The sequence below is a fragment of the Anomalospiza imberbis genome, chromosome 4, assembly GCF_031753505.1.
Source record: "Anomalospiza imberbis isolate Cuckoo-Finch-1a 21T00152 chromosome 4, ASM3175350v1, whole genome shotgun sequence".
NCBI lineage: Eukaryota > Metazoa > Chordata > Aves > Passeriformes > Viduidae > Anomalospiza > Anomalospiza imberbis.
The window spans coordinates 8,557,049-8,627,964 of NC_089684.1; the positions used below are offsets into that span (position 1 = coordinate 8,557,049).

Genomic DNA, 70,916 nt, shown 5'->3' on the forward strand with positions numbered 1-70,916 from the left:
AAATAAAGACTAATAACAAAAAACACCTCATTTGGTGCTGTCGGTAAGTACTGTCAGAAGTCAGTGTAATTACAGTCTTAAAAAAGGGGCATTTTGAGTATAAAAGTTGACAAGAGTTATTACTAAGCGAGATAAAAGGGATGTTTGGGGTTTTTTTTTTTTTTTTAACATTTAAATTTAGAAAGACACTTGGCACTTTGTCTGGATGAAAAATCAAATATTGAAATTTTCAGCATTTTAAGAAGTTCTCTTTGTCTACTTCATCTTTTACCTTAAGACAAATCCCCAGGTTTTAAAGCCTGTTTTCCTGACCCCTTAGCTTACTGGGGTATCAGTCGAATCAATAGAAGGATCAATTTGAATATAAAGCACTTTCTTCTCTGCCTTTTCTTTCACTCTAAATAGCTATTTTGTTAATTATCTCAAAGATAGGTACATTTGTCTCTATTAGTACTGTCTTTTTTTTTTTTTTTAACAAAACATCCTGCTTTTTCCCCTTTTCACTTGTAAGCTTGGGAAAACACATCCCAGCAAACCATTCTGTTCACCTTTCCCACAATGTGCCTTTGCTATGAAACACCCGAGATGTTCTTTGGCATGAAGAGAAGCTGTGAGCTGTGATCACTTAGCTTCCTGCCCTAAGTTATACTCTCTGTAGCTGGAAACCTGCCCTTTCAGGCACACAGGAGGCACATAAACTCTGTGACACCCATTCATTATCTCTCTTGGTCACCTTTTCATGGACTAATTGGTCCGTTTGTATTTGTTATTTAATATTGTATTTTTTTGGCAGCTCAGGCTTGGCTGGAATTCGGAGTGAAAACTGTGTAGAGAGTAAGTTCATATCCCAATGATAATACAGGTTAAAGGTTGGAGTTATTAGGTTTTTTTAACTTCTCTTCTCTTCTCTCTCTTCTCTTTTCTCTTCTCTTCTCTTCTCTTCTCTTCTCTTCTCTTCTCTTCTCTTCTCTTCTCTTCTCTTCTCTTCTCTTCTCTTCTCTTCTCTTCTCTTCTCTTCTCTTCTCTTTTCTCCTTTCTTTTCTTTTTTCCCCATTAAATGAACTACAACCAGCACAGGTGATTTACTACACTGCACCAGACACATGGCATTTCCATCTTAGTAGGAGATGCATCCTCCCACATTCATGAAATGCCAAATACTCAGTATCCTGGACTAACGTGTTCCTTCTCAGTCTCAGGGAGACGTGCAGAGCCAGATTCAGCCTCCTTACACAGAGAAATTGTTGACACTACTTACTGAACTTTCCCCTCCATCTGATTTTATCTGGGGGAAGGCAGGCTGGCAAATAAGGCTGCCCAGAGCAGTGAGGGTCAGAGAGTGCAGAGAGAGGGTCCAGAGGAAATGACATAAAATTTACTGGGGTTAAAAATTTTAGGAAAGGCTACAGTAAATGCAGGTGAATGACAAACATCTTCCTTTGCATGAAGAATTATTAAAATTATTTGTGATGCACAAACCATATGCTGCAATTGGAGACAGAATCACCTGCACTGGGACATGTTTAGGCTCAGCTTTCCAAAGATTAAGCATGTGTGCCACCATCCAGCACTCCTACAGCTACAGAGAAGGAGCTGCCTTTGTGCAACTGGATTTTGGGGTTTTGTTTCTTTTAATCATAGGAACAGCAATTGATAGCATACAGTAGTATTAAGTACTGCTTCTTTTCCTTCTTTCTTTGCTCCTGTGTAATAACTTCAGCTTGCAGCACAGCAGTGTATGGATCAGCATTAAATTAAAAGGTTCAGTCAGAATAGCTTCTAGAGTCAAATGTTATATCTATGAAAATAAAAAGTGTTGTAGTAGTGCTGACATAACTATAGCAAAGTAAGCAAACAATTCTATACTTAGAAGTGTGTAAACTGATGCTTTTAAAACTACTTCACTCCCTCCAGGAGACCAGGGTGGCAGGGGTTCATATTAAACACAGAAATTGGGACTTTGGAGGCTCAGCTATCATTATTTTTGTGCAGAATCCAGAGTTTCTCTTACTTAAGTTTCATATTTACAGCACTGCAGGGTATGTAGTGACACTCAAACCCAAAACAAATATGTATTTTTTAATCCCAAGCTGAAAGGAAAAACAGCATGTAGAGAAAGTAATAAGGTGTATCTCAAGTCTAGTGTGAAAATGAACAAATCACAGGCAAGCATTTTTTTAAAGCTTAGTTTCTGATGTGTTTGTGTTCTCTGATGAAAGCTGACAGGTAGAACAGTTTGCTTTTTAAGAGACTGATGGAGCCCCAGGAAGACAGGTGACAGAAGCAAATGAAAACAACAGAAACATCAGATCTGCCTGCCCTGCTTTAAAGAAATTTTGTCATAGGGCATGATTCTTTTGTTTTGTTTTGTTTTGTTTTCACTTATGAAACAGTGATGGAGAAAAGGGGTCCCATGTTCATTTTATAGTTCAAATTTTAGGTTTCTTTGGTTGCATTTCTTAATTAATGAGAAAAAGGTAATGGAATGTTTGTTGAGTGTGGTGGGATGGAGAGACGTACACTGAAGACACATATGAGCATGATTGTGAGTCTAAACTCCTGGTACTAAGAAAGCAGAAAAGATTTTAATGTAGGCCTAACTAATAATAGGAAATGAAGAAGCTGCCTTTTGTTCTGACATGCTTATAAGATGCTTCAGTAATAACTGTTCTTTAGAAAGCCTTCACTTTCATCCCACAGAGACTTTGACACAAGGCAGAGAGATGCTATTCCTGAAAGCTCTGTGTGACTTACTTGAAAATAGAAAGAGGAGAGAACAAAGCTTTCTCTTTTAAACTCATAGAGGAATGTTAAGTAGCTTATTACAGATACACAGAACAGAGGAAGAAGACTTCCTGAAAAGGCCTCTTTGCCTGGTCCCAAAGGTTTAGACCCACAGCTTAAGAATTCTTACTTCCCTCCCTAAATCACAAAACACTGGTTTAACGTATCGAGAGAATATTGGTTTAATTTTTAAAAAGTTATAAAAATGGTGAGGTATTTTCCTGAGATGCCCCTAAGCCATCCTTAGGCTTTCCTTTGCAGCATAAAAGATATAAATATGGCTGTAAAAGGTTGACGTTCTCAACTTTTTTGTGCAATAACAAGTTGTAAAAGTGAAACTTAAAACGTATACAACCATTTGACATTACAAGGGCTGGTAGTTTTGAACATAAACAATGGATTTTATTTATGAGTATTAATTTGAGCTATACAAACACATCCTTAGAACAACAGATCATTTAGACAGGTACATGATAAAGCAAATAAGAAAATTACAAAATTATTTATTAATCAATTACCTGTATCAATAGCAATCCCTATTTTTGTAGGATTATATGTTCTGTCATCTCAGAGCTCTTAGAAGAATTACATAATACTTCAAAGCAGGGAGGGAGATTTTGGAGTGGAAAGGAATGATGAGGAAAGGAAAACAAATAACTCATTAAAGAGGGCATTCAAGAAGACATAAATCAGTCCACAAATAGAAATGTGAGACATAGAGTTAGGGCAAGAGTTGCTTTAATCCAAATACCAGGTGATTTATACATAGTATTATTACTCTTGGCTTCAAGTGGTTTAGATATAAAACATTAATCCTATGGGAAGGACATGAGTCCTCAGTGTCAGAGACTATTCAGACACAAATGCAGTAGCACTTATTATTAAATCTTGTTCAGTCATGTATTACTACTATTGAAAGGACTTTAATGTGCTCTTCTCCACAATTACTTTGTAATTCTTTACTTTAAAATCCTTTTACTTGTCTATTCATATCATGCCATGCAAAGTACTGTAAGTCCCACCAAAATGATGTATCATCGTGCAGTAGGTGCCCACAAAGTTTTCATGGGTAAGCTGATGCACTTCACTTGTACTAGAGAAGTACCGTTATGTTTCTTGATATAAACCAGTGATTTAACAAAATTTCATAGTAAATGTGACGATGGTTTAACAAAAATCAATGGTAAGGTACACTTGATTACTGCATAGGGAGCAGCTTCAGGCAAAACTGCCAGGAAGACCCTCCTGTTGAGTCATGAGATTCAGATGGACCTCTTTGTGGTCTAAATATTCTCAGAAGGGAGTCCTGTGCTGCTGGATTCAGACTTAGCCCCAGGCTTGGTCAATGGCTTATGTTTAAAGGATTGTATGTGTACAATCAATCCTTTATATCACTTAGCTACGATTTTAAAGTTAAGCACGCAATCAACCGCTTACTGAGGATCTATTGTAGCAAAGAACCTCGCAGACTTAAGAAGCAACGTTGAGAGAAATCCCTGCTCAGGGGCAGATCCTGGTGTGCACCTGCTGCCATGCTGGAGTGCTCAGTGGGCCCTTGGTTTATACTATGTCTATGGAGTGAGATAATGAACTAAGAGGCATGTTTGCCTACCAGCTGGGTTTTGGAATTGCATTTAGTGAATGTTCAGCTAGCCGTTGGATGCTGAAGAAGACTTACGGCCCTTAGCTGTCAAGCAAGATTCAAGGCCCTTAACTATGGTGTTATCTGTAAGCCAGGTGTATTCCCCACAACCACCACTGGTGGTTATTGCTTAAGCAGGTAAAGGGGGGCGGGGGGATGCCATGGCCACACCAGTATTACTGAATTCTCAAGCAGTAACATATGATTCCCCTCCAGGGCCCCCACCCCCCATATTTCTTGTGCGGTTTGCACTATCAAGCATTTATGTCCAAGAAAACAGTGAATAACATGGGAGGGTGGTCAATTGGATCAGTGAAATACTTGTTTGAAGAATAAATACATTAGATTTCAAATTCTGCTTTAGGGAATAAAAGGGCTCAGCCTTGCTCCCTTATGTCATGCGTATGTACAGTGCCAGCGCCTCCTGTGCAAAATGAATCTACAGAATCGACACCGCTGTGTCTGAACACATTCCAACACAAGCCAAGTCATCGTAGCTGCTGAATTACAAGCAGCTTGTGTTCAGAGACCCTATGGTTGGGATGCTAAACAGATTAATTATTCACATTGATTATATTGATCCACAGGGCTTCCCTGATCTCTCTCTTTGAAACAAAAAAACAAACATGCTTATTTAGAATATAATTTATGTCATTACCTTAATTTTTTTAGTTCTTTTCAAAGAGCATTTTAAAAAGAAGAGTTTGCCTTTTCTTTAATGTGAAAATATCTTTCCTTAAAACATTAATTAATCTAACAAAAGAACTTTGACTTTTCAGATCCAGGATGCATTGCATACTTGCTGTCTGTTATCCTAACAGGTTTGCCACTGACAGCTAGCCTCTTACCAAACTTCTATTCTAAAATCTCTCTACCACTGTCATACAAAACTTTTACAAACATGTTACATGGCTTTTGAGTCCAGAATGACTCAAGGGTTTGTATGGAGCATGCCAAGTTTTTCTTTAAGGCAGTTTTTAATCCATTTCTTTTACAGTGGAAGTACAGCTGAGACCTCAACATTAAATGTATTGTCCTCTCCAATGTCATTTTACAATTGCCCGAGTTTCTACTTTCTGTTTGCAATGCTTATTCTCTAAGCTCCAACACCCTGAAGGCCATCTGTGGGTTCACAGACAGCTGGATAATAATTCCATTCAGCCAGCACAATTTGGATGGTCCTTGCCTCACCGTACATAAAGATGTGCATCAGTGCACCATTACCTTGCGAAGGATCAGAGCCCTGCTACCCTGTGAGTTCAGCAAATGGGAAACACACTCTTCAGCAGCAGCATGAAAGTATATTGGAAAGCCTGGCAGAGGCAAGGTTCAAATGTACATCCTCATGGTGGTTTGAAAACCTCAGGATGCCTGTGCAATGGTAATCCCTGGCATGTTTCATCTTTGACCCTCTTTGGTAAGGCGTTCAGATATGTGCTAGCCCCAGACTTCAATTCACAGCTCATTGTTGTGCATGGGAGGAGCCCTCAAAGGGTTAGCTAGATGTTTCCCACAACAGCCAGAAGGTACAGACAGCATAAATGAGGAAGAACATTACAAAAAAAAAAAAAAAAAAAAACCAAAAAAACCCAACCAACCAACCAAACAAACAAACAAAATAAAAAGAAAATTAAAGAAAAAAAACCTCACTCTGTGTAGAGGAAAGGCACTTAACTCTGGAAAGAGACTACTTCAATGGAAAAAAATCTGGCATCTGGGAAAGTACCCTTAAAGCCATATTCTGACAGTCTAGAGAGGAAACAACAGGCTCAGAGAGAAAACTGTAGCAAAATCAAACAAAAAAACTGAAACTGCATCTTGGTAAGCAGTCAATTCCACTAAATTATTTCCATAAGGTAAACAGAGGGGAAACATTATATGCTGAAGAAATGAGAAACTCAAGGCAAACAGTAAGAACAAATTCTATTCAGCTCAATCAACATCTTTACTTCTCTCAACTTTACATCAGCAAGCTGTGTATTCAGCCATCAATCTGAGACTCTCTCCCCTGATAGGCAACATTCCTCCCCAGGTTAAAAATCTGACCCTTTTTCTGCTGCAAGCTAGTTTCAGAGGATTTGATCCTGATGTTACCCTTTAAACTAATGCTAGTAACTCTGGTTTTTGCATATTCCCTCCATTCCTCCAGTGATGCTACTCTATTGTTTTCTACCTCATGAAATCTGAAATTCCTTCTGAAGTGCATGCAGGTCAGCAGTCTCACTAGCTACTAAAGACCAATAATCACAATTAGTCTTTAAAGAAACAATAGTAAACTAATGAATTTATACAACAAAGCAGGTCACAGCATTGAAATCTCTCAGGTATTTCTGGAAAGCAAGAAAACGCCCACACAAAACACCTCTTATTTCCATTGCACACTGAGGACTACCCATGGAGATGATAAGGACACTTCATAATTACTTGTTCAAGGACAGAAAATCCTCTATGCTTTAATGCTATAATTGGAGAAAAGAAACCTCATTCTCGCAGATTCTATGGAGTCATGGTCTAACAGCATTAATGTACCCACACTCATGTAGCCACGTAGGCAGTGACATCTTTGAGGCTAAGGCCAAAGGCTATGACCACTCTCCAAAACTCCAGTTTCTTCCACCAGAAAATTCAAAGCCAGCATACTGACAGCTATGTCAGTCTACATTTGGACTTGGATCCTCTCCTTCATTTGAATGTTGTACAACTAAAGGATTGGAGCACACATGACAGATCTGTTTCCAACAGAAGACATCCTGGTCAGGCTAGAATTAAACATGTAACATTGAAATGTACACTGCATATACCATGCACACAGTAAGTAGCACCATGAAACACTTGTCTTTCTTTTCACTCTCAGTCTACTATATCCAGTCCTTTTCCTAATGTCCTATTTTGCCTTCAGAAATCATTACTTTAATATCCTCCCCAATATCTCCCTTTGGGTTTTCTGAACATTCTGCTTACCACTTGTCCAGATTCAGATACCAACCAGTCAATATTGCCGAGAATGATCAGAAGCAATATTTGTTCAGAAAACATGAAATATTTTGCAATTTAGCAGGCAGTGAGGCACACAGTACATTAAAGTTTTGTCTCAGACTTCTCAACAAACCAGTACCCAAAGAAACAAAAGTGAGAAGTTAACTACAAAAGGGACAGAGCACCCCATGCAGGTAGGCTCCTTGCAAGTACAAAGGTACCATACAGCTTGGTGGATTCTGCGATACAGACATAACATGAAAACAGTACTAAGAATGACAGAGTGTGGAGAAAAACACAAGTCTTCAACAATTTTTTATGCATGATAGTATACTCAATTACAGGCTTTTCCTTTACCTGACACAACTGCTGTTTTTTATGTTTCTAAATCTCAAAAAAACTCCCATTTCTCTCTGGATACAGTGCAATGATAAGCAGCTATTTCAGCTGCCGCTTCTACAAAGCTAGTGCTTAGAGAGCATCAGAAAAAGCATGTTTTCCAGTAAGTGTCCAATGTCTTCTGGATTTCTTTGTCTCTGTTCTTTCTGCTTTCATTTTGATTTTTCATGTGTGATGCGTGGCTTTATAAAAGTCCATGTTGATGTTAGGAATGGACTCTATCAGCACATACAGTCATTCATCAGGAGTCATCAGCAGCAGAAAGAGTCATCTAGCCACGATGACCAGCATGACTGGATAAAAAAGTGTCTATATCCAGAGAAACATTAGCTAAGCCATCATTGTTTTGTACAGACTAAAGGCTGCAGCAGGCAGTTTTCTTTTACTTTTGAGTTCCCTCCATTGGCTTTTTCTGCTCTTAATCACTCCTCACCCTTCTCTCTCAGCAAACACAGAATCACAGAATATTTTGAGTCAGAAGGGACCCACAAGCATCATCAAGTGCAGCTCCTGGCCCTGCTCAGCACCATCCCCAAGAATCATACCATGTTCCTGACAACATTGTCACAGAAGGAGAGAAATGGTCAGTGTCATCTCCTTTGTCAGATGATCCCCACTCAACCTGAACATTATCCTTGGAGCATCTTTCTGATAACAGCTCACATTGCATTTTTCCCCTCTCAGTGTATAATAACTGAGAACACAATATGAGGACAAAATACACTGAAAATTCTAAAAGTAGGATTCCTCTTTGACATCAGTCACTGTTTACTGGGGGGAATTATTGCTGTTTCTTGGACCTAATCTATTATGAAATGAAGGTATTACTTTGAACACTTGATCTGAAAAATGATTGCAGCAGACAGACCTAGCAGATGCTAGCTACAGATTCTGTACTCTGCTTTCAAGCACACAGGTGATTGTAGATCACCATTAAGATAAATCAGAGAAAGACTGGTCTGTTCAAGAGGAAAATGCTTATTTTTTGCTTGGAGCAAATCTAGTTCTGCAACTGAACCTTCTGGAACAGCACACTGGTACCTCTTCTGCCTTTCATCTCTGCTATTTGCAATTTTTGTGTTTCAACACTCTTATGACTTGTTTTGGTACCCCTTTCCATGCAAAATAAACCCTGCTTCTAGCTATCAGGGATGAAGTCTAAAGTGAAAGTGAATTATATACTTTTGGATGCAGCATCAAACACCTAGGCACGCAGTCTGCAAAATGTCACTGTAGCAACTGTATGAAAGACCGCAATGTGACTGCAATGTATAGGGGTCAGCAAGGCGATTGACTGGCTGCTATTGGAGGTCTCAATTAGACAACTAAAATACCATGAAACAATCATGAAATTCGTGTCTCAAAATGTCACTAAGAGCAGGAAATTTTTGCTAAGTAGCTTTACTTTCAGTTGGGTTTCTAGAGATCTTTTCTTGGTATATATTCTTTGCTCTCTGCTACTTAACATCATTATCAGTCTCCTGGAAAGCAGGGACCTGAATATGATGATATTCTGGAGGCAAAAAAATTTCATTTCAACTTTTAGTTCATTTCAACAAGGCCCAATTGTAAAGTGAGACATGGTAACAGCAAAAATCCTCCATGCTACTATAGTCTGTTCTGTCAGAAAGTGACTCTAAAAGATTAAAGAGCTACAGCGACTAATAGGCTGCATGTGAGCTTTTAATATGATGCTCCATCCAATAGAATAGCACAACCCTTTAGATGTAAAAGTAGGTGAATACCAAATAAGAGCACACCTACCTAACACAAGTATGATTGCTGTCATGTCTAGTCTTATATCCCCAGATCAAGAAAAATGTTGAAAAGGAGTTACCAAAGGAGCAGAGAATCACTGGAGGATGAAAAATATCTACAGACCAAAAGTCTCCGAGTGCTAAGTGTATTTATCTCAAAGAGAAGCAAAGAGGTGAGTTGATCACAACCTGTATGTGGATACACAGAGAACAGAGCACCTCGCTCGAGCAGATGTAGGTTAACACACTTCAATGGCTAGAAATTGAAACCAGACAATTTCAACCTAGAAAGCAGATAACATCTGAAAGTAATTAATGATTAGGTTTCTAAGAATTGTGGAAAGGCTTTTATTCAACATGGGTCGCCGTTTTTTTCAAAAGGTGTCCTCTAGTTCAAATGCAGACGTCTAGGTTTCAACAGGAATGAATACTGGCAGGTCCTACAGTTTCATTATGAAAGAGGTTAGATTAGATAATCACAGTGGGTTTTGGAAGCCTTTAAACATATTAGACCTACCATGAGGAGCTTAAGATTATTTATGACAGGATAGCATAGACAGCATGGAATAGGATGAACAATGCAGAAACTTTTCTTTAGGAAAGAGAAATGACTTTCGTGATCTACAGAAATACTTTGTGTCAGAATTAGATATAGGGCAGATAACCCCCATCATTAAGGGCACATGTCTATGAAATATTCCTGGAAGGGGATTATTCTTATTAAAATAGTTATCTACTGGACTCCCACAATGAGGTTCAACATCTTAATGTGCAGCCAGTGCATCACCATGGTCTCTGCTGCTGAAAAATGCTGGTGTACTCAGTAATGGCAATAGGTAACCAACAATGATACAGAAGTTGCCCTCACACATCCTAGCATTGGAATCTGCATGGATGGCTCTAACCCAGCAGTGTTCTCTGCTTCTTAATATATGTCACCTTTCAGCATAATAGAAGGCATTAATCATTTGAGGACATCTATGAAATTTATGACATTTAGAGTACAACAACTGAATCCTGAAATATAGAGTCAGGTCTATAGCATTTGCAACCCACTCTTCTCAAGCTAAATTTGTTTGAAACTAAAATAAGGACAACTGTCTTGCCCACATCCCAGTACTCTGCATCATTCTCTTTTGGATTCCAGCTCAGGACAACACGGTTTGAGCAGTACCAAACTAAACACTATCAAAAGCATAAATCCATGTGAAGACATCAATTAAGAAATACAAGGAATAGTAGAGATTAATTCCTACAGAACCCTAAAAGCTGAGTACCCACAGGACTAAATACAAGCTCCTTAAAATCTTCCATTCTGATGGAGAATTTTTTATCAAAAAGCTTTCCTATGAATCAGTGAAGCCTCTGCTCTTTTTCCTCCTCAGCTCTTCTTTCTTCCTTCCTAAGAATACTGACAATTTCCATATATATATTTAAATTATTCAAAATTAGTTGTTTCCCTCTGAAAACTGGAAATTAAGCATTTTGTGGTGTGACTTGAAATATTTTCATTTTTTATTAAATAAATGTAAAATAATATGTACATAATATGTCTTATGGGAGCTGCAGTCTCTGAGTCCATTCCCTCTTATTATCCAGACTATCAAAGGCTCTAAGCAAGCAGAGAGAAAGGAAGGAAAAAAAATAATTGACCAGTACTCCCCCTATCATTTAACATCATCTACCTCAGAATACATTTAACACAGTCTCATCATTGAGAGTTTCTATATATGTATCAGTTTTACATATTTGGCCTTTCACAGAAAGTAGACAGAAACCCTGATAATTTTGCTTGACTTTTAGATCTATGGTTACCTTTTGGTGGCCATTTCAACAACAGTTAAGAAGAAGAACCCTGCTCACAAGTGTTATAAATAATGTAAACAAGAACTCATTCCTATTTCTCACCTTGTCAGTATTTGGATTAGAAGCATTTTCCATTACTATTAGCAGCTAATGTTTACAGAGAGATTTTCCTTCATTCAGCACAAGTTAAACAAGATCTAATTTTTTTTTGTCTACATAGTCTGTGGTCAATCTACTTCAAAGGCACTTTGCTAAACTAGAGACAAAGCTATAAACCCTTTCTTGCATGCCCACGTCCTTTAGATAAGTATCTAGCCTTCAGTTAAGCACCACAGGCATGTAATTTCAGCTTGTAATAGAGATCTGAACTGCATAAGTTTCAATCTTTTTTCATTTCCTTTTTGCATACTCATCTTCCTGAATGAATAATCTATGGTCAAGCAGAGAGGATAGGAAGAAAATACATGAAGGAAAATCTAAAACTGAAATTTAGGTGATTGACAAGATGCTTAGGCTTCACAAGACTGAAAATGTATGCTAAATTCTTTGCATCTTCAGTATGACACACACACACGGACTCCATAATAACATGAATCTTTCCCTTTGTAGTTGAGCCACTTACATGAGTTTTATTTCCCAGATCATTCTTGGAAACTGATTCCCACTATGACATTAACTGTGCAATCTGTAAACCTTTTTCAGACACGGATTTTAGAAACCTGCTATTGTTTCTCCTGCAAGGGGATCTTTACCTAGATCACTTTTTGTGTTCTGTTCTCAATGCAATCCAATGAACAAATTTTGGCATAGCTGAGGGAAAAGAGTAGGAAAACGATAAAAATACTAGAGGCAAAGTAAGGTTCTATTTGAGCTGCAATTGTTACTGGGGGAAAAAAAAAAAACTAAAATGATACCTGGAACAACCATTTAGTCCTGAAACCCTTTTCCCGCTTGTCTGTTCTGACTTTTTTTTTTCCTTTCTCTTCTGAGATGAGCAGGAAAAGTAGTATTTTATTCCTTTTTACCAGCTCAGAAATCTCAGAGAATGAGAGCAGGGACTTCAAGATTATAGCATAAAATTTGCAGTGAAAATATTTAGTACTACTATATTTAGGAAAACTGCAGGTTATGACCATTTTTTTTTAAGGACAGACCAGATTTGGAGGCATCGATAATGTGGAAAATGAGTTGTGCCTCCTGAGAATTATCTTTCTTCCTCAGAGGAAAAGGATTCTTGACACTCTCCATCTACCCCTTCTTACACTCATTTAGTAGCTGTCAGAGATGGGGTAAAATCAGAGGCTACTCCTCCCAAGCTTTTTACATGTGAGTACATGATGAGAGCAGGATGGGAACTTTGCCCACAGGAATGCTTTTTGAATTTTTTCTTCTCTGAGTGTTCACAGGGCAGCCAGAGGGAACCTAGACTTTATTCTCCATGCCTCAAGTGCAATTAGTTCTAAGACATGACACAGGTATTCCCACAGACTCTTCTGCCATTGAAAAAAAAGGATTTTATGAGCTGTAGTACAAAACTCTACTGCATACTCTAGATTTAAATAGCATTCCTAAAAAACCTACAGACTAAAACCACTTTGTCAGTAAGTAGGAGCATAATGTTAATTAAAATGCATTTGGAGGTCTTTATATGCAAATTAAATTACAAGATTTTTGCAGACTCACCATTTTTCATTGCATCTAACAGTAACCAGGATGATGCAAACACTATGCCTTGAATGTTTAAGATTATATTTTAAATTCTGCTGAGAGCTAAAACTGCAAAGTTTGTATTTTGACCAAATGACTCAGTAGAGCTTACTACAGTGTCCTTTCTGGAATTCCTACAGCAACCATGCTTGGTTTAGTTATGTAATAAGCAGATAGAAACCATGTTTCAAAATGTTAAGTCAGGAAGGAGGTGCTGCACACCTTTGCAATAAATTTTGTATTTCTGTTGAAAGGAATGTTACCTGTCAAAAAGAGATTTTTTGCACCTGTTTCATTTTTTCTAAAATTCAACCTCATGCTGTTACATGAAGATAACAAAAAATATGCCACCTTTTCCTTTTCCTTAATTCATCTTGCAGTGTCTTTCCAAAAGGATCGATAGACTTGATAGACATGTAGTGGAATACAAGTACTTTGAATACTGCATTTCTGGCTCAGACTTCACCCAGGTCAAACAGGAAATAGTGAACAACTCATGTTGCTATCAGACAGGTGCCATTGTGTCTCCAGTAAGGAGTATGGAGCACTCAGCTCACTTCCCAAAGGCCAAATATCGCTGGCTCAGAAACACCGCTGCCACATCTGATACTAATTGGAATATTCTGTGTCTCTCTCATGACAGGGAGTGAAGGAAGTGATGAGTCAAGGAGGAAGAGCAAACCTGTCATTATTTGAGATGAAGGTGTAAGCATGGCACCTTGGTGATACAAGCAATGTCACTGCCCAGATGTATGGTTCTGTAGATAAAAGGTCTTCAGAGCTGTCAATATAGGACCATCCAGAGACACACCTACTCATTAAAACTAAACAAAAAAATCTTTTCCAACAAAACCACAGGTTTTTTTCAAAGTAACTAATTAAGAAGAAAATAATGCTTTTACATTTTAGGAGAAAGTGATATGTCATGACTTTTACATTCTTATTCAAGCAGTTTTGCAATGCAGAAGTTAGACACGCTTCTGATTCTATGTATTCACTGGTAGGTTGATAGTTTGTTAATCATATTTTATTCCCTATCTCTCCTTAAAAGGTAAAAGAAAATGCTTGCATTGTAACTTTCTACGCTTTTTTTTTTTTTTAACCAGACTTCTAAGATGGCAGTTATGCATCTCTTTTTAGAATGCTTTCATTAAAAATCACTGCACACATACATTTTCAGAAAAAGAAAAATACAATTTGATTCATGCATTTCTGCAACACCCAGAATAATTTTGTGGATTCATTTGCCTTTTCTTCCATAACTCAACATGAGACTATCTCAGCATTGTCAAATTGTGGAACCGTGTAGCCTTTCATTAGATCTATTGAGTCCATACACACTGCAAATCCCTAGTTATAAATTTGAAATATCTTCTGAAATAAAAAAGCTCACTTCCTTCTATAACTACATTGCACTTGATTAAAAAATACATTGATTTCATGAATTTAAAGGTTTCTGTAAGTTAATATGTTGTGGAGCATTGTATTAAAGATATTTCAAAATAAGATATTATCTCAATCATCACTAATACGCAGTCAATGCTCCTGGGATTGTGTTGGTAAGTGGTATGCTAAATCATTTTCCACTGATTGTTTCAGGATAACTGGCCACCTGGTCATTTTGACTCTTGCAGAAAATATATTTGCTCCTCATTGTTTTGTTCTGAATAAAAATTTACAAAGTCATCCAAATTGAAAAAATAAATGCTTTGTATTGTACATCTAATGAAACATAAACAATTCAAGTGACATTTCCAATGAAGTAAAGGTGGCTTTTTAGATGATTACACAAGGATGGAAAAGAAATCTATAGACATAAGAAAGATAGAGAAAAACAAAGATGACATTTGAAGAAAGTTCATTAACATATTTAGGAAAACAAGTTTAACTTAGTTTCATAGAAAAGATGAATACCAGTAAAACCAAGTGTTCCATTATATTTTTACACCTACTTTAATGTGCTGAGTCTTCTAGCATTTTGCAACTTAGAACTAGGTTAATTACTTTAAGCTCCTTAAATGCTACTGAGTATCTCTGTTATGTTTTCATATAATTAACATAAACTTGATATATGTTAGTCATTTAAAAAAAAATTAAAAACCCGATGAAACCAAAAAAACTCATCACAACAGACAATCTTAGGCAGCAGTGATTTGCAGCACTGAGGCAGCACAATTGCTGATTTGCAGTTTGCTCCTAAGGATAGACAAGTTTATTCTTACATCCCCCTGAAGGACCAAATTTAGGATGATTCAATAAATCCACCATTTAGAATCTGTAAAGGGAAACCATTAGCAATTAATGTTAATGTCTAAATGCAGTTAGATGTACTGTACTGTTTCCTAAGTGATATGCAAAAAACTTTACTCCTTAGGGAAAAGAGACTAGTAATATTCCAATAATTGATTTCAATCATTCACATTTCTGCTGATACAGTTTTAAAAACTTGGCTGCTATTTTGACATCAAACTGAAACACCATGTTATTCAGCCTTGTCTACGAGATGACAGATTCATGCTCTAGACTCAGATTGTTACAAAAATGATTTCCTTGAATTTCTATATTTGTGCTCATTCAAGGACCTTTTAGCTTGATCTAAAATCTAACTTTCATCCTTTTATAAGAGCTCAGCTTACCATATCTGGGAATATATAATGTTATTTGGACTTGGGACACTGTGACATTTTCAAAATTATATTCTTTTGTACATCTGTGTGGTCATTTTGATTCAGGTCTAAACATATTTGTAAGTTTCAATATGGTCTTTACAGATTGAAGTGCTTGATCATTTCCACTGAAAGCACTCTGATAGCCTATTTCATACAATCCAGAGTCCTAGAGGAAATGAGATAAATGAAGCAGACCATTCAAGAGAGGAAACACCACATCAAGTTTCCATTATAAAAGCTGAAGTACTACCCTAGAATAAGTCCCTTGATTTCAGCTAAATCTGTACACACACTTAGATGTGTTACTAATAAATAATTATACTCTTAAAATTCCTAATATAATTAATATCTTTTAAAACCTTTCCCCTACAATCAGAGACACATACATGTGTGCAACATTTCACCACTGTGAGGGTGGTGAGGCACTTGAACAGGATGCCCAGGGAAGCTGTGGATGCAGAAGTGCTCAAGGTCGGGTCGGATGGACCATTGGAAGGTGTCCCTGCCCATGGCAGCATGGTTGGAACAAGATGAACTTTAAGGCCCCTTTGAACACAACCCATTCTATGATTCTATTATATACCAGAAATAATAAAAAGAAATACATATGTAGATTTATCTAGATCCCAGAGTCAAATATCAAAAAATATTTTTCGCTCATGATTCAGTCTTCAACTGTCTTGTCTCTGTGACATTTTATTAGTCACTCAGAAATGCTGGTGTTACCACTCACAGGCAAACACCTATTTGCACGTCTCAAGAGTCTCTTATTTGTACTGGACCTCCATTCCTTGTCCTCTGTTCATCATTTATGTTCCAATTAGTAATTTTTAGGTGTTCATTCCATGAGAAGAAAGTATGATATGCATCCAACAACAAAGTGTGACTGAACAACAGATTAAATGAACACTGAATATTTTTAAAACAATTGAAGAATGGAAATGAACAACATGTGCTTCTTGGCAAGAATTAATAAATGCTTAATCAAATTTCAGAACACATGACTAGACACCAAACGCTACACTAAACAAAAATCTCCCTCAAGTAATGTCTTATTATTTTTAGTACATTTTCTTTGACTTGTTCTTATATTCATTGTCTTATAAGGGTCTCATACAAACTTTTGTCAACTGGAATGACTTCAGTGACTTTAGACAGGCTCTAGATCAATTTCTGAGACTACATAAGTGCTGCTTAAATCCAGTCATTTACACTAATGCTGCTGGAAACACAGCAGAGGCCTTAGTGATCCCAACAAAAATAATTATGGTCTTGGTAAAACTCTTATATATATAGTTCTCTTATATATAAAGTTCAGGACATGCTAATTCATTGAGAAGGAAAAAACCCAGGAAAATAAGGGAAATATGCAGAAAATTCTGGACAAAAGTTGGAGCGGAATATTTTTCATTATTACAAAATGTGGTAAACAATAAGAGAAAAAAAAACTCAGAGGAAAAAGAAAAATATATCCTACGAGATTTATTGCTACAAAATACACTTGAAACCATGAATTTAGAAATATGTAGGAGCATGCAAAGAAAAATCATAAGATAGAAACTAATTAAAAATAAGCAAGATAGAAGTAAACTCTTATATTTCATTCAAACAAAGATTTCTCCCTACTGGAAGCTTTTAAAAAAATATTGCCAGCAAACAGATTATCTTATTGTTCTCTGAAACAGCTGTTCTTTGTAGCTCACAGATAGTAAGTGGAATGCAATTGTTCCTTTATAACTGCTTTCAGACACGTTCTGGGAACATGGATGACGAAGGTTTTTGCTTAAAAATCTTGAGTAACATCTTAAACTATTGCAAATCTAGCTCTGCAACCAGACTTTTTCCTAGTTGTCTTTTCTAAATCATCAGCATCAAGCAGTCCATGCATTCTAACTTTAACTTACTATTATATGTATGGAAAAAGAGGGTGAGTAGTTATTATACCTCCCAGTGAAGAGGAAAAAGGTGTATTCATATGAGTGCAGTAAAAGTACCTTCTGTACTTTCTCCACAGCCGTATTATGAGACGTATTATTTACAGTCTTGATTTTTTTTTGTTCCTCAGGCCGACATGAACTTGTGTTGGCTTCACACCAATCAAGTAGAAGCTTAGAGATGGGGATAGGGGTGTGTGTATGTGTAAAAGTTTAGGCATCTTCTGACCTTAGATACTGAAATGCCAATTCTATTTTCCAAGTAAAAATTTCAGATACAAAAGCCTTGTCCTACAATGGCATGTGTTTAGGCACAGAGCAGTTCATTCATTTCTGGTCTGGGGAAAAAGAAGAAAACAAAAAAAAAAAAAAAAAAAAAACCGCAAAGCTCTTGAGCTTTGGGATACCATCAGCACTAGAGTAATCCCATGAGGGTTTCATGTATCTTGCATTAACTCAGACACTAGGAGCACCTCAGTTCATTTTCTACATAACAATCAATCAGATTAAAATTTTAGCAATAGCATTTGCATACTATAGGCTTTTGACTGTTGACTATTTAGTTTAGTACTGATACTCTGCTTCAATACAAGCTAACTTGTCTCAAAAATAACCATAACATAGCTCAAAGAACGCCATCCTGAGAGAAAACATTTTGCATGATGATGAGTAAGAAGTACACAAACTCTGAAATTACTAGTCAGGTTAAAGTAGAATTAAAGTACAACCAAGTATACCCAGAAGGATGAAATGCTACCTCAAACATCCTAGTAAGAAAATAATTAGTCCTTTAAAGTTATCCAAATTAATCAAGAATAATAGGAGAGAGAATATATCAGATTCTCCTTCCTCTTTCCTTCTTTAATTGCCTTCATTTTATATGCAGATACAAATTAGCCTTAGATCACACTTGTAAAATATTAAAACTCTAGTGAGGTTGCTGTTGGGCTAACTTGTATTCAGAAATAGACTGTACATTGGATGCTTCTTTTTAAATATAAAAAGCAAAAATTGCTTATTTTATTCGAGGATTTAAAAAAATGTGTTTGCATTTATTTCTTAGTATTTGGAGCAAATTTACACACCTCTCTGTGAATCTGAAGGTAAAGGTGTATTAAATAAAAAAAATCAAAGACCTGATTAGGTCATCCAGATCATCTCCTTCCAGTATGAGATAAAAGATTGTTGTTTTTTAGTATTTCTGTTGTCATGATAAACAAAAACACTGCCACAGACTGATTGCACAAATAGTGCTGTGGTATCACTTGCCTAGTGGAATCACATTCTTTGGGCTTTAAAACATAGGAAATACTGAGGACATGCTAACAATAGACAGGTATAATTGGATACGTTAGCAATCGTGGTGAATGCAGTAATCGTGAGTGATTGCCAGGATAACTATTGTTCTATTTGCCTGTGCTTAGCACTTCTAAATACATTCAGCCTTGAAAATCCCATCTATAGAACATGCATTGCTATACATAAAGCCCCATGAGGTTGAATTAATAGTGTTCTTGTAATTCACACTTCCAGGAGTGGTTTTTTTCGTCAGGGTAAGTCACAGTGTTAATGCCCTGTATTTGTACTTGTATTTCAATGCAGAAAACACCTTGGTTTGTACAATTTCATTTTGGCTATGATTCAACAAAGCACTTAAATATGAGCTTAAATTTAAAGCATGTGGAATCTTGTTGATTGTAATGAGACTATGTGTGTTTAAGGTTAAGTATGTTCTTAAGTGTTTTGCTGTATTAGGACCTCAGATACTATTATCACTGATTTATTGGGGAATGTGCAGGTGGGAATGAAAAAGACAAAATGCATAGTTTGCATATTTTGAGCTGTAGCATGTGACTATATATTAACATTGTCTGAGATGAAATATATACATGAAACACTGAGAAAAGGTGAGAATGTTTTTGTTCTGCATCTCAGAAGTCGCAATAAATGTGCAACGGGGAAGACTGATTTTACATACAGTATCTTCCTGTTCCATTATAAAGCCACAGAAACTTCATTTTTTAAAAAGAATTATTACTTCTGTTTGATTTATCAATAATGCTCTTGCTGTAATTATGGCAGAAATAATGAATGGTTCTCCTGTCTGCCATGAATTATGCTACCTTGCGCACAGCTAGCCTGGTGGGCTTTAATGATGCCTCAGACAAATTAAACACATTAAAGTTTGTTATGCACAGCCACTTCCAGTGTAAAAGAGCTAAAGATCAATTTCTGAGTCAAAATTTATGCAAAATATCTCTCAAAAAAAGATAAAAGAAAGGTGCTTCTAATTTCTCCCATTATCAGGGGAGCGATTGACACAGGTTTGGAGAAGAACAGGTGCTTGATATTTCACTGCTTTACATCCCACCAGCGAAAGCTGCCCACCCTCTCCCACACTGCATCATATCTTGTGGTTCAGGATGATTCAAATCAAGTGATGATTGATGGTGATATTACTCAGTGAGCAGGAAATGCAGCAGGATCCAGCCCTTTAGAACACCATCAGATGCATTCTTCTTTGAATGGAAGGAATATGCCACAATTTTTGTCAGACAACAGGTGACCTTCAAAAGTCCTTACTGTTGGTTTCACAGCCATTTTCTTTCTAAAAATGTAATGATGGAGAAATATTTTGGCTACACTGATGGTGTTAGAATGAAAGATTTCCCAGTCTCACTTTGTATTTTGCCTGGCCAGTTGGAATGGTTACGCCTGTCACCTCATCGCTAAATCCAGTAATGAAAATGGACCTTTTAATGAGCTACATACAATACATAATTGCTGTAAAACTCTAACATCCTCCATGCAAATAATTCTTTGGAGATCATTAATTAGATTTTGAGGAATATTAATTTCTCCAAACTAAAAAAAATATATATATATTACTACAGGGAAATGGGCTTGAATCAGTTTTAACTATGATGAAATTACAGTCTGTGACAATTAATCAAGTGGAGCACAAGAGAGCCCGGTTTAAAATGAAAAGTATACTTTTAATACCACTTCCCATGGTTAAAACTAATTAGTATGCATAAAAAGTATTTTAAGAAGGCTATAAGTTATCTGTGCTTCCAAATATTTCCTGTTTGCACTTTGATGTGAAAATAGCACAGATACTGATAGTTTAGAGCTACTCCTGTGGCAACACGATTCTAGGAACATATTTCTAAAACACACAAATTTTAATCATTTCCCCAAAAGTGCATCTATTTGTATCACAGGGCAGCTACAAAAAAAAAAAAAAAAAAAAAAAAAAAAAAAAAAAAAAAAAAGAAGAAACAAAAAAAAAAAAGAGGGAGAGAATAAGGTCAAGTGATTCTACTCTAACAAAACTGTGATCAAGACACTTGAGTACAAACAGAGGTGCCCCAGGGCATCATAGAAACTTATTGTAAAGCATTGGAATAATGTTACAAAGTTAATTTTATTAAAATTAACAATGTTGCCTTCTCCATCATTCTCATGTTAAATGAAGCACTGAGAAAGAGAACAGTTGATCTAGTTTGCAAGATTATAAATAGCCATAGATTGTTTTCTGAATACTTAAAGGATACTGTGCAATGGAAACAAAACCAACAAAAAACCTCAGCAAAATCCACAAACAATTGTGATGCATTGCCATTAAGTGAAATCTTTTTTTCTGGAAAGCTGAGGCAAATAATTTGCTTGTATGCAAAAACAGAGTAAAACACTGTCCCCAGATGCACTCACATAAATTCAGACTATCTTTTGTGAATTCTTTTAGAGTTGCTCCACCTTACAGCTAGTGTAACTGAGATGAGAATCTGAGAATTGATAACAGACTGATATGTCAATTCCTGTTGATCCCAAGCATTGGATTCTGCAGCTGAAGAACCCCAGCCTTGCCTCTGTACTGTGCAGGTGGGATATCAGGGTTGTCCCATCTTTCTTTATCCTGTTTCACTGTAGAGGTATACAACACCCTCCAGAAATCTGAAATATTCTCAGAGAACTAAAACTGTCATATTTATGTGCAAAGCGGTGTGGCAGTGGCAGTAGCAGCAACAGTGGTAGAGGCAGGGTCTATGAGAGGTGACATCCCCAGCTCCAGGACTGGTGGCAACATGGGCAGTTTCCAGGAGCCAGAACTGAACATTAGTGTTTCCCTGCTCTCACGCACAGTGCAGGCAGCTCTCTGAGGCTATATGTAATTTATTCATCACATGCGCTCTGCCACGATCAGCAGGGGCAGGATGGTGATGAGCAACCACAAGAAGCAAGATGTGCTTCCAGCTCTTCCAGGCCAGATACAGCACAGGGACCTCGCAGCTTATCCTGAACATTCTTCAGGCTGAAAGTCCAGTCCTTGGAGTGCAAGGCTCTTGTCATCATCCCTGACGTATTTATTATTCCTTGTGCATAATGTACACTTTCCATAAACCTATCTTGCCCTTGACTTTCTTGTAATAGCTACTGTGAATAATAATGACAAATAGTTTATTGGTGTTTTCTCAGAGGACAGCCTGAGACATCTGATTACTCAACATTACTTTTTATGCTATGGGGTTTAAGATCTAAGAAACTATTTGTGATACTGATAGAATGCTGTGGCCTTGGGCAATCATGACTTTTTCTACTAAGAATATTTATCCTTATGTTAAACTTTAAATATTCATAAAGACTCCGAAAGACAGGATAGATTATTCTGAATAGTCCACAATAAATAAGTAAATAAACAAACGGGTTTTGCACATTGTTTGCTGCTAACTCTAATCTCTTCCCTTCTAAACAAATGTTTTTAGCACTCTAAGCAAGTATAATACACTAAAAATGGGAGCAGGCATTGCTTTTCCATAGATATGTGTAATAGTTTTATATCATGTATCAGACTTCTCATGGGAATGAAAAAAGCTTTTCCCTTCTAATGATTTTCTCTTCTTGTACATTAAACAAATTATTAAAAAACATGCTAATGACCGAAACAAAATTAATATATCTGTGGGTCTGTAGCTCAGAATTTTCTTAACTACAAGGAAAAAAACATACCAAATCATTTGTAGTTGTTTGTATTTCAGTGTAATTTAAGAGCTTCACAAATATATTTAAATCGCCACAACTGTATTAAATTATACTTTTTGGTAATAAAGATTATATGTTTGATTGTATTGGACATAAACTGCATTTTATATCATATTATCTGGTATTAAAGAGAAAGTAAGATGTACACAAAACTATTCAGCAGAATTCAAGTTCAAGAATTACACTTTTCCTTCAACGTCAGACAGTCAATGCAAAATCTCTCATGGCAACAAAATCCTTAAGCTGTATTTAATGTGTTCAAAGTAGAATTTCTTCCAAATACATACTCAGATGAATTTTGTCCAAATAGGATGATATTGGGCAGGAGTTCCTTTTAACATCTGGAAGAATACACCAATATGTATTAATGTGCAACTAACAGAAGGAGTATGAGAAGCTAGAAGAAGTTGTATATGATCTGTTTTAGAAGGAAGCACCAGGACTAAGTTTCAGGTCTATACAAGACAAATTGTGTACAGAGAGCAACATGTGAATGAAGGGATTAAAATCTCATTGTGCTCAGTGGAGGACATGGCATCTGGGGCCCAGAGAAACATGCAGAGGCCCTTAGGCATTCACCTCAGCAGCTGAGACACAGGCAGCTGGTACTCTTACAGATATCCATGGGCACCCTTTCCATGTCAGATGGAGCTGCAGAGGGTCTCCCTCCATCAGATCTTGCACCTGATAGAGGTGTCGCAGCCTGCAGGCACTGCAGATGGCTCCAGGTATCAATGCTTAGGCAGCTCAGCGAACCCCATTTTAGGGTGCACTTTGTGACATTTGTTCGAGAAATTACTGATTCGCCTTTTCAAATCTCTCCATAGAACTATTTTCTCCAGTGGACCTTCAGCACTGCTTATCATGAATTGAGACCTTGACTCAATACTTGCTGTTTTCCTGGACAAAAATTCCATTTTCTTCTCACAGGTAATAGCCCTTATGGTATATCTTCATTCAATCACCTACACTTGTAAGATCAATAAATAAACTTAGGAGAACTAGCTTCAGAAACTATCATTCAAAGCTAGCTTACAAAATTACTAACCAGTTTGTAATCTCTAATCCATCAGATCAGCACTGTCAGCACCCAATAATTAAGCAAAACTCATGAAATGCATTTTTTAAAAGTCTGTAAATGTCCTTGTAAAGGAAAAGTTACTACAATTCTGAACAATAACAACTGGAATGTGAGATTCCTGTAGGAATAATGTGAATGCAGAATCCTGACATATGTGAGAAGAGTTCATTTTTCAAAAGATGCTGTCAATATGTCATTAATATTAAGAGAAATAAGGTTAGTAAAGTTCAATATATATTGAAGAGTTTCCTTGACATTTAACACATCATATTAAAAGCTTCTTCAAGAGGAAAGAAATACCAACTTGTCACCTAGAGATTGAAATTGAACTGCTCTGAGACAAACTGCTGTTTCTTTCCCATGATGAGATTCACAGGATGGGCAAAATGTCAAGATAAAAATAAACTATCTGGGAAAAGACATCAAAAGAAATATAGCCATTGTTACACTTACTGCCAAAATAATCTAGAAAATCCAATTGTTCCCCAGTAATAATATGTGACAGCAGTCCCCACACATTCAGATCTGGTCTTGAAACACAGTGGAAAGTATTAGTAAAGATATAGTCTTCTGCTCCATATAATCCATTAAATTCCCTGGGAAGAAAATAGCTCAATTTTTTAAGATAGATCATATTTTCAAATCACAAAGCATAAAAATTTATTTTCTGTTTCTCAAAGAAAACATTATGAGTAAAGAAGAAACTCCATAAATTACTACACAGTGATGCCAATTGCCAAATCAGGGGTAATATTAGTGGGACAATTTTACATCGAAAGACTGCTAAGTAATTTGTCTGAGTATATTCATGGGTAAAAACTATATGAAGATATTTCAATATATTGTTAAATGAACAATATCAAACACAAATGCATAAGTCATAAAACTAAGTAAATATACTGATATATTCTTCAAAACAGGTTTTGATGTCTGGAACTACTACAGATAATTGCTTTACTACAGCTCAGTCTTTTGCTTTCTGTGGACATGACTCTTCAACAACAACAACAACACTCTTAGTTCTTCTTTGCAGTAACCAACTAAATGTGTGTGTATGTGTTTAAAATTTGTAAGTGAAAACTGTGATTGACAATTAAGGACAAAATGTACACTAAAACTGCCACAAATCCAACAAGTTTTTATGATAAGTATCTCATTTAGTATATAAAGCATCTTCTATTGTTTACTTAGAATTTCAAAAATATATACAAATAACCTATTCTTTAGCTTCAATTCCTTACCTATGTATTAGTGGCATCACATATTTAATGGCATTTTTTTCTTTTCATCTAAAGACTTAGTAAACATTTCTTTAACAAAGATATATTCCAGAATCTGAAAATTTCAATTTAAAATTCAAGCAAATACTTCACAACTCCCCACCTGCCAAATGAGCATTTTAATGGACATTAATGAATCCCCTTCTTTAAAATGTCCATTGCCAAAAAAGAAGCTCAAAAACTTGCATTGATTCCTTCACCTCACTTGCAAAGATGTTATTTGATAACCTCTCCCCTAGACCTATTGACAGAGAAGCCAGTAAGTATTTCAAAGGACCAACACTTTGTCAAAAAAAAAGCAATCTACAGAAATTTGTTAAGCCAGTATCACAAATACAGGTGTGACTAAACATTAGAAATCTTTTATCATCTGATAGAAATGAGCCCTATCTGCTTGGTCAGAATTTTTTTTGTGAACACACATAACAGTTAACTTGAGAAATAATTTTTGATGAGGAACAGCTCTTTTTAAATTGGCACTTTCAGAATAATCACATTAATCCAAGAGCCACAAAGTGCTGGAGGAAACAAACTGAAGGAAAACAGGCTAAACTACTTTGAAAGATTCAATGTGTTTTTCATCATATTATTTTTTGTTAAAATTTTCCTTGGGAAGTCTAGATACAACAGTTTTAAGACAATGTTCCTTCAATATTTATCATGTCAGCTTTCAATAGTTTATGTATTTCAAAGCCATGGAAAATTTCTTTTGCCTACACACAGAAGGAAAATACACAGATAAAAATCCAAATTATGTTGAAAGCATACCATAAGACTATTGAAGAAAGCTTTAAATGTTAAGAAATGCCCATCTTTAATTTTCCTGTCCATCCTTCATTCTTTGTGGATCCTTTGTGCACAAAAGCTTTTTGACAAAATGAAATTATGTGACCACTTTTCTCTTTCACATGACCTCGGCTTTGCTTAGTGCACAGAATGTTCATATAATGAGTAACAACTCAATATTTTGTTATCTCCTCATTTTTCAAAGTGTGACCCAAGGCTTATTTACTGCACACTAGTCAAACCCTTCTCTCAAGATAGAATTGTTAATTTCCTCATAAGTTTCTCTAGTGCTCATCACCACAGTATGTAAACAATTAAAAATATTAATTAACCACTGTTCACAACACTCCTACAAGATGATAGAGAACTGAAGAGCAAAGAAATTAAGGTCAAGAAGGTTTACTAATTAAGCAACTGTAGACAATAGTCTCCTTTAGTGCATAATATTAACTCTTGTAGAGCAACACAAACCATTTATTAAAAACATACATATACTATACAATTAAAGCCCACAGTATAATGCATTAGCAGATGACAAAAGTATTATTAGAAAAGTAAGAAAATTCTGAGATTCCCTGACTATAAAATTATTTTCCTCCTTGATTCTAATAAAATCCCTATAAGGAAGCTTTTTTGAAATTATGTAAAATTTCTGTTAAAAAAAGTCTAGTTCTATCACATGGTAGGAAACTGAGAGCGACAAGGATTTATATCAGGATGAGAAAGCTTTGTGCTACTTGAGCTTAAAGAGTGGCTGACAGCACTAATAATTCATCAGCTCCTGTGTGGACCAGCAGCAGGACTGACCAGGACATTAGGTGAAATTCACAGGTTCTTGCTGGAATCAGGGTAATGGCATAAAGTGGGAGCCTTAAGTCCCACTACAGATTGTGCAGGGCAATATGTTCATTGTGAAAAATGATCATTTTTTCTGTATCCTTCTTCTCCCAAAAGTGTGATCCGAATCTCTTCTCCATCTTTTCTTATGCTGAATCCATTTTGTCTTGCAGGAATGTCATATTATAGATGTGGAAGATAACACCATAAAACCCTCAGAATGTTTGGGGAAAGCCATTTAAATCAGCCATAACTAACAGTACATTAGTTTTTCCAACAGATCCAAAGCCAGATAGCCAAAAGTTCTTTCATTTCTTTTTGTCTCATGACTGAGAACTTCATTGCATTTGTCCCTTTGTTATGTTGGGGGTTTCGTACTAATAAGTTTTGTGGAACATTTCCACAAAGACAGAAGGTCTCTGAAAAGATCTCTTAAGATTCAAGTAATTATTCTGTATTAATATCTGACCTTTCCTCTGCAAAAAAACTGTTGCTTGGTCTCTGAATTAAAGCTTATTTTTCTAAGGTAATTTAAGTTTTCCAACTCATCCTGTCCCACAAGGTTAAAATCACCTACTTGTCTGAAAACTAACTTATTTCCTTTTATCATGCCTAGATTATAAAGGCAAGTTGGAGTAAAAGTGAAATAAAACAAAATATCCTTTCCTTGTTCAATAGAACAAGGTAACAGTGAGGCACAGGCTCCTGCATCATGAGGGATGGTCTCAACTGAGCAGTTTCACTACTGATACCTTCCACATTTATACACAGGAGCAGATGGCTTCTCACCTACTGCTGTCTCTTGAGGGTTTTAACTGTAGTAATGTAAATAAAGTGTTCAGTTAAAAAAAAAAACAAAAAAACGCACTGTTTAGAGACCCTTTGAAACTGTTGTCTTGAGTGACCTCTGGTGCTGAGGGTCTGAGGTTATTTCCACACTACATTTTCTTCTAGTATAAAACCCATATACAAAGATATGTTGTAATCAGCCATAGTTGTGTTCAAGGATACATATGAACATTATTTTCCTCTCTTATCCTCTTCTTTCAATAGCCATTCTTTGTGAAATGAAAGTTATTGTCATGAGCTTGTCCAAACCTGCCATAGTGTTAAACGCATCAGAGATGAGTATAACGATTGCTATCTGCTATATTCAGAATACAGGGAACACAAGATGAATTAGAGAAGGGTCTGTGTTCTAGAAATCACTCTGCTCATTACAGAATGAAATTAACTCTTTATTTCTGCCTCTACTAAACCAGATATTTCATGACTGTGATCTGTGAAAGAACCGCAGTAAAAACAATGTATGCCAAGTCAATTACCAGCACACTCTTGAGTAACAGAAACTTGAAGCAGAAAGCTAGACACCTTACATTTGAGATAAAGAAGAATGTTCCAAACCAAAGGAATATTAGGAAATTGTATAAAAGTACAAAAGAAAACAGAAAAAAATGCAAGGACCACTGGTAGAGAGGAACAGAATGGAAACAAGATGCAAAGCCAAGTGAGCAGAAACCAAATTTCTTAAATTCTTGACAAAAAAAAAAAAAAAAAAAAAATTAAAAGACATTAGAACAGCAAAAATAGGAATTAAAAAAATAGCATGACAACAGTGGGCTAAATTACAACAGCGGTGATTTGAATGAAGCACTAGGTAGGGTCTTGAGGAAGGATGAGATGATATAGAATGCAATTTTCCATAGAGTTCACAGCAAGGAAGACAATTGAAGAAGTTTGGAAATTTTTTTATCTGAATCAGCAAATTAAAAAAAGATAGAATCTTCAGCCCTGCTTTGTATAGAAAGAATTCATAGATAAACGAGACATGAAGAATGAGTAGCAAAGAAAAATTTGTTGGAAATTACTAAAGTTGTAAGGTGAAGGATACTGGGAAACCTGAAAAAACTAAGAACACTCAAGCACTGATAGTGACAAACCTTCCAAGAAACTCAAGTATGAGGATGTGCCATGTCAAAAACAGAAAAGAAAAATTCATCTGCTTGTTGACACAAAAGAAGTTTCCATAAACTCAGTTGAAAGCTTTGTGATTCTGTTTCAAAGAAAGACTAAAAACTCCAACAATGAAAAACACTTTCTCTCAAGTATGGGATCTTAATGACAAAGGAATGCATTGGGAAAAACAATGGAAAAAGGTGGTTAGTAGCTCGTTGGTTTAATATATTGATCAACCAGATGGTGCAGAAAAGCAAAGGGAAAAAGGAATTGAAAGCTACATTTCTGTAACTCCACACTATGGACATAACAAAGTAGGCCTAAAACTATATTTCTCACTTAATTGCAAAGAAATTCACTCCAATATATTGCCTTGAAAATGTCATGAATTTTAACTAATGTCATTATAAATACTGTGTTTCCCATGGTTGGATTTCATTTTCATATCATTTGCATTCTTCACAATCCTGCTTCTCACATAATTGATGTGCCTTTATTTTTATCTACAGCACTTATATAGGGAAACTCAAAGAGGTTTTCTAAATAAGGAAATAGACAAGAGCCAATCCAGCTAATCAATAGCCTAAATATTTTTTACATTAAAACAATGAGCAAGAGCCTCAGACCTACTTAAAAATGTTTTAACTCCCATAGCACAATGAGCACTTAAGAATGCTTTAAACAAGCAACTGAGAGTTTCTCAGAGCAGGGAGTCCTTGAACAGCATAAAGGTAGAGAAACCAGTTTATATTTCCTACTTTAAACCCTTGCATGTGGAAAATGAAGAGGGAAGAACAAATCCAGGAACGCAGGGGAGGAGGTTGGCTGTAGTGCTATTCTTGCTGCAGTACCTTATCTGGCAAAGCCCCAGCCAGCTGAACTGAGATCACTGTAAATCACAGCCCTGACATCTCACAGCTGAGTAAGGAGGTAGCGAATAGAAAACAGTGCTTTTCTTTCTACTATCTACATCTTTTCCCATCAGTCAGACGCAATTCAGGTGTACACCTTTCACAAACATTCCAAAAACAGTCTAAACATAGGAATGGAAATTTCCTCTATTACCTGGGTGGGAAAAAAAGCACACTTTAAGATTAAAAACTAAATTACTTTACTTTATACAATAATAGTTATTAAATTGTAGTTTTAAAAATGTACTAAACATATTATAGTTAAATTTCTGAGCTATTATTTGTGCCTTCAGGAAATGCCACAAGAGTTGTTTCTCTTAGTTTCAGACAGATTAGAGTTAATTAAGGTCAGTTAGACCAATGAGATTTAGTCATATTTTTCCAAGTAATTGCTAATTCCCAGTGTTAGAAAATAGACAAAACAAAACAGTAAATCTGAGCAAAAATATGTCCAATAAGAACATAAAGAATCTCTATCCACAAATATATTTGTACCACAGACATTCATAATTGATTAACATATAACACATATCATATATGTACCCTTAAATAAAACATATGTAAAACCTTTATAAAAACAAATGTAGAACTCTTTATGTTATGATTGAAATGTGCATGTAAAGTATGGAAGAGAATGTATTTACAGCATTTCTTCCTCTGCTTATTGCAATGAACCCTTAAGTTAAGAACAAAATGAATATTCAAATAAATCTAAATCATTTATGCTAGTTTTTTAATGATGTCTTTAATCTAGTCATTTGCAGAATAATTGCGAGAAATAATTCTGGATTTCTGATAAACCAAAGCTTGTTCATTTCTACAGATGCATTAAAATGAGAAGTTCAAACTCTGAGAACAAGAAAAGTGCTAAGTGACAAGTGCTGTTGAATTTGATCATTTCTATCTATCTCATCTGGGTGGTAATTAATACTTTATCAAAGACTAAAGAGCCATTTTAGTAATTTGTTGATGATGAATGTTCTATTTGAATGTTTACATCATGTCCTGGTTCTGTATTAAGGAAGAACAGAAAGAATGAAATGGTTTCCTTATAAATGCAAACAGTCAAGGAGAGTACCTCTGGTGCCAAAAAGGTTTTTCTGATCTACCTTGAGGACTGATACCAGAGTTTTTAGAAGGAAGCTGTCATAGTACTTAATTCTGCCCTGGTGTTGATGTGTTCACCTCTTCCAAATAATTTCCAAGAGTCAGTAAGCTGGCTCAGCTCTGAAACATGAAGCTGAGTAGAGTCTCTGTCTACTGGGACACACAGCAAGTCTGCACAGACCTAGGGAGCTCACAGGACATCACAGCTGTCGATATTCACTTGCCCTTAAACCCGGCAGGTGCACCCAGCCACATCTGCAGCAGTACACAAGATGATTTTCAGTTGCACCTGAGTGTTGCCCAAAGTGTCAGCTGGTGTGCATATGTTGCCTGGCACAAAACAGAAGCTGCTTCCTTTTCCAGTGCTGGTATCCCAGAAAATTCAGTCAGGAACAGCTCACTCAGTACTAAACTCACTAGCTGCAGATGAGCAGCTGTCACTTCCTCAGTGCAGGTTTGCAGTGTTACTGGCACCATGTGAACAATTCATAACCTTGAAAAACACCTTACATGAATTCAAGTATGGGGACTAGTTTATAGTGAAGCATCGAAATATCGATCTGCTGTTGACAGGGGTTTCAGAATGCTGATCTCTAACAGGGAAAGAGCAGCAGCAGTGAGATCTTTTAACTAGCACAGAGTCAAATCAATATATTTCAAAGAGCAGTGCTGTGCCATGCTGATAATGCCAGTTCAGGCCATCAGCCTGCACATCCTGTGTAGGATCACATTTTCAAAAGAACATACATCTTATTCTTGAAAATTCTCCGTTGTTCTGGAGTACCCTAGATTCTGTATTCGTATTATCTTCTGTATAGCCTAATCACATTTCTGCAGATGCATTTATGATTCACAGTACCTCTGTTTCTCCATCTGTCAAACATGGACAAAAATATTCTTAAATTACAGAGTTGCTGTGAGGCTTATTTTATTAATGCATGCACTCTTACATTCAGAATTGAAAGGCAACATACACACAAATTATTATTATTGTTATTACTGTTCCATTTCAAAAATATTTTGAAACAATAAAAGAACAAGCAAAACATGGTATTTCAAAAGCATTGGTTGTTATATCCTTTTGAATATTACCCTGTTAAAGTTATCAATCAAATCCATTTTCTAATACAGTTTACATATATTTTATCATCATTTACACAACATGTAAAATCATTACAACTGATGCTTGGTTCAAAAGAACCAGAGTTTTCTGTAGTCATGAGTAAATCTTTTTTTAACTATATAAAAAACTTTAGACAGTGAAAACAGGCAACATAACCATGATTTCTCTTGAGAATTCTTGATACTAATACTACTGTCTATTATACAGTGCACGTGTATGACAGTTTGGGGTCTATTAGAATTTCTGAAACAACTCTTTCTGCATGAACTCTTAAAAGTTGGCTGAACACTGCACCAGAAATTATGAACTATGGTTCTGCAAGCAGCTAAGTCGAAATAGTAAAATTTAAAAGCCTGAAGCAAATCACAAAAGCTATATTTAGGACTGTAATTCAGGGGCCTTATTTCACAGATACTTAGCATTGCTAGTTGCCCTACATGCCATAAGCAATCTCATCATGGCAGAAGTGCCACCACTAAATGCCTTACATATTTGTATGCTGCCATTCTCATCCTCTGGCACCCCGAATCTTGTGTAGCCACAGGTGTGCAGAACAGCACTGCAATCAGTTTCCACAGCTGACTAGGACTTGCTATTTATATCTTAGTAGCAGGATATCAGCTTCATAGCATCCTACACACAATTAATGTAAGAGGCAGGCTGTTATATGCATTATATTACAATTACATTTCTATATTACCTTTTTTTTCCCAGAGGAAGTATATCTACAAATGAACAGGCCACAAAATTAGCCTATAGAGGTTTAAAACTGAATATGTGTAATAAATTCATCAATCTGGATGGGGAAAGTTTTATAAGTGCACACAGTAATTCTCAGGAAAATTTTCAGAGAAGCTTCATTTCTGCCAGGCTTGCACTGCGCACAGGCTATATTGTAAAACGTAACATCACTATTAACAGACTTGATTGATTAGGAAAATTGAGTGGCAGAGTTTAAGTGGGTTCAGGAAGCACACTATAGATCTGTATAAATTTTCATAATATTTTGTTTTCTCTTTTCCCAGATGGTAATAGAAATTCTTCAAGCAGAGTAGCCACAGCTGCTGTCCTTAAATACTTGGCATTTTTTGCTTAGAGTAATATTAAGTTACCTCAAAATTTGCAGTACTGGCTTTTACTTTGTACATTTGCAATAAAAAATGTTTTAAATACTGCTAACAAATACGGTTAGTTTACTGAAAATCCTTAGGGCATAGGCATATGTTGTGAATATAGCTGGAGCAGTTTGAGAAATTACCACCCCCAGCTGTTTACTGCCACCCCGCAGCTGGAAATTACACCCCACACACAGCTGGAGCACCCTAATTGTCCATATGGGCAGTTGCAGTTAGCTTCCATGAAAATCAGACAGCTATACTTCAGTCACCTTCACAGGAACAGAAGAAATACAGGCAGTGGAATAGATAAATGTGGAGATGGTAAAATAATAGAACAGAAAAAAGGAAAACTATAAATTTTTTGTTGGAAATGAAAAAGAACTTGGCTCTCTCTCCTTTGTTCAGGAACTGTATTTTAGCCAAAACCTTTGTCCTTGCCTGAGCTTTGCTGTTAGTATAGAATCGTAGAATCATTTAGGCTGGAAAAGATCTCTAAGACCACTGAGTCCAAACACTAATCCAGTACTGCCAAATCCACCACTAATCCATGTCCCTCAGTGCTACAACTACATGTCTCTAAACCAGCTTCAGGGATGATGACTCATGTCCATGTTAAAGAGATGTTAAAAGTTCATTTAGCCCAACCCTTCTGCAATGAGCAGGGAGATCACTGATATGGTTGAGAATGAGGATCCACATTTTCCTTTTTCTGAGACAAGGTATCCTGTAAAGAAATCACTCAGCTTCCCTTTCTGAAGCCATTTCACTACATTTAAAATACAGAAAAGAATATATGAGCCTGCAGAGTGAGAAGGATTTGAGACTCTTGTGGGTACTATGTTCTCCTGGGAAACCTGGATTTCAGTCAGTGCTCCCATGAATATTTACACAGAAAGAAAAAGCTCCTAGAGGCGAGATTAAAAAGAGACTCCATTGAGAATGCCCTGTTTGGGAGCAGAAAGGCACTTAGGCACTGCTCATTGCTGTCAAGAGTCTGCAGTACTCTGGCTTCAGAGAGGAACCCAACCGAAAAAGTTCCCATGCTCTCCTCTTCCCTCCCACACTCTCTAACACATTCAGGTATGGGGCAATGTTACTTTGAGACCACACAGCTATAAAACAGTCAATTAAATTATATACAGCACAAGTAGAACAACAACAACACTTCACTTGTAGCTGCATAGTTTTTAGATGCTTATTGTGGCGTTAAGTTACAGTATGCCAACACAGCTTATGGAGAGATGAGCATTCCAATTCATCTGCCTTAGATCCTGCTCAGGATGGAATGAACCCCCCTCTGGAAGAGCACAGATGTCTACACTGGCTATGAAAGGAGACAAAACTACTTAAACTACACTCCATATGTGTACTACTGAAGTTAGATTACTTCACCTCCTAGGAATTCACTAATGGCCACAGTAGATGGGTGTCACATGTGCCAAGCTTGTTTTCAGGATAGTCCCTCTTCCTTCAGGTGCCTTTATCCTTTGTGTATACAGCCCCAGTCTTGCTTGTTAACAGCTTCTAATAAAAAAATTGGTAAAAAATCAGTGTTTTGCGATATTGTACACCACTGGAGTACTGATTCTACCTCCTTTCTGAGCGGTAACAGCTATTGTAACCTACAACATTACTGTGAACATACAGTAACACTTGTTCTTCCCCATGTAAATCACATGGAATATAACTATCCACACACGACTTCAACTATTCTTGTACTGTTCAGTCACTTAAAACAGGGGGAGCCCTCTGCAGCTCACTGTCACTGCCTTTCTTTTTTACTGCCTTACACTTTTTACTGCCTTTTAGTCTTGACAGTAAGTTTTATCAACTCCTGTCTCCTTTCTTTGTTGTTACTGGACACGTGAAATAGCAAAGGTGTTGGTAAAGGCTTCTGTGGGTCTCCACTGATAACTTTCTACCACTGTAGAACAGCTCATTTAGTCCTACCCTCTTGTTTCTCTGTCTTTCAGGTGGCAATTCACAAAGGGACTGTTCCTTCTTGCCATAGAGACAGCTTTGATTCCATACAATCATTCTGCACACAGCCTTTGTTAAATACATTTTGAAAGTCCAAGCATAGTATATATACTTGGATATAGCAAGCTGAATCACCCTCAGCTACAGCACATCTGTGAAATTTCTTCTGTGTTTTATAAACTCCAGATTTTCAGGGTGCCTGTGTGTGTTGTGGAGAGTATATTTATGATTAATTCATATATAATGCAGATTTATTCATTCACGAATACAACTTGACAGTATTTTCTTTTTTAATAAAAAATGTCCCATAATATTTCTTATCTTTTAATAAAACAGAGATTATGCGAGTAATCTTGTCTCTCCCAAAGTCAAAATGGGCCTCATAAAAGTTGGCATTTAGGTGTAGATTATACATTATGCTGGAGATAACAGATGAGGTTATCAGTTGTTATACAATTACAAAAGAAATGTATCAATAAAAACTAAGCAACACAAATTAAACTTATTTTTGTCAATAACACCCAGCCATGATAAGTCCCTGTCTGCCCACCTGTTTATATTAATCTTTTAGGCAGCATGAAATTAACAGCCTGTGTTCCACTTGTAAAATAATTTTATTGATAGGCTGTACTTTAAAAGGTTTAAATTTCTCTTCTGCTTCTATTTTTTAAAGACCTCTTCCAAAGGAGTCATATTTTAGCAAATAATTCTCTCCTTACACAGTACAACCTTATGCAAACCAGAGACCAACATGTGCCTATTGTGCCATCTTCAGGTTATTTTTGGAAAAAAGTTATCCTGCATTTTGCTGTCTTTCTGAAATAAAGAAGGAGACAGTTTTTATATTTTTTCCTTTATGACTGAAATCAATACTAATGACTTCAATCAGGGAAGGCTAGAAACAGAAAAAAAAGTTGGTTTTACCACAACATAAAACAACTTACTTTTCTTCATCGTGAGAAAAATAGTCTCAGTTCACTACTTTGAACATACTTTTGTTCTCTTTCCTAATACGATGAGGAGATTCTGTTGCTGTATTTCCTTGTTTCAGTAGAATTTATTTGTGGAAATTCACAGTACTGTTGTTCATATCTGAAGTAGATTATTTACTTCATGGGACTTACACGGCAACTTTTGCTTTTTGTTTTTTATTCATTGTTTTTACAGCACTAAGCACGGTGGAAAATGACATCACACCACACTCTTTTGGTGAATGACTTCAATTTTATCCTGACCTTCTGATTCTTCAGTGGAATATTGTATGGAACAGAGCTGAAGGTTGCTTTCTGCTGGTTTTGTGTTCACTCTTTAATTCCTGCATCAACAAGTCTTGACAGAAGAAAATGTGATTTTTGCAAAATGTCTTTTTAAAGGCACCTTGACCAGAGCAGGGAGTTTTTCCTTCTCACGTTGGAGCAAGGACTATGAATAACCTTGACCTTAAAATGCAGCACAGCTCTGGTCATTCTGAAGACATAGGATTGCCTGTTGTTCTCTTGCAAATTAGTGTGAATTAAGTTAACTGGCTCCGTGTGAATGGGAGCTATGAATACAGCAGGATCTGGTGTAACTGTAGATTAGAGTGAGCCTTATCTGAGCAGAGAGGAAATGCACAGAATCCAAATTAATTTTACTCTAACAAATTGATATTGTGAACAAACTACCACAAACTATCTGCATTTAACTGCGCTGACATTGCACTTGCCTGGCTCTCCCACGTGCCAACATACAAGTTCTAATCCTCCTGAGGAGGGCACACATTCTGCAAACTTTAACCCTGCTTATTGAGAAAAAAACTGTGAATTTCTTCATAAAGACTAACAAAGCAAGAAACTTGATAGTGGAGTGATAACATGATAGTGTCATGTGATAACAAAATTATGGCATGACATGAATTTCACCTTATGCAGCACAAGGAGATAAATAGAAAAAAAAAAGAAAAAAAAAGAAAAAAAAAAAACAGAATTACAGAATCCATTGATCCATTGTGGATTTCCTCGATAAGTGGTTTGTCTGCAAAGACCTGAGTGATTGTCTGAATTCACATCTGTCTCTTTAGGCTGCTGATCACCTCGCATAGGTTGGTTGCACTGGGAACAGTCATCCAGGTGAGTCACATTTTGTCATCCTTTTACTACCAAATGACTGATAATGCTTAAAAGTTTATAAGACCAAAAACATCAAAACACAAAAATTCAGGTCTTCTGAATTGAATTCTATTAAGACAATTGGTATTGCATTTCAAGCAGGATACAATTGCCCTCTCATGGCCAGCCTCTCATCCACAGCACCCCCTTCTCAGAAGGGCTGCCCTAAATCTCTTCACCCCCCAGCCTGTTCTGATACCAGGGGTTGTCCCAACCCAGGTGCAGCACCTTGCACTTGGTCTTCTTAAACCTCATGAGATTCCCATGGGCCCTCTTCTGGAGCATATCCAGTTCCCTCTGGATGGCACTGTGTCCTTCAGGAGTGTCAACAGCACCACTCAGCTTGGTGTCATCTGCAAATTTGCTGAGGGTGAGCTCAATCCCTTTGTCTATGTCATTAATGAAGATATTGACTAGTACTGGTCCCAGCACCGACCCCTGAGGGATAACATTTGTCACTGACGTCCATTGACATTTGAGCCATTAACCACTACCTTCTAGATGCAGCCATCCAACCAATCCCATATCCACCTAAAAGTCCAGCCGTGGGATCCATTTCTCTACAATTTAGAGGGAATGTCAAAGGCTTTACAAAAATCCAAACCAATGACAGCTGTAGCCGTTCCCTTGTCCAGTGATGGAGTCACCCCATCATAGAAGACCACTTGATTGGTCAGGCAGGACTTGCCCTTGGTGAAGCTATGATGGCTGTTTCAAATAGCCTCCCTGTTTCCGTGTGCCTTAGCAGAGCTTCTAGGAGGATCTGTTCAATGATTTCTCCAGGCACAGAGGTGAGTCTGACAGGTCACTGGTTCCCAGGGTCCTTTTTTCTACCCTTTTTAAAGAGAGGTAGAATTTTTCTCCTTTTCCAGTCGCCTGGGACTTCACCTGACTGCCATGACTTTTCACATGTCATGAAGATTGCCTTAGCAACTACATCAGCCAATTCCCACAGGACTCTGGGATGAATCTCATTGAGTCCTATAGACTTAAGTATGTTCAGATTCCTCAGGTTACCACAAACCTGATCTTTACTTACAGTGGGAAGCACTTTGCTCCTCCAGTCCCCATCCTGCTGTTCATCCATGCAAGAGGTGTGGGAAGAGAGGTTGCCATTAAAGACTGAGGCAAAAAATTGTTGAGTACCTCAGCCTTCTCCTTATCCATTGTTACCAGTTTACCAGAATTATTTATCAGGAGGGGTACACCTTATTTGATGTTCCTTTTTGGTATACTTACCTGTAGAAGCCCTTATTATTCTTTTCATCTGTGACCCAAAATCCAAAGGAAAGCTGTCTGGACGCCACTACTCAAGAGCTGTCTGGCCATCGGTGTGCAGATGGTGAGCAACTGCACTCTCTCTCACTTGTTTTGTGTAGTCTAATTATTATTATTACTATTACTACTACTACTACTACTATTATTATCCCTTTCTTTTCTGTCCTATAAAGTATCTTTGTCTCAACCCATGAATTTTACAAACAGTATCTCTAAGATGCCCACCTTTTGTTGAAAGCAATTGATGCTTCATTGGTCCTTACAGTCAGTTTCCTCACAGAAAATACAGTATCTTCTTTAACTGTTTAACTTAATATAAGTTTAATGAATCTCACTATTCACTAAACATTTTAAATTTATCATACTTAGTATAAATGCCAGATGTTAAAAAAGGTTTCATAAAAAAAGTTGTGTACCATCCACACATTCAAGTAGTTTAGATATCTAAGATGTGATTATCTGCATTCATAATGGACATCTTCATCTGCATGATGGATGCAATCAGTAACAGCTAAAACCCCTCATCAAGTGTTACCTTAAAACAAGGAGTCCTCACTTTATTACCCATATTCATAACATTCATTAACTCCACAGATGAGAGCATAAAAATAGATGACAGTATAACATATGCACAATGGTTCAGGCTGAGACCAAAGATGGGAAAACATTTCTCACGCCTGAAAAGTGCATGAGTATGTGTAAGAGCATGTGTACATAGACTGAGATTCTATTAATCAAAATATCCACACATTACTCACTGTCACCATTCACCAGCCACTGCTTTTTGATTTATTATACTGATTTTTTTTTTTAACTCTGGGAACATTGACAGCTTATACACACTGATGCCAACAGAACTCCCATAGAACTTTCTTTCATATGCATTACGTCCAGGTCAAACATAAGAAAGTTCACACCCTATTGAAATAATTGCTAATTCTAAAGCCAGTAAAATGTGCAATTCCCACTTCCTGCTGTCTTGTCATACTTTCTCCTAGTGTAGAAACACACATACTCCACATAGGTAGATTATTTTCTGAACAGTAAGATGAAGGAAAATCTTGGAGGAATTTACACCATAGAAAGCAAGGAAATAAAGTAGGAAAATATATAGTAGATCACTGCTGTAATACTTCCCCTAATCATCACTTGAAAATTTAAAGACTTGCCTATCAGAAGACATGCTAGGAAAACCTTTTTAAATGGAAGACCCTGAAGCTAGATGCAGGAATACTAAATGGTGAATGTGAAAGAATGGCACTTTGAGGTAAAAGATTAAATTCTTCTTTCCTTTTTTGTGGATCAAAACTATCTTACTGAAAGATATAATTTAGTTGCAGTCTCACATTTGGAATTCTTAGTGAATCTTACTAAGCATTAATTTTTTTTTTCCTTACATTAGGCTGTTGTGGTTATCAAAGGAATTTCATCAAATAGGTAGTTATAGTTCTTTCAGATAGAAATTAATTTTTATTTTTACCTAAATACAATGAAAATCTTGTACAGAACTATTATTTCCAACTGCTTTGAAAATTCTTGTCAATATTAATGATAGTCATGTTAGCATCTATGGTAGAAGTGTATCTTATACATGAAATAATTAAATAATATGAAAGGCTTTGCAGGAGTAAGTATAGGGCAGAACACAAAAGTGCATATTGACACCATACTTCAAATTATCAAAATATCTCTACAAAGCCAAGATTAAACAGACAATTTACTTGTTGCTCAGAGATTAAAAAAAAAGGTTTTCTTCTATTTGCAATGTATTTGAGGAAAAAAAAATTGCTCACAATTCTGTTTTCAAAATATATGTTTGTACAAGTTTGATATCTGTTGATGCTGTCCACTTCAGACACATAAAGATAGCAATAAAGTCATACTCCTTCTTCTGAGAATCAGAAATCATAAAGTGAAATCAATATTCTCATATGAAAACAATCCCAGGCAAAAAAAAAAGGAAGAAAAAAAATAAAAAGGAAAAAAAGAGTCCTTATCTGGCCTTTGTATTCAGGGCTGAAAATAAAAACATTCATGAAGGAAAAACAAGGCAAAAATGAATGAAGACTCTGAGAAAGAGAAAAGCAGATTTTCTGGTGCCCCTAACCTAGTGAAGTAACAAAATCCCATGTGAAAAGACCATGAATTCAGTCTAGCCTGACCTGTAGAATTTCATCTGCCTTTTGTGTTCAGCAGCTGCAAGGCAATAGAGCCTTCATACTGTGAGTTTTGTTCTCATCTGCAATACCAGCTCTTTTATAAGAAAACTTTGTTTCAAAATCAGTTTTGTCAGTTTAAAAGAATAGGTTTTGCAGTAGCTCTTAGAAGGTTGTGATCAGACATAATTTCTATTACAAACAAACTGTCTGAAAACATTTCACTATACATGATTACAATTTGGCAATTATTTTAATGGTGTGTGGCTATTTTTACTTATCTCATATGTTGTTTTTCCAGAAGAGGTTAGCAAATTTCTTTAAGTTATTCTGAATTCTTTGAATTCTTAAAGACCAGGGTCTAAAAGGTGATAACCTTGGAGACTAGCCTTGAAAACACACAGAACCTCAAATCATATTTACAACCTCAGTACACAACAGCTACTTAAGAACACTTAAATCAGAACAAATGAAAGCTCATCTGAGCAATTGAATAACTTAAAATGTGCCAGTTGTCCTCAGCTACCAGCACAGAGAACCCAAGTTAGATTTAAGTCATTACATTCTCAATATTAAGGCCCCTAGCACAGGAATTAATTTCTGACAACTGATGATCTGAAAGAATACAGTTTTCACACAGCATGTTACATATTCCATGTTCTGCCAATTATTCATTTGCTTCAGTGTGTCTTTTCAGGAACATTAAAAAAAATCTGAAGAGCTTTCTTAAAAAATCTCATCATATTCAGCAAATTACTTCTTTGAAAGGATTTCTCTGAACATTCTGCCAAAATAATTGCAGTACAGCATTACAAAAAAATAATTTCACAAGGACATGTTTCCCTATTGATTATAACATTTATTTTGTAGGTCTACTCTGACTGAGCTGATTGCTGAGCCTCATGCATTGTCCTCTGCACTGCACTTCTCCCAGGTAAGGTCAAGGTTATGGTCATATCCTGATCAGCTTTCCTGTATATGAGGATTAATGAGTTCTTATCATATGAGTCTTGAACAACAAAGGTCCCTCCAGCTTTAATAGTGGATTGGTTCTGTTTCCTTTCTTGTTTTTCCATAAAGGATACATGTCTGAAAGAGTCCTCCCCCATGAGACAAGGAATTCTCAAATTATGGAACAAGGATGTGCAAAGAGAGAAGGGCAGCCATCTAATTTGCAGAGATGTGGTTATTCTACAACCACAGATGCACATTGCATTTTTGTCACCAGTAGATTTGAAGCATTTCATGGTCCGAAGCATACAAAAAGTTCATTGCCTTAGGATGTTGCATCCACATTGCAAGCGGAGCATGCTAGATGACACCTCAGTGTGCCACTTCAACCTTAGTGCTGGCACTCAGGAAACTCCTACCAGTGTACCAGGGTAGCCCTTTGGGAGATTCGTTTCAGCAAATTATACATTTGCCTTTCCTTAGGTTTTTCATCTATCACAGTCTCCAGTCTTAAACATGGAATTCACAAGTCTCAGGTAAAATCAATCTATTACTTGCCATAGTTGCATAGCTGGCAGTGCAATTAGTTAGACAATTTGAGCATAAAATACCTTTTCCAGTGTTTTTTTTATCCTTCTGGCTCCCATGAAAGGGCAACCTGATAAATGACAACAGAAGCTGCTGAAATATTTATTTTCAGAGGAGTAAAATAATAAGAACTTTTCATAAAAGCCAGAAACCATACTTGAATCCTGTGCATCATTAAAGTCACACCTAATCTCCTGCCTTATGACTGGCCTGGACATAAGTGTGCACTCATTTTGGAAGGATCAGTTTCAAAGATAGACAGATGGAAAGACATCGTCTGCACTTGCATGCATGAGCAGTCAGCAATGCAAAACAATTTGGTTTTCTACATGTTCTCCTTCATATTAAGGGTCTTGTTGATTTTGCATTTATCCAGAGACAAGACAGTTGAATTGCACTGCCCATGCTTATACTAGAAAAAAGAGATTTTGTTAAACCCTTAGTGGCCAAATCAAAAACTCTTCTAACTAGAGCAGATAAAGGCTCTTTTTTCAAGAGTTTACAATGTTTTACAATAAGATTACTCAGGTGTAAAATTTATATGTAGGTTTCCCAGCTGACATGAAATAAAATTTAATCAATTGTAGATTCATTTCCATCATCTTGATTTTTAATGCATGCATAAACCTTTTTGTATTACATTCTATAATTTAATAAGTAATCATATGTTTGCACTACATTTAAGTATCTATTAATTGTTTTATAAATGCAGTCAGAAACACTTTTTAAATGGCAGGGCAGCCAAATTACTACAATAATCTCATCTGCTGATTGATTTGGATCCCAAGCTGGTTTTATTGCAAGAGAATGAAGTACCATTAGATCCAGGAATATATTTTCTCTAGCAATGTTTTGTTATACCTAATGAAAGACATGAATTGGGATATTTTTCTTAACTTCAAAAATGTCACTTTTCCTAACAAAAACACCATAAGAACTCCCAATTAATTTTTCCAAATATAGTCAGTGTATTACAAGGTAGTTCTATCCGTGTATAAGCAATGATGATAGTAACCAGTGGGGAAGTTCATTAGGAAGCCTTCCTGGGAATACTTACCAGCTAGATATCCAACATTTTGGGGTTTGGAGCCAGGATAACAAGGCTGATAGGATAGTAGACCATGGACTATAGATTATTTACTCAGCATGGGATTGCTAGCCTCAGCAAATAGAAGGAAAGGGAAAAGAGTTTGAGTTCCAGTTAAAATATAGTTTCAAAAGTAGGCCAAAAGATGAATCTAACAAAAAAGCAGAACATGCTGCTGAGTGTATGGCAAAAGCTTTTAAGAGGGTATAGTTATGAGATCTAAGGTCTTTTGAAAAGCAAAAGGTACCAAACATAGCTCCACATATTTATTTCACCCCTTGAGCATCTCAGAGGCACCTAATGTACATTCTTCCACAAAGGCAACATTCTTCACAAACTTCACATTCAAGAGTCAAGACACTTTCTCACTGCAGTTAGAAATACAAGGTTATGAACTCAATAACAGCCAACAATCAAGAACTCAGGATTCTAAATTAGGAAATATGATGATAAGAGAGAAAAGATTGATTTTCATGAAATAAGGAAAGAAAAGACTTTGCCTCTAGGCATCATCTTTATGAGCATAAAGGATGCCCAGACCACTCATTTCTAATAGCATATGATAATTTTGGTAATATTTTGTGGCGTTCTCTTCTTGAATGCCTATTACAAGGCTAAATGAGTTAAATGGAATTCAGAAAATAACTTTAGAACATCCAAAATCTGAGACAGATTTTAAATTATTAAGACATTAATGATCAACTTCTTGTTCCAATTTTACAATCTGAAAGAGATATATTCAACCTTTTCTTTATAATGGGGCTAATTAAACTCAGCTGATAGTGATCTTTTTTGAAATAGTAGATCTGTCATTTCACATACTTTGGATCTCTTATTGATTCTGAGCTGATGTTTATAAGGGACTTTCAGACAGGAAGAAATTGAGGTTGGAAGAAACAGTGAAACTATCTATACATAGAGCAAAATGGACCATATTTTAGTAAAACTGCTGTGGCCTATTGATGAAAAGAGCTGCATAAAAGGTAGGTATTAGAATTATTATACAGAATTGTCAGGCACAAAAGGAAAAACCAATCAAAAATGTAGAGACTTATTTAATTACCTTTTTTCATTTATAATAGCCTTAGTTGTTCCTTATAATCACATTCAGAAAGAATTTTTTAGGCAACACTGTTATTTTCAAGTTGATTGTGTCCCTTTAAATAAATCCCATTGTGTGTCTAAACCAAACACACAAGCAGGCATTTAAAAACCTATGAGCACAACAGATTCTGTGTTTGTGAACATTTCAGTCATGACCTCAGTGTGGAATTTTCTTGATAGAGATATGAAAGACATAAAGATATTCACTAACTCATTGCAGGATCATTCATTATATTTACATGTTATATTTACCTAGACTCTTTCAGCAATAATTTAAATACAAGTGACTGAAACAAAAAGAAAAGCAAACTAAAATGGCAATACAAAAGAAATCAAAGCCATCCTACTGCAGTCAAAAATAAGATGGGCAGACCCAGGCTGCATATTTTAAAGCACAGAGCTGTCTATGAGCTCCACTGGGGGTATAAAGTCCTGCTAGCTCCATGGTCTTATATCATATAACATTGCTTTCATCTGTCATCAGAAAGTAAATTAGAAATGTTTTTCCTTTTCACCACACTTTCCCCTCTTTTTGTATAAAACTGATTTGCCTTTGAATTGGGGCACACTTTTTCCTACTGGCTACTGCTCACGTTGTGAAATATTTTTCCCTGTGTGGTCTCTGATTGCCTAACACAGCACTCAAGCTAGAAATATTGTTGATGACCAGGTAACTCCCCCTCATAGGAGCCGCATTGATTGTATATTCTTACTGTATTTGACTACAGTTCTTGGCAAGCTAATTTAACAAAGAAGGATGATAGAACATGTCAAGGAAACTTCCTTACGCACTACTCTAAACATCCTAAAAAGTGGAAGTAGTGACTCTGGGAGAAAAGCTAAGGCAATCAAGCATTCAACTTAATTGGAGCACTGACAAACCCACACCTAAAAATTCATAAATTATTAGGAAATTAATTATATAATTTACCTATCTCTCCAATCTTCACTTACTCCAGTAACAGTTAATCCACCCTTGAAGTGCTGACCCTTTCATTCATAGCAATACTTGTGATTAATTTCCTTTTGCTTCCTGTTGATGCAAAGGTTTAGTTACCATTCCTTAAATTGTTCCCCAGTACGCAATGTCATGTGTCTCTTCCACAAAATGCTGAGTATCAGGTTGGCTGAAGCATGAAATCACTGTGTACCAGGTACTCTTAATTAATGCTATGGCTGTAGATGCTCCTAATCCACTGAAACAGTGCATTGCTGCAAGGTACAAAAAAACAGCTCCCCACTAATCTCCCTATATTGGCTGTTTCTAATTACGCCGTACTTCTTTGTTGCAGAGAGAAATGTGTTTGTCCTTGTGTATGCTGAAGTCCCACCTGGCAAAATATAAAAACTTCATGTGAAACAGTGTGCAAAACATTATTTTTGCAACTGGATTTAATCACATGGATGCAGCAGAACAGGTGTTCAGAGTACAGCATGAATATTAGGATGACATTTGACTTGAATGAAAAAGCCATCATCAGGTATTTGGAAAAGGAATAAGGCAACAAGAGAAAAGCAAAAGGAAGTATTAAAATTTCAGATCAAACTCCTAGATAATATTGACAAAAATCTGCCATTTCGAAACAGAAATTATGATGCTGAAGAAAACCTGATATCTTTCAATATAAGTTACAGAAGCCCTGATGGGAGCATCTTTTTAATATTGAATGCCATTTGAATGCACCTATGAGCATTTCATGCTTATTTACTAAAAGTTAGCACAGATCCAGTGGCAGTAACACAAAAGACAAAAATTTAAAATTCCTGAGGGTGAGACAGTGCCTCAAAGATGGATGTCCAGACAGCATGACTCATGATACAAAGTTTAGCTCTGACATATCTCAAGCCAGGAAATCACTCTAATTTGTGACATTGATTGCAATCAGTGAAGTGGCTACTGTACATAATAGCTGCTCCTCTGTGCAGTGTATTTTGTGCTGTACTTGGCTGATGCGAGTGAATTTATAAACTGCTAGTTATTAACCCCCAAAGGGGAAGCAGTCTCACTACCCTCATTCTCTTAAGCAAGCTCTTACTTTTCTTCCTTTGTTTGGGCCTATTCATAAGACCTATTTGAACACTTCACAGTTCACTTGGACCAGAGTGTACCCCAACTTTAACCAGCTGGCAGTCATATAATGGGGCTGATGCAAAGAGCAACAAATAAGTGGAAGAAAGGTTACTGAACCAAGGTTCTGGGGTATCAAGCAAAAAAATTGGGCAACACAATCTGTAAAAAAGGTCTATTTTAGGCTTCTGAATCTCCAAAATACCCATCAGTTACCAGGAATAACAAAAGAAAGGACATGATTTTTTTCTTCACTTTCTTTACTTTCATTCTTTTCTCTGAGTCTAGCTTCATCTGTTACACTAGGGATTGGACAAGCATACAGCTGTATATAAAACATAATAGACCAATGTATCTAATATACCAAATCAGACTCTTAGCATTAATAGTAACAAAGAAGAAATTTTTATGGAATTACAATCAGTTTGTCTAACAGGGAGAAAATTAAAAATTACAAGATGCTTTCAGAACCGCATACACAGCCTTGTAGTTTCTTTTTAAAAATACAGACTTGTATCTCTCAGACTGGAAAAGAAGTTTCCTAAGTGCATGAAGTATAATGTTAGAATGGACAATAATTATCATCTAGTCACCTTAGCCTCCTTTACTTGTACAACCATAGAATTTCACCAACTCCTACATCATGACAGAACTCATTGATGTAAGGTATATACTACATTTAACAATATCAACAAAGAAGTAATTACTGGGGCATTGTTCTTGAAATAACTTCTTTCAGTTCTACTATTAGGAATATTAACAGGTAGAGTCTTTTCCAATATTGTCTCAGAGAATCTGCAGAGAATCCACCTACCACCAGCTGAATTGCATATTGTGACTTACCTTTTGTTTTATGTAGCCCATGACAGACTGGCATAGCAACTTCAATCTATCCAGACACCAAAGCTCTGCAGAATTGTGATGTCTATACCACATTTGTTTTATGTGGGAAGGGAAAAAGACCTCTTGAAGTCACAAAATGAAGTTACAACGCCTGAGCAGAACGGATGAAGGACTGCTCTGGACAGTCATTTATTGTCCAGCTTGCTCAGTACCAGATCTGAAGGTTCCAATTTCTTCAGGCATCAGCTAGAACCAAAGCATGGTCGCTTTTGTGTCTCATTTCATCCTAGCTCTCACCACCTCAAATGCAGCTGCTGTGTGCAAAGTGGCTTGCTCCACCACAGCTGCTATTGCCATGGCTTGGCTGGGTGAATACAGCCTCTCTGCTGTAGATTTTGTTCTGCACTGTGGGGTTTTGACAGCAGAGTGTCTTCAAAGGCTTATTCAGAGTTTAAACCCTAGATATCAGGATCTCAAAGTATGCACCTCAGAAGCTGAGTCCTGATACGTGAAGCTTTCAGATAGCTGCAGCTCTCTCCAGCTGCTGGCAGGGGATGAGAAATCACAAGATATGAATCCCTCCCAAGTCCGGGGCCTTACTCTAGATTCAGCAATTTCAGGAGAAAAGGGGATGGAGACACAGTTAGCCCTCACTGTGGAGCACCTCATCGCACTCTTCTTGTGGCACACTTTTGCTTTTTTACTTTGTCACTTCTCTCCTCTCAGTAACAATAACCAGCAGCTGAAATGATATTGCTTTAACACAAATTAGAGAATCCGTCAAATATAGCTCGTTAAGTAGTGACTTTCCTTTCGGTGGCCATCCCTTTTCTGAAGCATACTTCAGTCTCACAGGTAGAGGTGAGCAGTCCGTTGGGCTCAGGGAGAGCCAGACCACCAGGCTACACTGCCTTCAGGCACCAAGATGAAAGATGGCCTGACAGAGTTTTGTCACAACTAACACTTGTGACTTCACCAGGTAAGTACTTCCTGTGAGCTCCATCTTGCCTAAGAAATCTGCAGGGTTTTGTGACAAGGTGTTAAAATTGAAACTAAAGGCAGAGTGCTTAAATTACCCCCATGGGCTTCAGTATTGTAGAGTCTGAAAGAAAAACAAACAAACAAAACAAACATAAAACAAAAGCTCCCAAACTTCAAAATAAAAGAGTGGAAAGAAAGAAGAGAAAGTCTATGAGACGAAATCATATAACCTACAAAGAAATGAGACTTTGTCTTCCATTTGCAACAAAGGTGAAAAAAAGTGCCTTTCAAGAGAGGAAAAAATAAGTGTGCTTACAAAGTCGTCAAGAATGGGATACTACAGCTGTTCAGTTCAATGTGAAGTTTATTTGGAAATATTCTTTTAGAAGCACTAGGAAGTACAAGAGTTGCCTTCTGAATACATGTATTATAATTACCAACAAGAAAATGCTTCTCGCTTAAGGTGAAGTGTAACAGCCACTTCTTAAGGTCCACTTCTTTCAGTGTGAATACATCGATGCTCTGAATCTGCAAAGTGACTTATTCAGTAAGTGCAAATATAGTACAACTTTTTTAAAGTCCAGAAATATCTTTGTCCTTTTTTAAAAAACTACTAATTACCCTTTCATCCTTTCCTAAGTAAAAAAACAACCTACTGTGTAAAAAACCCACACACTTATTTTAGGTGTTATCATCCCACAATTTTCCACTACAGAAAATTTTTGCACTGTCCTATGACATATGTTAGAAAGTTTGTAATTGAAAATACAATTAGTTCTATACAGTACCCCATTAAAGCACACATACCTATGAAAGTTTATCACATAGTAATTATGCTCAATTGGTGTTAATATCAGTATACCCCTGAAAAACATATTATCAACCAAGAATAATAATGATCTGAAACCAGGGGATTGGTAATGGAATATTACCAATGTATTGTGGGGTTTGTGATGATAACTTTGAAAGAGTGGCAATAGAAACATTTAATACCAGCATTTGGGTATATTCCGAATTATGAGTAAGACAACTTTGAACATACCCAGGCTCATTACTCAGCAGGACAGTTCAAGAAGCATGGCAGCCAACTCAGGTAAGGGAGAACTGCCAGGGCATCAGTTTTTATGATGCACCATAGTCCATTTTTCTCCCCACAGAAATCTAATATGCTAATTTTTTTAGAATGCAATAATAACTTAAAATCTATTCATAGATACATTTATACAAAAATTTAGAACGTACAAGTCATTTAACCTTTATTGTAAATACAATTGCTTCAGAGAAACTGCTGCTATCAGTCATCTTCTCAGCTAGCAGATGTTTATTCTATGTTACAGTTCCTCATTAAAAGCAAAGTGGGGATTCACAGTGTATTTTGTATACCTAACATGAGAATTGGGCAGGGTTTTTCAGAAATGCCTTCAGAAATTTTTCTAGGTACTTCAGTTTTCCAGATATTCAGGGGAGACATTCTTTTTAAAGTCTTGTTGGACAGGCATTTCAGACTTCAATGTTATTAATCACTTAGGGAAAAGCTCAGCTAATCGATCGTGTGCTATATAAATGGAGTTGGTGCCCTGCTGTTTGTGCTTCAGGAGGGTTGAGGGATCTGGCATAACTGTCCTTTAGGGATTTTTAAAGTGTGCACATGACTTACTGGCAAGCAAAGAAGGTACAATAGGGAAAAGTAATGTGGGGTGAGCATTAAAATCCAATTACATTAAATCAGTATATTTAACTGCTGATGAGCACCAATTCTGTTTCCTATCCTGTAAACTGGGTATTGGGTTGTCAGATTCTGAAGCATATCTCATTGAACTTGAGCTGCTTTTCCAGAGGAATAATCAGCCAGCTGGTTTCATTGTATCTCTGCAGAGTTGTCAGGGAAACAGATATTTCCAAGAGGAAGAGAGTCAATTTCCTCCACAGATGTTCTGCACTTGCAAGACCTATGAACTAAACATCTCTCTTTATTGTTGTGGGAGTTTGTCTCATCTTTCACTGAGGTCCTCTCTATTTGCTCTTGAGAACAAGGCACCAGCAGCCCATCCATCCAAACAAGATCATACAGGTCGAGGAGCTCTGAGTTTGAGGAGATGGGCAGGTTCCCAATGGACAGCAGCATTCTCTGCCCTTTAGAGCACCACAGTGAGAAGGGAGGAACATCATCCCCTCAAGTCTCTCATCCACAAGGAACTGTTGTGTCTACCAGCAAAATACCAGCTGGGAAAGGGCACAGGTGGTGTTCAAAAAAACACAGACTTTGAACCACAGACAGGAGATAAACTCCCTGCTCCCTTTGTATCAAATTATTTTCCTTCCCAATGTCATACAATAAAAAAGAAAGAAAAAAAAGTGCCAGAAGCCAACCCTGCAGAACAAGGAAATAAGCAGATTTATTATCAGCAGACCCCTGAAAATACATGATCTAAAAAGACTCAGCTGTGTTTTCATCCATCAGAGCTTTCACGGGATAATTTCCCTCACTGCATTCCACATGCGTTATCATGTGACAAAAAATAATACTAAAATTATTAAAAATAGTAAAGAAGACAATAGACACCTGCAGACATGAATGGTGTACTAATAAAGAAAAAAGAAGTGAGGTGAGGAAAAAAGGAAAAGGAAAAATCTTTTCTAATCAGCCTGTTTCTTTTACAGTGAATTCAGGGAAATTATTTCCTTTACATACTGATAAAATATTTCTACAAACTAGAAAAACTATGAAAGCTGACAGCAGAAACTTTGGAAACACCTCCTACTTCTACAGAAGCAAACTGCTACATTGGAATAAGTCCAGAGGATGAAAACTTTAAGATATGTGCAAAAGAATTGCATAGTTCTCAAAAATTGCTACTATGGATATACATATTGAAAGGGAATACTTAGGTAGTGGATTAATTCAAATTTTGACAAAAGACAGACATACTGTGTGGTTAATTACCAGTTTAAACAAAAGCAAATAAAGCAAAGAGCAATTTTACATAATGATAGAGAATCAAATCAGATTGTCTTTGCCCAAGTTCAACATCAAGATGAAGGAAATTATATAAACAAAGCTACAGTAATTTGATCTAAGATGGTAGTCCTACTTTTTTCCCACTGATGGATGCAAATTGAGATCTTAAATGAGTAATTCAAGTGAACAATGCTACAAGAGAGAAAAAGATTATATCTGTATGCAAAATCATGGCCAGAAATTCAGTTTTGAAAAAGGAAGACAATAGACAAGTAACAAGATAGGGCAATATAAAATTCATGTTTTTAAAACATGTACAACATTTAAAAAACATGATTTGTTAAAAAGAAAAATCCCTTCTGGCAATTAAGATGTCAAGTAGCTACCCAGTTCCTGAAGTGGACAACATCAAACAGAAGGCAAAATCTGGGAAAACTAACTGAGATAAAATATAAAAATAGTAATACAACACACACAAAACAGGAACGAAGAAATTGGGAAGGGAGAAATGCATTCTTATATTTTGAAAAGCAGAGACAATACTTAGGGACATAATACAAAGGTAGAGGAGGAGCTCCACCATAGCAATCATAAACAATTTGTATTTGAAAGTAGGATTGTGGACATATATAGGTGGACATAGACTATAATTAATCAGAATAGATCTTGGAGATACATGGAAAACACAAGGACGAGGATGGGATAGAGCCATAGAGTAGGGAGCTACAGAGGGGAGAACTGAGAATGCAAAATAAATGTACACCCAAACACTGTGTGGCTCTTCTCAAAATGAATGAACTTTTAGAGAAAACTAAACTGATGAACAAACAAGCACAAGAAGTACTGAGAATCAAAAAAAAAAAAAAAATCCTAAGGAAGGATTATAGAATTAAGTTTGTTAAAGGAGGATTATAGAATAAAGTCAGCAAATGAGACTTAAGGAAAAAAACAGAAGAATGAAAGTTAAATTGCACAAGGGGTTAAAACACACAATAAAAGATTTTCTAGAAATTGAAGAAGACACTACTAAATGTAATTGCAACAACCTACAAGTGTTTATCCAGTCCAACTTTTCTTTGTCATTAACACGTGTTGAAATCAATGAGATCAATGGGTTCAGCTGAAGCATTTGAGTCACTCTTATTCTCCAAAGAAATATAAAAGATGTCTTAAGCTGTGGGCTAGATGACTGGTGTAAAGCCTGAAAGCAATAGCACATGAAGAAATAAAATGCTTTCTTTTACAATGTGCTTATTTTGTGTATTTGTCAGCACTTGAGAATTATCCACCTAACTGGTTTGCTGAGAGTTTTCCTCCATCTCTGCAAAACAAAAGTGTATGCCAATAAAAGCAATAGCAAAGGTGGAAGTGAGAAGGTAGCAGCAAATTCATATAATAGAGTGTAAAAATTCAGGTTAAGAGAAGTTTGGCACGCTGATATACTGGTTACCCTCAAAGGTAAGCTTGACAGAAGAATCGAATGAGATGGTGTGGTGCTAAGACTGCAATAGCCCAGTATGTGAACCCTGAAATTTTACCTGTCCTGAATAGTCAAAAGCAAGATACTAAATACCACCAAAATGGTGCTAAAATCAGAAAATGGTTGACATATGTCAGAAAGAAAGAACCACACTTGTACTCCTTTTCTAACAGACTTTTTGTGCCTACCTATGTTAATTTTGGTAAGACCTGGACCTACTACTGAGTCTTTCAAGAAAGAAAAAAGACTCCTGCCCAACTTGAAGAATTTTGGGCCCCCCATCTCTCAGCCACCTAATAGTGACTGTTTTTTTCTTCATTTTGGCAGAAAACACTCAGCTCTTGAGTTTACAAGAACAAAAACCACTTCAGCTCTTTTATCCTGTGGCTGCTTAGACTAAAAGCTATCATTTTAATATGTTGTGAGTTTTGTTCATATTTAAGGATAGGACATAGTAGGATAATTTAAACAGTGATTTAGAAGTGAAATATTCATGTAGAAAGGTTGAGGGGTATAAAGCTCAAGAAAAGATAACACCCATAAAATTTTGACCAGAATTACACTGCAGAGGGGGAAAACTTATAAAGTCATAGCATACAGCTTAATAGAATTTAAATTATTCTGTAACCCACAAAGCAGGGAATCAAATCTAAAATGGAGAAAATAGATCCAGCACTAGGAAAGGAATAGAGAATAAGATCATATTTGGAATAATGGGCATCATTCTGGTCACCGTATTATGGAAGTGTTGAAACCTCATTGGCTGACATCTGATATGAGGCGGTTTTGGATGTCGCCCTGTTTCTTCCATTATTAATTTTGTGCTCGAGGGCAAATGCCAGCAGTGCTCATTTTAGTTTTTACCTCCTGCTGCAACTTCAACTGTCAGAGAGACAGCAGGAGTCAAAAATGAAAGGAGCCACCTTATAGAAATGCTGTGCCACTATGTCATTTTTAAACTGACAGCTTTTTACAGTCCAATTTCTCAGGGAAAGAAAAAAAGGACTTTCATTTTCACCTCCCACTGCTGCTTTGACAGAGAAAGACATTTACCCAGGTTTGAATGCTGGTGGGAGGCAAAAATGTAAAACTGCGTTAGAGTGTTTGTAAGTGGGCTTTGACTACCCTGTAGAAGAATAAGCTGATTTGGGACAAGTTGAACTCTAACCTTTGCTTACCAGGTGGCAAAAGAGAAAAATGTGTCCATCTGCCCTTAATGCAATAGATGGAGAATACTCTGAAGAATGTCAGTGAATACAGAAGAGCAAGATGCACCTAAGGATTTCAGTTCACCTAAAAACATACAAATGGCTGGTTTATTAGTTTTTGGCCTTCAAGAAGGTGACAATTGAGAGGACTCTTCAATGAGAATAATTGTTGAGGAAGGTAGAGATGTTTAAAAGGAGGAATTTAGGAAAAATTATAGTCCTTACTTTAGCGGTAGATAGTAAGGAAAATTATTTCCAATCAAAGGACTCAGAGAAAGATGGTATTAAAGAAATGAATGCTGAAGAATCACACAAAGTAACTTTTCTACAGTTTTTAACAGATACAAACACAAAGTTTTTATGATGGTGAAAGTAAAGTAATAAGGAACAGTAATGTTAAAGTGCATCTACTGGAGGGATCCCTCTAGCACTATAATCTAACTTCTGTGACATACAGTATTTGGAAAACTCATAAACCAATATAACATAATATAATTTACTATAGAATATAAAAGTAGAAATAGCAGCTCCTGCTTGCTGCTGGATTCAGCTTTTCATTTTCAAAGTATCTGGTACACACTCTTCTGAGCTCAGAGTTAAAATTAATTGCAAGTGACAATGGTATTCAGGGTAAAGAAATTACTCTATCATTTAAAACTGTCTACTGTTAATCTTGCATTCCTTGTTTTGGATCTCTGTACAATGTGCATGACCTTGTCAGGCTTAGAAGGATGCATTTGAGTAGAACACGCAAAATGTTTGGCTCTCAAGGACAAGAACACTGAGGATCTCCAAATGCATTGTTTATTCTCACTGTCTAGAATAGCAACAACGTTGTGGTAGCTGGAAAATATAGATTTCCAAGAAAAATAGCATCTCCATAGATGGGGTATACATTTACATTTAAAGGTATAAAATACTATGTGTTAAATACACAAGTTTTACCTGGGTTTTTCTAATGCAAGTCTGTAAATCTAAGCCCTGTACACATAATTTATTGTAATGATATCTCAATTTATAATTAATGCCTGACTCCACACATTGTTTCAAATCCATGGGATAGCAAAACAGTATTCTGAATTCTGAATGTTAGACATTTTATTTTCTGTTTTGAAGAAGCACAGAGAATTTATATGCCATCATATTTGAAATACCAGAGAGGATCTTTTTATGTAGGTGGAGCTTCTTCTGTAGTTGTGGCTAAAAAGGTTATAATTGTCTTCTTTTCTCCCTTTCTTGGGTAGCCAGTGCTGCAGAGAAATAAAAGAGGCAGATAGCTGGAGTGGAGGCAGAGTTAGCATGGGACAAGGCTTTGAGGAAATGAGGAGGGAAGAAGTACTCAGGATAAATGGAGCAATTGTCTCAGAGACATGATTCTCAGAAACGGAGTCAAAAAGACCAGGTGTGTTCAGAGGCAATTGTGTGGAATGGTAGAGATCCATTTGTCCTAAGTAATAACCTTAAGAAAGAGAAGGTTTTTACAATTGCAAAAGCAAGGAGGGCTGCAGTGAAATTGCATAAAGAAGGGGTTTGGGTTTGGGTTTTTCTTTTCCTCTCATGTGCTTAATCCAAACTTTTCTCAGTTTCTATCTGAATTCAAAGCATCTCATTATGCCTTGCTGCCTTCCCCACTTACAGTACAATTGGTTTATTGTTCTAACACTTTCCAGTGGTACATTTATTCCTGAGTCAGTTTTGGACATAACTTCAGAAAGCAGCATATCTATGAAGTATCTGCATACCCAGTGGTTCAGAGGAGGGACCACTGGAACTTCTGTTTTTCAAGAAAATACCACCAAGTGCTAAAATAAGGCAATTATGAAAAAATTCTGGTATGTACCCTTTTTGTTTTAGAGTATCTGGTTCTTTACCAGACTGATAAAGCCACAGGTCAAGTCAAACTGAGGTGGGGGAAATGATCCCACCCCTTACTCAGCCTTACCGAGGCCACATCTGGAATGTTGCATCCAGTTCTGGGCTCCTCAAGTACAAGAGAGACATGGAGCTCCCAAAGCACGTCCTGCTGAGGGCAACAAAGATGATTAGGGGTCTGGAGCATCTCTCTTGCAGGGAAAGGCTCTGCCTCTTCAGCCTTGAAAAGAAAAGACTGAGAGGTGGCTTCATCAATGCCTGTCAATATCTGAAGGAAGGGTGCCAAGAGGGTGGAGCCAGGCTCTGCTCAGTGGTGCCAACCACTAGAGCAAGAGGCAATGGGCCGAAACTGATGTACAGGAAGTTCAACCCGAACAGGAGGAAGAACTTCCTTATTGTGTAAGTGACCAGAACAGATTGTGACTGGAACAGATTGTCTAGAGAGGTTGTGGAGTCTCCCTTACTGGTGATATCCAAGAACCATCTGGGCACAACCCTGTGCAGTGTGCTCTAGGATGATCCTTCTTGAGCAGGGAGGTTGAACCCGATGACCCCCTGAGATCCCTTCCAACCTGATCCACACTGTGACTCTGTGACTCTGTGATTCTGTGTTATGTGGGGTGTATACTGTGACTAAAAGGATGGGGTTGGGAGAGGGAAAAAATCCAGCACAAAAAAAACCAAACCAAAACAAAACAAAAAGCCATTAAAAAAAAAACTAAGAAGAAAAATCCTAAAACAATATTGGTTTTGACTTTGCATAGATACCTTCTGATAAGAATTTTAATACAACATATATGAACACCAAATTCCTCTTTTATTTGCAATGATAGCTAAAGGAAATACTTTGACTGACAGGAAGTCAGTTCATGTTCTGATATACAGCTTTTCATTACAATAGTGTTATATAAGTTCAGCATGAATCCCTGAGAGCAAATCCCTTGTATAGCCTAGCACATTGTTCTTTTCACTCCTGACTGCTGAAACCCTAATTGAAATCTTATGTTTATTTATTTATTTCTAAATCTTTCTTTCTCTCACTCAAACTTCAAGTGATTTCATTATGATTTCTATCTTTTAATGGCTACTTGACCAGCTCTGGATCTTGCTTTGTCCACACTAATGCAAATACTCTGATGAGTTTTACAGGTCCAAATATACAAGCAGTAAAGACTCATTTCAGTATGTTTGCAGGGTTGGACTTTTGGTTGGTAGATTATTAAGGTTATAATATTAAAGATATTGTTATTTAACTGGCAGACTGGTTGAATTATATAACTGCAAGGAACTATGTTTTTTCCTGGTAAAAATCCTATGATGAAATGGTTGAGCAATGAAAGTAACCAGGATCTGGCTGGAATATTGTTAGACATGAAGCAGGAGCTACAGATTTCACTTGACAAAGGAATTGCAATGAGCCAGCAAGAGAGTGGTTCAGTTCAGTAGGAAAGTGGATGCCAGAGTAGACAGCAAAGCATAAATAATGAGAACTCTTTCCATGAACACATTACCCACCCCCCCCACCGCAAAAAAAAAAAACACAAACCCACAACCAGCCAAAGAAACCAACAATAACAAAACAGTAGTTATACTCTAAATTTTATCCAACAGGGAAATCAATTCACCAAGGTACCCCTGGAACAATAATTATTTAGAAATGTGTTAAGAAGAATCACACCTGAAAAGAAACCCTCACTGCCATTCCTACAAGTGGAAGAAAGCTCTATGGAAATGACCCCCTCTGCATCATTGCATCACTTTTGCTGTGGATTATGGAGTCACACAAAAAATTTGTTCTCTCCAAAAGACAAAACAGATGACCTGAACCCAAGCTGAATCCCATGATTGATTGTTAATGATAACATTATATATTATATATAATCTGATTCACCCAGAAGGAGTTGTGATTTTTTAAGTAATATTTTAAAGTTTTGTGGTGGCTTCTTTTTCTGATGGAAAGAGAGTAAGAAAACAAGAGCTCATGAGAAAATCTCTTATCATACTGTACTCTTCTATAACCAAGTGATTCAAAGGTTTTGATAAAGAGTCAGATTTTTACTCTTTTGTAAAGAGAAATGAAAACTATCTTATTTTCATTTCATGACCACCTTGCAGCTATTTTAATTAATACATATTATTATATTGATATTCTAAAGCACAGATGTACAAGTTACTTAGCAAGTCTAAACATCTCACAGCAGCAGCAGATTACACTGTTGCACAAATTATTGAGCTATTTGATATGTTTGAAAGCATAGTACCAGAAAGTATTGAAACAATAATAAAGAAGGACTTAAATTAATGCAGAGCTTTCTATTTCAGACAAAGCTACAAGTTTCTTCTGTCATATGTATACATGCATTCAAACAGACAGAGGCATACATATAAATGTATTTGGATACAGTTTTTAACACAGCACAACATTCTTAAAACAGCAACCACATCACTGTCAAGAGGATAAGAAATATGAATCAGTATTCGATAATAATATTTTTAACTTTTCAAGTTAAGAAAACAATTCTCTTAAAGTTGTCTCACTAACCTCTGTTTTGAAAATCTTGTCTAACAGAGAAGGAAGCCCAGACAGAGTAGTAAATTCACTTATCTGGTAATAGAGTTAATTTCTGATTCTGCCAGAATAATTCACACTGAAGCAGTAAAACAGGGCTGCAATTCTATACCGTTTAAAGGAAAACTTCTTCTACACTTTATGGAAGAACCATACTATTGTCACACTGATGAGGAGATTGTTCACCTTTTTCTGAAAGCCTAGAATGTTCCCCAAAGTGCTAAATGTCTTCTAAAATAAACTTGATCTTAGAACAGATATGTCTATTAAACCGGAAAGAACCTTTGGAGCGTCTATCTATATTTAAAAGAATTTTAATTACAGAGAGCAGACATTTGTATATTCTGATTTCAACAATTCACTTGCTATTAATTATTATTTTAAAACTTAAATAATAGCATGAAATGAAATGAAATGAAATGAAATGAAATGAAATGTGCATTTATTTTCAGTCAGATCTCTAAAGATCAGATGCGAAGTAAATTGAGGCAAAGCTCAATTGCTATCTTTCACTGCCTAAAATCCACAGAAAAAGAAAGGTAACATTGTCAGTGTTTTCTGACTTTAACTCAGTTGGGAGGCATCAGTGGCAAGTTTCAACTGCTGAGATGCATTTGATGAAAATCTTAAAAGCAATTGAGTAGTCTAAACTGTTGACTTTTATGAATTTGTATTGCGAATTACTCTTTGAAGGCTCTTTACCTGGGAGACTTTGAACTGCCATTGTTGTGCTAAGCTTCCTGTATTTGGAGATAACAAAAAATTAACTTTTCAAAGATTCAGTAGTCTGGAAACTGGGAAGTTATTTAAAAGGTTTAGTTCCAAGAGTATAGCAAACCCTCAACCCTTAATGATTGGAGAAAATCTTTAATGCTTATCATCCAAATAAGCACAGGTCTATTCATTTTTTTTTTTTTAACAGATAATCTCAACTCTTTCATTTGTGGATTTGGGGGATATTGTTTTCTCAGAATTTTATGGATGATTTGATTTTGGCTTTGAAATGTGGTGGGGCACTGCTGTATTTACTTCATTTTCCTTTTATCCCTGTGGAATTTTTTTACACGGTCATTAGGAGCATAAAAGTAGCTTCATGGTGAGTTTACCCCTTTCATTTTTTAAGGCATTCCCTAAAGGTAAGACACATTTTTTTTATCATTATTTCTAAACATAAAGGAGCTGATCCTGCATGGTAATAAGTGCTTTTAGCTCCCTGCAAAACTAACAGGCAGTGAGCTTGTTTGGCATACTGCAAAAGACACCAGGCATGATGCAAATCTGGGCTCAGAGTAATTTAAAAAGACTGTATGTGTTTTGAGTCACATTCAAACCCTATTTCTGCACAAGAAACCTATTTCTACATGACCAAAGAACTAATCAGGCATTCACTTTCTTTCTTCCATTTTTGTGGCATATGAAACCACATATTTAATAAACTCAGAAGACACACAGCTGAAGGCAGCAGGATGGCCACTGCAGGGCAAGCCTATTCAATCAACTAGCAAGACAAGGAGATGTGGGGAAAAAACTCATTAGTATCACAAGCTTGCCTGAACTTGCTAAAAACACAATATAGATGTTTGAGATTTTGCCTTTGCCTCAGCATCCAGTGTAAAGTTTGAAAAGAATATGCAGCTTTTCCAGAGGATCTGTGTTATGATTAGGGCTTTCCATAGAGTATTTCACAGGGATATTTAATTTTCAGTTTTGCATAATAGAGGGCATGTAGAGGGCTAACAGCTATCTAAAATCTCAGAGAGCTATAGCAGAGAAGCCAAAGTATGTCATTCAAATCCAGGATCCAAGTTTCTGACATGAAACAACAATAAGATACAAAGATAGTGTTCTTTCAGGAAAAAAAAAAAGATACATATTTTAAAAAGATAAAGTACCAAAATAAGACTTTAACATTTTTGAGACAAATTGACAGTTTGAAACTGCATAAAGGATTCTAGAAAAAATTATAATTCTTTCCTTTATGGACACTCTCAAGTCCACAAATGTGAACAAAACGTTTTGGTTGGCTAGAGCCTACCTGCATTACTGAGAAGCCTTAATACTCTCAGCAGCCATAATAGAGATCTGTTCTCAGGTCAGAGAACAGAGTCAGCAGAACAGAGCTGAAAATTGCTAAGTCAAATATCAGAAGAACAGCTCCAGTTAACATACAGTTTGAGTAGGACAACATTTGTGATCGCTAATATTTTTCTAACACACCTAATCTTCAGATGAGAAGTGGTATAACATACAGCAAGAAGGACAGAAGTCCACAAAGCTGAGGGAAATGAGTGAAAATCCTTTCCTCTCTAATTGACAGGATCTAATGCCAGATGGTCTTGCCCTTTTAATAACTGTTCAAACACACATATATAGTCTGGGAGGTGAGGAACAGACAGAATGTGCTATTAGTACTGATTTCCAGCTGTTGACCAGGGGAAACGAGATCATCTGAGTTTCCTCTTCCTTCCTCCATCCCCTCTATCTTCCTCAGCCTGTAAACCTACTGCCTCATACTTCACCTCTCAGAAGGGATATTTGCTTAGACTAACTGGCAAAAAGCATAGGTAATGCAGGCCAACACAAGGCTTTTCTAACTACTCTCTCACATTGAAATTATATCTTATCTGAAAAGAAGTATGAAAGATGTTTAGCACACAAAGACTTAAAAGAAATTTTGCTAGGTTTTATCCTACCTCTAAAATACAAAGCAAAATCCAGGTCATGATTCTAACAAGCTGGCTAAGCTTGTTGGATGTCCACATACCTTATCTCCCAGACTCCCAGAGTTGCCCTGATCAGGGATATTTCTGCATTCACCACACCAGTACACCAAGCAAAGCAAACAAGCAGGAGAAAAATCTAGAACCAACTAAATTACAGACAGTGGAAAACCCATTCAAAATCCACAAAACAACTGGACATAAAAACATTCAGGCAACACTACATGAATAAAAGGAAGAGGAAATATATTTTTCTTTTCCTCCACACAGCTGCAAAATACTGACTGGCAGGGATCAATATCAATTCACTGGATGAAACACTGGAAATATTCACCAAACCCAGGAAGATGAAAATCACAATGATAAGAGTGAAAAGATGTTTCAGAAAACTACTGGAGCACTATTTTTCTTTTCCATTGAAAACAATTGCCCTTTGTTCATCAGATGTCAATCCAACTCGCTACAGCTTTCATAATAAGGGCTCATGAGTAGGTGTAAATGAAAGAAGAGTCTCTGTTATTTAAATTGAAATGCTCTTGCAATTCCTTGGTATGTAAATTGCAGATTATGTTATACCTTGATAGAGGTGGTATAAATAGATCTGGCAGAATCTAAAGAGACCTTTTGAATTGCTTTGAGTAACATGCACCACGTCTAAATTTGGCCTTGAATACAGACACAGGGGCAAACACAGAAAGGTTTAACTGTTGGAGATATTTAAAATGTAAAAGTGCAGAAATGAACAGGCAAAGCAAGGAAGATGATACATCCTCCCTGACACTCAGGATCAAACAAGAATATCAGTACACTTCATGTGGAATAGAATATTTCACAAACCTCTTAAGATTGAACAGGACTATGAGCAGTAAAATGTCTCCAAATGACATCAGGACCTAACACCCTGTAAAATCCAACCCTGCTTAGTACCACTGGAGATGAAAAGCACAAAAATCATGACAGAGAAAACCTTTAAATCTATAATGATGATAAGGATGCTTTTTTGTCATAAAAACTTCCATAGAAGTATGAGCTGGTTAGTCTTCTGGGACATAACACATGGCCTAGTGTTTTACAACACCCTTGTTTCTTAACTGAGAAACTAAGCACTTTACACTTGGAAGCTGCAACACTTGGAAGCTTTAGCAGGTCTGCTACTAGTATATTGAACTTGTGCAGAAGTTTAATACTCTGGCCTTTCTTCATCTGCTGTAGATGATACACGCTATATTGGAGGATAACACTTTTTATCCTGTCCCAATCACCAAAACTGCATCTGACAAGAAGAAACTAGAAGCTGGGCTAAATAAAAAAGGGTATCTTGGCTTTGAAAGAAATGCATGTAATAGAATACCTGTATTGAAAGTTAAGTGCTATAAAATGACAGAAAAGTAAATTATGGAAAAATATACAGTATCCTGATGTGAGCAAGGATGAAGAAATGATAAAGTACTTAGGTCAATCCATAATGTTATTTAGGTGTCAAACGGGCAATATTAACTCATTTCAATGTAAACCCCTTCCCTTCCCTTCCCTTCCCTTCCCTTCCCTTCCCTTCCCTTCCCTTCCCTTCCCTTCCCTTCCCTTCCCTTCCCCTGGGATGATATTTTCCACTACTCTTACTTAGCAATCATGCTTAGGAAATTTATGTTTCAAATTGTAGTCAGTGTCTACTATGAGCAACATGTAATGGCCAAAAGAGGGAGATACAGGCATAGAAAAAAGATTAAACTATAGCAGCCAATAAATCTGTGTAGTAATTTTCAAAGGAAACCTCATTTTATAATCTGTCTTAGATAAAAAGGTCTTGTTTGCACAGCAAATTCTGTAGTACACCATAAATATAAGCAAATTGATTTTTATCCTATTCCAAAATATAGAAGGAAGAAAGAGCACAACTACATAGCTAAAGATTTTTCTAAAGGTTTTAATTAAATCTTTCATGTCCTACCTGGATATACAAAAAGTGTAGGTAAGGTAGGCGCATACCTTTGACAGACAGCAATATCTGTATTAGAAACACTTCAGTCACTTTTTTAAGTTTCCTTGCATTAAAAATTTTCTTGTGCCTCTCAAAAAATCAAAAATGCCAACACTTATTGGCACTTGAAAAGTCCTCTTGTAAAGATGCTTCAATTCTCAAAACATTTTAAGGAAATGAAACCCAGTAGAATGCTCTACTAAATATGAACAGATGCTGGTGAACAAATGCTGGTGAAAGAAAGAAAAGTTAAGCACCCCACCACAGTCTTGACCTCAAGTCAGTGACAAGACTGACACTCCAAATCTGTTCTGACAAAGTGCATGCCATGGCTGCATGAAGAAGGTATGGGACACAGTGGTTTGTAATTCCCTGAACAAATGAAAGCACAACATTTTTACACTTCAGCAAAATTGGACCTGGACAATAGGGAACCAAAAACTCATTTGGATATATGTGGTGTTTTAAAACACATCACCAGGATCTTCAAATCGATCTGGTACTTAATGGCAGGCAGCACTGAGATCTCAGTACAGAGACATATGATGACCAGATATTGTGTATGCCTGAAATCTCAGTGGTCACATTATTGTACAAGTTCTTATTTTGTGAAAGGAGGGCTGAGTGAGACCTGCAGGCAGGGAATTACAGTAATCCAGACGATGTCACAGAAGTATGAATTAACGTTTCAGTATCTCTATGCGACAATGCTCTCAAACTTGTTATATTTCTCAGTTGATAATAGGAGTTTTGTTCCCCCTGAATGCACCTGATCCCCAAAGAAAAGACCTCAATTAAAGTTTACCTCTACATTTTGCACAGATGAAGACTAAGCAGTATTTATGTGCAGTACAGAGAAGGGACAAATCTTCAGACATTGTGTTAACAGCATTATTAAGCACAGTGGTCTCATCTTTTTCATGTTTAAAGCAATTTTGGGGCAGTCAGAGCTACACTTCATAAGAAATGGGGATCAGATGCTCCTATGGAGTCTGTAGCAAAATAATATAAGTCTTCTTTTCAATAGCTGTGCAAGCTTTTTACTTCTACTCTTCTATCTTCCCCTGGATCTTATTATCCTCTTTTGTCTACAATGCTTCATCAGAGACACAGCAGTTTAAACTGCTATATGACCTGAGAGATGACTTCTTTATCACCTCTGCACTTTTATAACACAAGTAAGTGACAGATAAAGTATATACGAAAGCCTAGACTGTGACCTGAGCTAATAATTTTTGTGGGCTGTCTTGGCATTGTAAGCCTTGCACAGTGCTTGTTCAGGCAAAACCCGCACAGGAGCAAGAAAGACTTTTATCAGAGTCAAGCCCAAATGAAAACAGATTAGGGTTCTCAAGATTTTCCCTCTTTGGACCTCTGCTTAGAATTTCTTGCAAAAATATTGGGCCATGTTTTCACAAGCATTCAGAAGAGCGGAAGTCCGTTCTGCTATTTAAAAATACTCAACAGTTCTGTACCTACATTACTGGGGTATGTACCAGGGAATTCAATATTCTACATAATATCACTTCAAGTTTGCCACTAAAATAAACAGAAACTTCTGAGGCCCTGTATTTATAGAGGCAGGTAGTGTATCCAGGTGTTCCATGTGCTTGTGCATACTGGGAAAACATTTTCAGCCTTGTTACTTGTTGGACCTAGGGACACTACAGAAGCCTCACTTTCCTCGGGCTGTCAGATATAGCAAAACATATTTTCCTCTAACAGAACTACTAAAAATACAGTAAAAAATGTTAATTTTGTAGCTCTCCTTTATCTTCTATATCTTTGACTTAAGTCAGAGTTGGGAGTTTTTTCCATCCTAATTCATCCATTCTGTAAAGTTATAAAGCTGATTAAAGGTAACAGCAGTTCAGTTTAGTTAAATAAATATAGATTTGAATAGATAAAAAAACCAAGCAATTGCTATTGTTTTCTATTACTATTTACAGGCTTCATGAAGAATTTCTTCTATCAATGCTCAAAAGCTCTGTGAATCCTGCAAGAAACCTCTGACCAGTTTCATTCCTCAGCATGCATAATGTAAATACCATTGGCTTCTACATCCTAGGAGTGCTAGCATTTCTTAGGGGCATATATTATGTTCAAGCAGGGCACTAATTCTATTATTATCAAAAAGCAGATGTTTTCTTATCTGCAACTTGGAAAGTCAGCTTCATTGAAATTGACAATGCACAGGATAATTTTGCCTGCTAGTATTTTTGAATGCTTTTCCTTTGCTTAAAATCTTTTTTGTTTGTCTCCTGAATGCCCAGGATTCAGCAATCACCCTGAGCCCAAAAAAGAGGTTTTTTATTACACACCACAATAATTTAAAAATAATTTTATATTTATACTTAGCCTACTGTCATTAAAAGCCTTTCAAATCATTTGATCAAAATTTGTCTCATACTAGGAAGATGAAACTTTATATTTTTACCTGAAATCTAAGATTCTTTCTTGATGCCTTGATTCACAAAGTGAGCTTTCAAGAGAAACAACAAATATTGCAAGTATCACAGTGCAGTAATGACGGATCGTCACAGTGTAGTTGGTGTCTCCACTTTGCCCATGTACAGAAGAAATGCAAAGGAAGATGACAACAGACAACAAACTTAACAGCAGCAACATAATCGAAAACCAGGAACAATAGGGAAAAAATAATTTAATTCAAATCATTTGTTATACCCTAATAATTAAAAACATACATAGCTCTTAAATTTCTGCTGCATTACGTTGCCAGTGAATGTCCCTATTAAAATAGAATAACAAAGAAAGACTTTAGCAGGGTTTATAATGTTCTGGTGGGGTTGGGCCTCACTATCCCCAAAATGAGAGCCACTTTTGGCTGCAAAAGACTTCTGATATTTTTGGAATTTGTTTACTTTTAATATGGTCAGCAAAAGGAAATCTAAAATATAGTATCAATTCCAAATTCTCTTAAAATTGCAACATGCATTTTAACAATAAATAATTTCTTAGTTGGTCCTGTAAAATACATGAATCAAAAGCACTGGAAATTCTGAGATATATGACAGGCCTAATCCAAAAAAAATTAAATGTCCTAAATAATTATTGTCTATTTGAGAATTCAGCAGGAATACAATCTATCAAATGAATGGGGGCATAATTGAGACAATCTGACTCAGGAGCAAGAGATTCTGGGTCAGACAGACTAAACTATCAGGGTTATAAAGCATATGGCAGCAAAACCTTCTAAATATAAACTTTGCCAATTTTACTAGAGTCAAAAGTAAAGACAGCTCAAAAGACAAAAAATTAACTGGTCAAGTCACATAATGAAACTGGAGAAAGCAAAAGGCTGCCTACAGAAAACAAGGCAAACAGCCTCGCATGAGGACATTCTGAAAATCAACAAAGATTGAATCTGACTGACACAAAGTATTCATTAATTCACAAGACAAATGAGAAAAGTAACAACTTGCTTCTATAAAATAGAATGCTTTTAACTCTTCACATTTATGTCGATAAAAGGAAGATTTAATATTGAAGTGAAGCCTATCCATTGCACAGGCAGTGCTATATGCTATCCTATCCCCAGGCAGCCTATCCACTCCATGCACAGTGAGTCTTAAAAGAGGGATTGCAACTGATCCTCACGGTGGTCTCCAGCTCTGCAGTGTCCTCTTCTGGCCCCACAGTGCAGACCTCATTCTGCCACTGGTCCCCAGGAGACAGCTCTGACTAGTGCCACTAGGTTGATGCAGCTACTTCTATCCCACAACTTTGAGACTCCTCTGGGCATTTTCTAAAGCATCAGTGTTACAAGAGAGAAACCCAAAGAACTCACAGACAAAGCTATACACATTTTTCTTCTGCTGTGAATCAGTTTTCACATCGATGCTTACAGCTCTGTTATGATCAGAGCAGATATACTTCAGCAACTCATTCTAATAAAATATTTCTAATTCTTGTCTGTAACCAAATTTTCTCCCACTGACTGAAATTAACTCTTTCCCCTGAGGTAACTGAGCTACATGTGCTCCTTTTTATATCACACTCCAGCCCTGCCCTGACACTTCCAAACTAAGTACTAGAGATGATGGAGTCCACTGTGTGCATGTGGCTCTTAGGGCTTTGCAATCTGCAACAACCTCATGTATTTTCTACTTAGGTTGTAAATAAAGTATAAACTTTTGTGAGCATATTTTTAAAAAAATAGACTAGGAGTTAATGAAAATTTCTTTAGTGCAACCCAGTGTAAAACATTTATGTAGTGCAGTTATTTCTGATCGCTTCCATTCCGCTGTAAATTTTGGACAAATTACATACTACATTGCCACCTAGTGAATAATTTCAGAAATTCAACTTAAAAAGAAAATTGAGTATACAGCAGCGGTTTTATGATACAGATAGCCTTAAAAACAGCCATCTATAGTTCCCTTGTGAGATTCATGTGTCATATAATCAAGTGTTCACTGACCATGTTAATCCTTGTGCCTGTGTGTTCCTGCATGTGTGCATTACCCTGCCTAATCACTATGCATATATGCATAATTGATAGACACCAGTGTTACCCTGTAAAATACTTGTGCACTGCCACCAGTGTCAAGGAAGTAGAGAAACCTTATGTGGTGCAGTCTGTCACGATTGCCATCAAACCACTTATGCCTAGGTAACATCAAATCTGATTCGTTAAGAGTGACGAGGCAATCCAAATTCTGCTTGAACACATTGTACTCATCAGACTGTGCTGTTTACTTGGGCTCTGCTGCCAACAAGCTGGCCTACAAGAAGTTTTTCCATGATTTCTAAGATAGACTGCATGCATAAAAAATCTGTGGTAAAGCTCCTGGACTGACAAATTGCAAGTGATATCTTGACAGTCACGGTATTAGCTTTTATATCAGGCTTAAGGCTGTTTCAGAACTTATACTGGGACACAGAAATGCCAGACAAGAGGTGACTACATGAAAAGGTTCTAATCAGAGATTATGAAGGCATAAGGCAGTGTTGTACTGAAAATTTTTGAATGTACTCAATCACCCTGATCGCCAATAGACTTGTTTCAGAAACCATCTTCCTCACCAGCACTCTCCACCAAGCAGGCACAATCATGACTTGAGAAGTTCAAGACCAGTTTCTCATTATTTTTTCTAGCAGGAAACATTCAGTTCCTAAGCAAAAGATTACAAAATTACTCACATGACAGAGATCGCCTGTTTGGAAAACTCTGAATTGTTACAGAGAAATCGCTGTTGGCATATTTTGTAACTGCATCTAAATAGAAGGATACATCCATACGAAAATACAATGCCTAATAAGCATGAAACAAGTGTAAATTTCTAATGGCATAAATGTGAGCCAGATGTTTTTCCTACTATTGCTGAGGATTAGGAAATTAGGATTTCACATTACTGAAGTAGTAAAAAAGAAAAGTATGCTTCACTAGCAGCTGGAAATGGAAGAATTTCCTTGCAATTATGTCCTCCATTTTAAGTGGATATATTCAGGCATTAGGGAGCAATTAAATGTTAAGATACAATTTATAATGTCTTGTTTGTCCCCATGCATGTATATATTTACAATCTTAATTGTCCTCCCAAGCAGTAGATAACAATAGAGCCAAAGGCAGCTGATCCAGCCATGCACCTAATTACTAGGTCATTTGCTGATCAAGAGTCATTTTCAGAGGCAAAACTTCAAATCTGGATTAATTCATCTTTTTTTAAAATAATCAGAACACAGTCAAATACATACAGTGTACAGAACAAGATGCTGCTTCTGTTTCTCAAGTTTAACAATGAAAAATGCTTCTTGAAAGTCCATACATATCTTAAAACACCAAATGGAGAGGAAGTTCCATGTCCCATATGGTTTCCAAGAGAATTTTATTATAAATTTTAGATACATTTCTCAGCTTCTGGGTATTAAGTTTATTACATGGATAGATGTGTAATCTGTTTTTCTCCTTGACTGAAACCTGGTTTTATGAGTGAGACACTGAAATAAAACGCCCTTTCATCTGCTAGTTCTTACAGACTATAGACAGAATCATAATTTCATACTATCTGTAGACTAGCAGGAGTCTATATTTGCTACTTCAAAGCCAAATATGTGCAAAGATAATGAATGCAAGTTCTTTAAACACAAGCAGAGGATTGCTTATAACTAAAACTTGTATAGTTCTGGGAGTAAACACAGTCAAAGACAACACTTTTGTTGGTATGTCTTTTAACAAACAAAAACTAATTGCAGGGAAAAAAAAGTTAGACTTCTAAAACTACAGACTTACTACACATTATTTGATCCATTTGATGCCTGATTAATATTCCAGATTTTCTATCAAATTACTGTACAGACTTAGTCTCTATGTATTCTACATCCTTACTTACCATACATACTTAACAGATATGTCACAGAATATATCAGAAGACAGAGAATATATGACAGTATAACAGTCCACACATCTTTAGAAAAAAATGCAATGATAAAAATAGCAACAGTTTAACTTTGAAAATGTACAGTAAAGAAAACTGAAACTGCTGAGATGATAAATATAAATTAAAATGACACCAGTCATTTTTAAAATGGGGTGAAGCCTTTGTTTTCAATAAACGTGAAAGAACAGCCTATTCCTAGCATGCCTTGATGAAGATAGTTTTAACAAAGCACTGGAGGGTATTTCTGGTATTAAAAAATAACACAGTCCCCAATCCTTTACTTTTTTTCTGTGTATAGTAAACAAAGTTCATACCGATAGGGAATGATACATTATTAGAATGCATATTTGATCAGAGTAAACTCTGGTAATAACAATGAATAAAACATAGTACACAATTTTAGAAAGTGAGTTAAAAAAGTGAGGGCACTCATATGACAACAACCATGTTTGTCCCCAGAATGGTTTTACTGATTTAAGCAGCAACCATGTCATACAACATTTACTCATGATCATGATTCCAATACAAGGATTACTGAAATTAAGAAATGAAAGAAGAGATTGTTAAATAAATTTTCTCTCAAATCTGGAAGTAGTTTCATCTGAAGTAGTAGCTGGGATAAGCCTTCTGGACAAAATTTAATTAAATAATGCCACACTTATGGATTAAATCAAAACTTAAATTAACAAAATTAATTGCATGGAAAAATCAGCCACATTTTGTTCAATTTCTTACAACACAGGGCAAGGGAAATACCTCAGGATTCCACACTTGTCCACCCTGCTGCCATACTTGTAGTACATTGTGGTTTGATGAAAATACATTAAATGGGTACATTTTCAAAAACATTTTAGCTGTCATATGTTTTTGTTTTATGAAGAAACTATGCTTTATCTTATGTGTTATTTATGTGTGATTACTATATTATTATTATTATTATTATTATTATTATTATTATTATTATTATTATTATTATTAATATATGCATGTAATTTTTAATGGTGCACAAAAGACTTTAGACACTTTTTTTTTGCACTGAGATCGTAATTTTTAAAACAGACATAGAAAAGAAAGATAGGCACAATACAAGAGAAAAATATTTCAAGGACGTTCATTTAAGGTGACTTTGATAGGTAGAAATGAAGAATACTAGGCTCTTAAGAAGCAGGGTGGAGGTACTTGAATCTTCCATACCTCATTCTAGAGAGCTCTTTTATCCTCTCTTTTCTCTAATGTGTGCTGCTATTCCTTAGTCAATCTCATAGCTACATTAAATCTCAAGTTTTCATTTGTCTCCCCTAGAGATGCTCTCTAGCTGTGCAGGCACTGGTGCAGGCACTGGTGCATGGCAGGAGGTAGAGTTCTCCGAATGTACTTATCCATGGATATTACTGACATGAAAGACACATGGGCTCAGATTGTTCTGCACAGCTCTCAAACGTAGAAGATGCAGATCTAGAGACAGTGTGTCAGCCTGTCCTCTATTAAAGTTCAGGGGGTTCTGTTTAGACTAACAGGAACACAGAAATATTTAGGATGGAAATAAGATCACCAAGTCCAGCCATTAACCCAGGACTGCCAAGTCCACCACTAAACCATGTCCTTAAGAACCATGTTGATTCATTGCTGT

At 36.4% G+C, this 70,916-nt stretch overlaps 2 long non-coding RNA genes across 2 annotated transcripts; one reads left to right on the plus strand and one right to left on the minus strand.

Moving 5' to 3' along the window:
- Positions 1-30,054: 30,054 nt before the first annotated feature.
- LOC137473349 (uncharacterized) lies at positions 30,055-32,361 on the minus strand. Its single transcript, XR_010998705.1, has 3 exons — positions 32,287-32,361; positions 31,423-31,548; positions 30,055-31,266 (listed from the first exon to the last, which is right to left on the minus strand). It is a non-coding gene; the product is annotated as an uncharacterized lncRNA (long non-coding RNA).
- An 8,253-nt stretch (positions 32,362-40,614) lies between these two features.
- LOC137473350 (uncharacterized) lies at positions 40,615-50,444 on the plus strand. The gene is made up of 3 exons (XR_010998706.1): positions 40,615-40,736; positions 41,348-41,411; positions 49,975-50,444. It is a non-coding gene; the product is annotated as an uncharacterized lncRNA (long non-coding RNA).
- Positions 50,445-70,916: the final 20,472 nt, after the last annotated feature.